The 65,873-nt window shown below is 53.5% G+C and overlaps 3 protein-coding genes across 6 annotated transcripts; 2 read left to right on the top strand and 1 right to left on the bottom strand.

Moving 5' to 3' along the window:
* The first annotated feature begins 312 nt into the window (after window positions 1-312).
* On the top strand, window positions 313-30,986 carry LOC126048155 (disintegrin and metalloproteinase domain-containing protein 9-like). The gene is made up of 21 exons (XM_049822747.1): window positions 313-427; window positions 1,206-1,300; window positions 1,493-1,557; window positions 1,660-1,738; window positions 2,260-2,336; window positions 4,135-4,330; window positions 7,627-7,701; window positions 7,800-7,871; window positions 8,490-8,659; window positions 9,586-9,661; window positions 10,072-10,226; window positions 11,657-11,825; window positions 13,810-13,902; window positions 14,607-14,799; window positions 16,564-16,669; window positions 18,110-18,293; window positions 19,541-19,618; window positions 21,623-21,734; window positions 23,188-23,299; window positions 24,368-24,425; window positions 26,453-30,986. Exons 1-21 carry the CDS (start codon window positions 313-315, stop codon window positions 26,492-26,494), a joined length of 2,322 nt encoding a protein of 773 aa, XP_049678704.1. The 3' UTR covers window positions 26,495-30,986.
* A 270-nt stretch (window positions 30,987-31,256) lies between these two features.
* On the top strand, window positions 31,257-37,017 carry WDR73 (WD repeat domain 73). Of its 3 annotated transcripts, XM_049823234.1 has the most exons (8): window positions 31,257-31,351; window positions 31,436-31,503; window positions 31,823-31,911; window positions 32,621-32,709; window positions 33,618-33,685; window positions 34,467-34,631; window positions 35,654-36,028; window positions 36,618-37,017. In XM_049823234.1, the coding sequence occupies exons 1-8, from the start codon at window positions 31,269-31,271 to the stop codon at window positions 36,854-36,856; spliced, it is 1,176 nt and encodes a 391-aa protein (XP_049679191.1). In that variant the 5' UTR covers window positions 31,257-31,268; the 3' UTR covers window positions 36,857-37,017. The 3 variants fall into 3 exon arrangements, with proteins under 3 accessions (XP_049679191.1, XP_049679190.1, XP_049679192.1); XM_049823233.1 differs by lacking the exons at window positions 31,257-31,351; window positions 31,436-31,503 and having other exon boundaries at window positions 31,572-31,911; XM_049823235.1 differs by lacking the exons at window positions 31,257-31,351; window positions 31,436-31,503; window positions 31,823-31,911; ... (1 more) ...; window positions 33,618-33,685; window positions 34,467-34,631 and adding an exon at window positions 34,639-35,303.
* Window positions 37,018-42,864: 5,847 nt separating this feature from the next.
* ARRB1 (arrestin beta 1) lies at window positions 42,865-59,917 on the bottom strand. Of its 2 annotated transcripts, XM_049823115.1 has the most exons (16): window positions 59,650-59,914; window positions 51,616-51,646; window positions 50,484-50,544; window positions 49,544-49,588; window positions 49,001-49,197; window positions 48,016-48,075; window positions 47,828-47,895; window positions 47,082-47,217; window positions 46,910-46,994; window positions 46,748-46,820; window positions 46,166-46,303; window positions 45,869-45,952; window positions 45,430-45,453; window positions 44,315-44,385; window positions 43,952-44,003; window positions 42,865-43,129 (listed from the first exon to the last, which is right to left on the bottom strand). In XM_049823115.1, exons 1-16 carry the CDS (start codon window positions 59,667-59,669, stop codon window positions 43,018-43,020), a joined length of 1,257 nt encoding a protein of 418 aa, XP_049679072.1. In that variant the 5' UTR covers window positions 59,670-59,914; the 3' UTR covers window positions 42,865-43,017. The 2 variants fall into 2 exon arrangements, with proteins under 2 accessions (XP_049679072.1, XP_049679073.1); XM_049823116.1 differs by lacking the exon at window positions 43,952-44,003 and having other exon boundaries at window positions 59,650-59,917.
* Between the last annotated feature and the right edge of the window lie 5,956 nt (window positions 59,918-65,873).

Genomic DNA, 65,873 nt, shown 5'->3' on the forward strand with positions numbered 1-65,873 from the left:
GGTAGGGGCAGGACGGGTCGAGGGGGGGACAGGACATGCAGGCCCCCAGTGCCAGCTGGTGGTGCAGGAGTGGAGCTGGATGAGGGCAAGAGCAGGGGCTTGGGCGCAGGTTGGAGCTGGAGGGTCTGGTGGCAGTTGGGGGGGGGGGGGGGAGCCAAAAAGGGTCCGAGGGAGATGGGGAGTGGGGCCCGGTGGCTGCTGGGAGGGGTGGGATGGGGCCACAACCAAGCAAGGTGGTGGGGATGGAAACAGGGTGACAACCCCCCCAGGGTGGGCTGAGGCCAGGGGAGGTTGAGGTGAGGGCCGTGGCTGATGGCGTGTCCCCACAGGGCTGGACCGGTCCGGAGGGACGCAGGGATGGGGACGGGGGGCTGGCCACCCCCGAGGGGTGCGTGGGTCAGGGCACTGATCCTGCTCCTTTGCCCAGGTGAGGGGCAGGGAGACGGGAGGATGGAGCAGGGCTGGGGTACCCCGAAGGGCAGGGTGGAGGGGCACAGGGGGGTGCAGGTGGGATGGGAAGCGGGCAGGGGGGGTTTGCATGGGGGGACACGGGATGGGGGACACGCACGGGGGGATGTGGGTGGGGGACATGCACGGGAGGAGATGCGCTGTGGGACGCAGGCATGGGGACACGTGTGGAGGGACACGGGGGACAACAGGGGGAGGGATGTGGGAGGGGGGATGCAGGCTGGGGACACGGGCTGGGGGACCTTGGTCGGGGGAAGGCAGAGGGGGGGACACGGGCTGGGGGTGCAGCCTGGGGCATATGGGTGGAGGATGGGGATGGGGAATGCAAGGGCAGGGATGAGGGTGGAGGATCCAGACCGGGAGACACGGGCAGGGGATGCAGGGTGGGGACAGGCATGGAGGGACACGGGCTGGGGAACGTGGGCTGGGGAGGAGAGCAAGGGGATGGTGCACGCTGGGCTCAGCTTCTTGTAATTACTGAAGTCATCTCATTTTTCCCCTTTTTAAAAAATGTTCTCCAGAGTTTCTTGTATCCTAAGCTTCATTAGAAGCCAGCATTAACAGCAAAGAGCTGTGCAACCACCTCCTCTACACCTCTCATTGAAGACAGATGGACTCACAAAATTTAAACATACCAAATTTTTCAAACTTCCACTTAAAATCCTCCTTCTGCACTGCAGGGATGGGAAATCCTTCGTTGCCTGGTGTGATTAATGCCCTTTTTTCCCTAAATGCAGAATCTCTTACAGGTTTTACTGAAGCATCGAGAATCATCTACTCTGAAGTTACAGTGCCCAGGCGGCTGGAGGCAAAGGATGGGACCTTCACAGAGGTCATTTGCTTTTTGGGAAATGCTGTTTCGACCATGGGTCTAGACCTTGGCCTCTGCAGGGGCCATGTGTGGGTGCTGAAGGGAGAATGGGGCAAGGGGACAGATCCAGCTTCCCAGCCAAAATCAGCCTGTAAATAGTGTTTCCACTGTTGGATTAATTTGTAAAGTTAATCAGTGCCTTGGCCATCCCAGGGGGACACATCCTATTTAATAACAGCAGAGGGAAACCACCACATCGTCCATCTGACGCGGGCAAAGTAAGGCTCTTCCTCAGTTTTCCTTCCTCTGTTTGTTTTTTGCACGGGGCCATTACAGGGAATTAATGGACCCGCACTGAGGATTTTTGCTTTGCTCTTCAGAAATCTTATAGCCAAGGACATCCCGGTTTTCACATACAGTCCGGAAGGAGACCTGATAACTGAGTTTCCATATATTCAAGTAAGCTTAGGCATCTGTCAAGGATGCATCAAGAGCCAGAAACACATGACCCTCCTCCTCCTCACAGGCTCATTTGAATACATCAGTGGATCTAAGCAAGGGATGACTTTCTGTTTCCAAAAAGATCTGTTATTTCGACACTCTTTGTTTTAAAAAAGGAAGGAAATTGTATAGAGACTGATAAAAACTAGAAAAACAATTTCAGATTGATCAGCACACTTGATTTCCCTTTCAAATTTTTCAAGTTTTTAAAATAATCTTACTCCATCAAAAGAAAAATCAAGAAATCACAAAATACTCCACCGAAAATTCATCTACCCAGTGATGAGCTCTCAAGCTCCTGTTTTTTCCCTATTTACCTTCTATGCCTTCACTTTTGTTTTGCACGTGAAATACCCCTTTCAAAGTGGTAAAACCTGGATTTGGGGAGGTTTTTATGTGTCCCTTTACTGATGCGGGGTTTTTTTGACCCGGGCACGGGAGCTTTTCCCACAGCCTGAAGCCACATTCGTACCTCGCAGGACGACTGCTACTACAAGGGGTTTGTGGAAGGCTCCCCGGGATCCGTTGTCTCCCTCAGCACGTGCTTCGGGATCAGGTAGGGCTCTTCCCAGGGAAGAATGGGGGGTTCAGTATCAAATTAACTGGGATGGGCGTAGAGCTCCCTTTTTAAAGCAGGTGTCCTCACTTCCACGTGCGATGCTTTCTGCTGCATCTCGCTACTAAAATTCAAACCTTCAAACACAGCTGAGATTTTTTTTAGCATTACAGATTTTACAGCCTCTCCAGTATAAATTTTAAAGGTGCATATTTTATAGAAAAACAGGGTTTAATGAAATTTTTGGCCAAACAATGTGCTTTATATTCTTCTGGCAGCCTGTAAGCAGGTAGCAGGTTTGACATGTCAAGAGAGTTCAAAGACTTGCTTTAAAAGACAGTAAATTAAACAAGCACTTCTCGAGAAACTTCTTCCTCAGGTGCACTCCATGTATTTATTTCTGATAGTGCAAGCTCTGAACATGAGACTTGAAAGCAAACCTGTATGGGCATAACAGTCTCTGGCAAATCAGACTTCCCAAAATGCTGTATTAAACTGGTGGTCACCCATAACCATCAACAACTTCCCTCTTGAAGTCCTTTCTGTAGAACTTTTTTACTTTATGGTATTAGTCAAACAGAAAGGAATGCCAGCATAACCTCTCCTCTGAAGATTAAGACGATATTTAAATGAACCATGCACAGCTCAACAGTCCTCTTTTACATTATCCCTCTGCAATGTTATCGAACTCAAACCTTTGATCTTCTCCAGAAAAATCAGTCCTGGGGAGCAGGAGCTGCTTTTTTTTAAAGAGATTGTCCTAACTTTGAAAATGTTTAATTTTATTTTCTATTATTTTCACTGGTTTTGGTGGAAGGAAGTTATCCAGCCTTCCATGCAGCCATCCATGATTTACAGCATCCAGCTGCCCACACTCTGCACTGGTGTCAGACTCCCCACAGCAAGACTTAAATTCCTTCACAGCCTGGATGCAGGGGACTCACAGGGTGGGAAACCGGCAATTTTTTCCCATTAAAGACCTTCTTGATAAATCCACTAGCACAACTGCCTTAGCAAAGTCTTCTGGGTTTCCAGCTCAGTGTTTGATGTTTTCCTATTGTGATACACAAACCAGTAATTATGAACATTTTAGGACTAAATAACTCAATCTCTGGCAAAACTAAGGCCCATTGAGCCTCTCTTATAAGACCAGACATGACATTGAGTTTTGGTAGACCTATCTGCACCTTCTTTCTCAAACAAGCACCCCAAAAGGTCCCTGAATTAAGTGAGGTTTTTTAGAATGCAAACTTACTAGCAGATGCAGCTTATTTAGCTGCAGTGTCTATGCAAGGATAAACAGATCTTAAAGACAGATGCTCCTTGGAAGAGCCGTAGCACAGAGCTTTTATTGCCTTCTCACTTTCCTTTAATATATAGCATTTATCTGCAGCTTCTTTACTTTTTTTCCAAAGCTGCACGATTGCTCTCTCAAGGCGCTCTTATGTAACCTAAACCTCGGGCATGACACTTCTTTTCCATAAAAGATCTTTTAGGCGAGCTCCTTGTATCTTCTCATGGGATCCCTACCCACAGGAGCAGTGGTATGCAAGAGCTAAATCTTTCCATATCCCCCCCCTTCAAACAAAAAACCCATAAAATATGCGTTGATCCCAATAGCCCTGAACCTCAGAGGCGGCTCCTGGAGCTTCTACCTGTTGGCGAGATGCACAGGGCTGCCCTGCCTCTCCTGCTACGATAAGCAACCTCCACCTTGTTTATTTTTGTATTTACTAAATAATTTAAGAAGTCATTTAGTTCACATCTCTTACCGACTCCTCTGTTGGAAAATTCGCAGTGGAGTTTTGCAAATTGGAGATCTGAGGTACGAAATCGAGCCCGTGGAGAACTCCTCAACGTTTCAGCACCTCGTTTACCGAAGGGCGTTGGAAGGCGGCTCACGTCAGCTATGCCAAGTGCCCGAAGAGCACAAGGACCACCTGCCTGAATTCGGAGAACTTGCCGACAGGAGTCATAAAATCCTTGTTATCGAAGTAAGGACTCCCCACCCGCTTGTGTCAATGTTGCACGTTCGTGTGTGTACGTACAGGTTATGTTAAATGCTGGGAGTGATCCGACCATAGGGAAAATTCCTATTGCATTCACAAAAGCATGACAGGGGTTTCACGCAGTAAAGCATCTGCAGGTCTGGAAGCAAACAGGCTTTCTGTTTAGTGACAGTGAGCAAAGCACCCTCACATGATATGGAAACCATACCTCCAGCCATGCCTAAGCATCACACTGTGAAATGAAGACCCCATTCCATTTCTGAGAAGTGTTAGGTAGCACTTTGTCAGGTGCAGATCATCCTGCCCTGCGTTTGCTTCTCTCTTGAGATCCTTTCCCGCTTGCCTGTTCATCTCACAAACCCTGAAAAAAATATTCAGATCTTAAAAATGGGGGTTGAAATGAAAGTGGAAGTAGCAAACAAGAATTTTTTTAAGACGGTGATAAAGAGGGGAGTTGACATGTCTGTCAGCTCCAGAGGTAAAAGCAGCTGGAGGTTTCAGTAAACAAATCTGAAATGATTAATTATTTTTAAAGACAGTTAGAGAACATTTCTAAATAAGCTGTGATCAGAAGCTATAGAAGCAGTGATTTCAATCGTTGCTGCCTTTCTATTATAGATAATCTATCGACAACCCAGTATTTTACTGCCTGACTCCAGAAAGGAAAGTGTAGACTCGTGGACCAGGTGTCTGCACCCAGAGCTCTTCCCTCCAGACCCTCTTTTGTAGGGCTGCCCAGGCAAAGAGCCTGGGAAGGACACCGCTTGGGGGTGGGATGTGTTCCTGGGCTGTGGGTGCTATCAGCCCCTCTGACAACGGTCTTGAGCTCCATCTCATAGGGTCGTAGGATGGCCCAGGTTGGAAGAGACCTCAGGAGGTCTTCGGTTCAGCTTCGTCCTCCACGCAGGGTCGGCTCTGAGGTCAAACCAGGTTGCTCAGGGCTTTATCCACTTGGATCTTGAAGACCTTCAAGGATGGAGACTGCACAACCCCTCTGGGCAACTTCCTGCAATGCTTGAATCATCTTCCTTATTAATGTGTCGGGAAGAGATGCTCTGGGGTTGTAACTCGTCTTTTGTAGAGAAACCCCTGAACTCCTCTCAGTGCTCTGTCTGTGCTGCCTCTCCCTTCCCTCCAGAGAGACCAGGAGGTGCAAGTCCTCGGGGCCATGGCTGGGTGCCTCTCTCCCCACAGTCAGTTTTGCTGAAGTCCTGTGAGCACCGAGTAAGGGGGAAGGTTACATCACCTGTCTTACTGACGCGACTCCTGCTGCTACCCTATTTGTTTGCCTTTCTTTTCCCTCATTGGGCAGCAGAATAATTTCGAGTCTCATCACTGTTCTTCGTGCCTCTCTGATGGAGTTGTCTGCAAATCTGCCAGCACGCTGTGTTAACCGCAGGCTGCTGGGATTGGCGTTGAACAGTTTCTCTTCTGGGTCTGACTCTCTTGGGACTTCATTTAATGCATCTTTACATCTAGGCAATAAAGATCAACAACTTCTCCCTCTGTGTCTTTAGTTAGTATTCACCTTATGGTAAGAAAATCTAAACTCTACTCCCCAGTTTGCTCAAATTACACTCACAAAAAAAGCTTTAGCTATGCCAAAATGCACACATCTGTTGGTTCTTTTCTGTTCAGAAACAGTTTCCATGTTTTCAAAGGAAATTAGTTTGTTCTGACATCATTTGATATTGGATATTACTGATGCAGTTGTTATCAGAAACACCTTGGTTAGAAAAATATTTTATTTGCTTTGATTTGTGAAAGCTTTTACAGCTTGTGAGGACTTTTGTCATTGCTGTTCCTGCTTTCAAAAGAACTGAGATAAAGTATGTTATTTTTGTACCTACGAGTGTGGATTATTTATAGCGACAGCCTGGCCTATGCCAGCGTACTGTGACTGCATTCACTGAAAGAAATAAAGAGTGACATTCAGAGATGCTGCCTTCTGATAATAATATGAAGCATTTAGGTGAAAGAATTACTTATCAGCTCCCATGGTGGAAATATTGTTTTATAAATTGCTACAATTTCACTGAATTTACTGAGAACCTGCCAGGGAAAGAGGGTAATTTAGAATAATAATAAAGTGGTATTTGTTCACCAGAAAGGAGACATGAGTCCCCATGCTTAAAATGACTTAAGCAATAGCATTTTTCTAGCCATGCATACTTCTGCAACAGCTAAACCATTTAGAAAGTTGTCTTTCTCAGAGATAGAGACTCGTCCTCCTCTCTTCTACCACCAGAACTCCTGGGAACTACTCAAGAGAAAAGCCAACGTGTCTTCCTCACCCCCACGTCAGCCAATGCCAAAGCTACCAGCCAGGTTGTTGTAGGGTCAGCTTCTTCCAATCCTCGCCGCTTCACCAAACCTGCAGATCTTGCGTGCCCTCACAGTCTCCCTGTGCGCTCACTCCATCAGAGATGGGACGTTGCTGCCAACGAGCAATACCTGCTGCGAGGAGAAGACTAACCCCCCAGATTACCCATTAACCAATTGCTACCAGCAATTAATGTGCTGGATGTACATAGGAGAAGTCAATGAGCTCTACCCAGCCCAAGACTGAGTGCATCCCACCTAGAGCAGTTTTTCTTCCACCTATGGAGCTGCCCGTGCACAAGTAAACACACAAAGGGCACTATACCAAAACCCTTATTTCCAGAGGCTGACAGATCCCAGGCATGGTACACGGTGCCTCTCACTGCCTGGGTCTACCGGTGGGCACGCTCCCATTTGCTGTATTACGCAGGCGTGCTGGGCAAAATGAAGAAAAACTAAGTATGAGTTCTTTTCATGGTTTTCATATGGCTTGAACTATTTCACTTCAGGACCAGTTTTTATCTGCAATTATCTGTTCACCCTCCTGGTTTCTAGCATTGAGCTGCTTGATGCAGGCAGCTCATGTTGACCCCACTCAATTCTCCCTTTGACACAGTTTTTGTGGTGCCAATTGTAAGGATTAAAAAATGGTCTGAGCACGTGCAAAAGTCTGCAGCTCATAGTGAGCTGATGTAACATGAGCAATGCCAGGTAATCCCCCTCCTACCAAGAAAACCCGACCTACAACTGTGTTCTGTCTCTGAATGTCTCTGCTCTCGCCCTGATTACTCGTTATGCTCATTAATCCTTCTCTAATGCATAATTGCTCTGTGTTCTTGTACTTAAGGGAAATTCTGGATTAGTTTGAGTAACACCACTTTGATTTTTTACAATGCGGTGTAAGCTTTAAAGCTCCTGAACGTATCTCAATAACCACAGTGTCATTTGTTCACTACCAGGAGGTTCCTGGTCTTCAGATGCTGCCTGTGCCCACCAGATACTTGGAGCTGGCTCTGGTCACAAACAAAGAGCTGGTAAGCATCAGAAATTATCGCCGTGCTACGGCCGTCGTGTTATATTGGAGGGAATCCTTGGCGTTCAGCGTTGTAACGTAGCCCTTCTCCCCTTTCAGTTTAAAGTTAAGAACTACAATGAAACCCTGATGCTACATCTGTTCATTTCCATAAGCAACCTCCTGAACACGGTGAGTTTTAATGACGTGGTAATTACAACTGCCGTTCTGCTCCGTCAGCTGGCTGTCTAACCCGCTACCCTGGGAAAGAGACGGATGATCTGTGCCTGACTGCAGCTACTCTACCAGGAACCAACGTGTTCCTCGATGCTATAAAACCCACCTCAACTATTAAGAAGTTGCTTCAAATATGAGTGAAGCCCGTTTAAAAATAATTTTGAAATCATCCCTATAAAATGGTTGACTTAGAATCGGCATTATTCTTACTAAATGCTTTCTGGTAGCTCATTACGACCTCCCTTTCTCTCCTTTACGATCGTCCCCCTTACGAGCCTCTTCTCACTCTGAACCCTCCAAAACAGCACAAGAGTTTTCCTCTTCTGCTCTGTGAATACACCAACAAGGAGCCAGTGCATCAGCCACGAGCTCAGCCATAAGGCACTCAAAAATGAGCTACACAGAAAGCTCCATTAAATTAATACAATGCACAAAAATAAGCGGCGTGCTCAGCTCCTTCAGCTTTAGCCAGAAACTGGTCCTTGCACGAATAAAGCGCGGAGGCAGGCGCAGTGCCCGGGGTCGCCGCGCGCCCCGTGGGCTGCAGGGGATGCAACGCTCGCCGCCTTCCAGGTGTACAGGCGCATGAAGCTGCAGATCGTCGTCAGCGCGGTGGAGATGTGGACCAGGACCGACCGGGTGACGGCCGCCCACAGCCTGGCCCGGACGCTGCAGGTTTTTGCCGCGTGGTGTCAGAGGGATGCCGTCGGTCGTGTGAATTATGACCATATCCAGTTACTGCTGTAAGAGTGCTGCGGTTTAATCGCCCAGCTCACGTGCCGGCTGTGGGGAGATAAGCAGGGAGCAAGAATATTTTCATCTCTTTCTTCTTCTAATTTTTACATATATGTGCTGATAAGTCTTTTGTCCTGGTGATATCTTGGGGGAAAAAAATGTAACAGCTTAATCAGTTCTTGTACTAATCAGCACATATTTGTCATGTAAATTGGTACAAGAATTCTCTTTTGCCTTTCATTGTCTTCTTTTACATTTTTCCACACACGTACACAGACAGAGCATACAGCTTATTTCCAATTTTGATACAGTTGTCTGTAACTGAATTATTTCAATCTCATTTTTAGTTTTTACTTATTTTTATATATACAAGCCACTCGTTTTTTAGATAGAATAATTCATTGTTATATGGTTTACAACGCTATATTTCTGTTAAACCTTTTTGCTAGGACAAGGGAGTTAGATCTCAAACTGCAAGATGTTTAATCACTTATTTCACTCATTTGCTTTTTAAGACCTAGCACCTTGTTTCTGTTTTGTCTGTTCCTTTTTCCTTTATTTTGGGGGAAAGAAAGCTTCAACATATTATATTGCCAAATCTTTTAAAAATAATTTTGAATAATTATTTTTTATTGAAATAGCCTATAGGCCACTCTTCCCTTTAAAGCAGGGAGGATGCCAATGAGTTTATAAACCGTGGCCCTGCCTCCTTAGCATGATGCATCACCGGTGCTTGCACACCTGATCTGTGGGTACCAGCCCAGCTGCACACAGGGCTCCCATAGGAGAAATGGGTGATGCTGGGCTTTTCTTCAAGAAAGGAGCCCCTCATTACCTGAAACCATTATTTTCCAGCTGTAATTCAGGTGATGCATCCCATTATTGGCACAAAGTGGTTCTGCATTTCTTTAATGTTAAAACTTTCCTGCTGCAGTGGCCAGCACTACAAGGAACGGGGATTTGCCTGGAAGGGGACAATGTGCCAGACGAACTCCATGGGTGTCGTCTCGGTAAGGGGGGTAAGGGGAGACCTCGCGGGTTTGCACTGAAAGGAAAAATAAACCTTTCATATTCACAGTGAACCTCGGGAGTTAATTCTACATAACTCCTGGGCTCAGGCTTTTACCAATTAGCAGGTAACACCTAAACTGGGCATCTAAAGGAGTTGATGTTGGTCTTGGTTTTGCCATTTCTTAAAGAAGATGAGATGGTGAAGGAACAATTCTCCAGTGCTTCCCCAGACCAACTCTTTAGGGGTCCTTTGGTTTCCCTAATTGGTTGTTTGCCAGTGCAAGTCCCCAGCGAGCACAAATTGCACAGTCACTGAGCAAAACATTGGAAGTCTGGATCTGAATTTCTCCACATCAACATACACTGACTTGAGAAAATGTGGACCTGTGGTTTTTCTTCCCACCTGCAGTTCCCTGGCCATGACACCATCAGCGACATGATGATGCTTGCCCATGAGATAGGCCACAGTTTAGGCTTCAGCCATGATGACGCAAAACAATTTCAAAACAAATTTTGCAATTGCAACTGCACCCAGAGAGGATGCATCATGCGAACATCCCCAGGGTAAGTGAAGCTTGGCTTTCCCTACATCACTGAGGGTGAGATTTGGGTCATTGCCTTCAGCTGTCCACCTCTGAGCAAACGCTGTGTTTCTGTAGGGGGGGTGTATGCCCTTTCCTCTACAGCATCTTTTAATCTTCCAGCTCAACTTGGCAGAGGAATGGGAGTCTGAGCTGCCCCTGCTTTGTGCAGGTGGTTGGACTAGGGACTTCCAGAGGGACTTTCCAACCTAAATTACTCTACGATGCTTTATCAAGTGAAAATAGTTATTTAGATAAGACAAGAGACACCAGTTCTCCCTGAGACACAAATCCACAGAAAACTTGGCTTCCTTGGATCCACTGGCCACAGAATATTTATTTTCCATCTGCTTTCTCCAAGTGCTGCTTGGTTTTGACTTCCTCATAGCAGGAGCTGCTCCTCATACCTGCTCTCTCGATGTAGGATCATCATGAAGAAAAAAGAATTCCACTAATTAACTAATGTCTCCTGAAACCTGTGAAAAATATTTAGTAGACATCAGCTTCTGTTGTTTTAGCATCAAAGAAACCATATGATATTGCAGGAGCATCCTTGCATTGGTCAGCTCCACATACTGCTGATAATAAAATGTCCTTAAAAAAGACTCATTCCTCTTAGCTCTAGAGGACTGCCCAACACACAGTGGACTTCAGCAGGCAGTGAAGGCTTCTTCATTGAAGACTGGTTTGCTTCCAAGTCCTAAGATCCTTTTTTTGCTGTGAAGTCCTCATCTTTGCTTCACTCTCTGCAACGCACATACTGCAGCAATGAGAAAGACAGGCTCCATGCTTCATATTAGACCCTTATCTTTACTAGAGACCAGCTAAGCCTCCCTGAAGACATTAAGGATTGGAGAAACTGAAGTCTCCTAGCAGATTTGTCTGTTCTTTCAATGACATCAGGATTGAAACAGCCATTTCAGTGGGGTCACCAGCAGACCTGCTTCACCCTGTGATGTCCCTCCCATCCCATCCACCTGGAAGTCACCTCTATGGTGACCTCAAGGGGACTGAGGACCCAGCACACAAGGGCTGGGGTGAGAACCTCAGCAAGTCAGAGCGCCATGTTTCATGGCTCTTTGATCCTTCAGCTTTTGCTGCCATCCATTCCAATAGTAACCTCATTATCCCAACGTACTCATTAAATTTATCTGTTTCCAAACCTCTCACTTTAGCCAATAGTTCTTCCAGAATTCCTAAACAGCGATTAATCAACATGTTCAGTTGAGTCGTTTCCAATTTGGCCACAGTAATTTCCATGCCCATATTTACACATGAAAAAAGGAGAGAAAAAAGACTTATTCCCACTAAAACTGTCCATGTTCCTCTTTGCTAGTTAATCTATTTGTTCTTTAAGTCCATCAAGTCATTTATAAATATGGTATGGTCATATATAAATTTTTTTTCTTACAGATCTTGCTTGGCATTCAGTAATTGCACTATGGGAGAATATTACGATGAAGTAATAAGAAAAAATCTACCTTGTCTACTCAACATACCATCTTTAAAACCATTTCTTCTTGAACTCTGCGGCAATGGTGTCTTGGAAAAAGAGGAAGAATGTGATTGTGGCAGTGACGAGGTTGGCAACTAAAAATTTAACTGCAATCTACATATTAGAGTAGTGTTCATAAAACTGTGGTGGTTTTGCAACTATGAAAGCTCACTGACTCATGGGAAGAACTGGTCTTTGAAGTGTTACACATTCAAATGAGCCCACTGGCTTCCACTTCTGTGAATTCTGTGAAGTGGGGTTTTTCCCAAATATGGCTTTATTTGTGGGCAAAATATGCACGATTTGTGTAAACATATGCAGATCATATCTAGAGGTAAATTCAGGGGGGTTTTCCATGACTATGGAGGGACCTTTCGTGGCAGACTCCGTGCAGAGCTGACGGTGAATTCTGTCTGCAAGTGTCTGATAAGGAGTCACGCTGCTAGGACAGAGACGAAACCTCTCCATACCTTGTCCAAACAGAAGGGTGTTTTCCTTCTGGTTGTACTAATGTTCCTAAAAATGAGGGGTCTGAAGAAAACAGAAGTATCTGAGCAGTGCTGCAGACAAAGTGGAGACTCTGCAGAAGGGACATGTCTTTGCCTCCAAGCCGCTCTATATACAAGCAAGTTATGAGCACTTGCATCTTCTTGTCTGTAAAATAAGAGTTTTTCTATTTCTGTTTTTTCTTAAATTTACCCTGAAGTCCATGAAAGAAGTGCTTTTCTGAAGCACTTGCATGTTGGTATTTTTGCAGCTCTCATGCCAGGATCCATGCAGTTGTGACACGTTGGAAAGTTTGAGTTTTCCAGTGGAAACTCTCATTTGCGTTTTGTGTAATCATTATTTGTACGAAGCTTCTGTAGCTTTGTCAAAACTCGGCCGTTGCACTGACATCTCCCACACAGAGCAATTTGCATGTGTATTATATCCAGGCTTGGGTTGAACATCGTGCACCTTGCTGGTAAAGAGGGTTCACCTGCTTTAAGAAATTATGCTAGGAAAAACCAAATCCTACCACCTACAGCCCCCAGAAACTTGCTCTCTCCAACCACTTATCCCAGACCTCTTCTTCTTAATCAGGCACAGCGCTCAGCCATACAAGTGCCCTGACCAGGAGACCCTTTTTACCACCCTCTTTTATCCCCCCTCTTTTCAATTTTCCCACACTTGTTCCTCCCCAATCCACCTTAATCTCTCCCTGCCTTTCATCCTTCCCCTCACCATCTCCGACAAAGCTTTGCACATCCCCACATTTGCCCTAAAACATCCCACAATAAGTTTTACGCAGTCCTACGTTCCCTCTTAAATACCACATCATAAGTTTGAGTCCTCTTCAGGAGAACCAAAAAAATCTTGGTTTTCCATCAGTGACCCGAGAGCTCTGGTCTTTGCTAATGTTCCTATTATCTCCTCTTCATCAGCATTGTGTGATCAATTCATTCCTGTTCCTGTCTCCTTTCCTTGTTTTTATCCTAAAAAACCATTAACCAGCTCTCCTTCCAAAGCAGATACCCTTACATCCCACCATTCTTAAAGTTTGGGTAATTAGTTGTGTTTATGTGCCAGAGTTGAGAAATCCATCAGCTCTAGCACCTTGAATGTTTGGGATTGGGAATTTCAACTTTTAAGGAAATGGTGGATCATTGCTGAAAGAGTTGAAAAAGGGAAGGAAGGAAGGAAAGTACAAAAGAAGGGAAAAAAAGGATAGAAAGGGAGACTAATATCTCCCGTTGTGCTCAGAAGGATTTCCAAGTACTTTGGAAACATTAATGGGCCTATTCTTAGAGCACCCCTGTGAAGCAGGTAGGTTGGCTGATTAACAGAGGAGATGAGATGGAAGCACTAGTGTTTAAAGAAAAATGTGAATTGTTTTAAAAGTGTCTACACAAGGCATAGTTCCCCTTGACACAGAACTCCAGAATGTCCAGAGTCTGAGAAGCAGCAGAAAACAGCAGATTTTTTTTTTTCCCCCTTTATTTCCTTTAATTCTGTGTCTCTTAAGCTAGAGAAGCTGATCCAAATAAAGAAACTCTTAACACTGAGATGGTGCAACATTATTTACTTCCAGGCATGCCTCCAAGAGGGATGCTGCTTCTCCTCCAGCTGCCTGCTCACACCAGGGTCTTCTTGTTACAGAGGTGAATGCTGTCACAAATGTCAGGTAAGTCACAACAGCAACAACCACTATTGGCTTTGTAATCTAGGGCAAACTAATGATTTAATTGTTCTTCAGAGCTGTTGGTTAGGTGCTATAGTGTTTATTTCCTGTATTTCTCAGTATATTTGGTCTGAAAATATCCATAAACTTGATTGGAAACTGCTCAAGCTGAGGTAGAAAACAAATAGTTTAGATACACTGAACTTATGTCAGACAAAAAACATCAGCAGGAGCAGCAAAGCGAGGGTGTAAGGCCAGGACCAACTAACCCAACACAAGCATCGGTGTCATGGACCAAACACCCAACGATCACAAGTCTGGGTGAAAGGAAAGAGATTTTAAAACCTCATTTACATTCCTGCTGATTTTGAGCTTTTAGGGAAAATCCAACAACACTATTTGTAGAGGCATTTCAGATTCAACCTGAAATGCACAAATAAAACCACGAGTTTTTCTGCTGGAATATCAGTGATCATCATCTGCAATGTCTCAATTTCCATAGGACAGCAAGGACTTTAGTCCCTTATACCTTCCTCCAGTCCTTATTCTGTCTGACTTTTTGCAAATTCAAATTGCTGTCCTTCATCTTACACTTTTGAGGCATTCCCTAAGATTTTGCCACATGGGTTTCAGTAATTTGGGCCAGCCACTCCAGAAAAAAAAAAATAAATCCATTCAAAACTAATTTTGTGGCCTTTTCTTTACAGTTTCAGCCAGCAGGAAAAATCTGCAGAGAAGATAGGAGCATATGTGATCTCCCCGAGTACTGCAATGGCTCTTCAGGGAGCTGCCCCATGGATGTATTTAAGCAAGATGGAACCCTGTGTGGCGACAACGACCGCTGCTACGATGGACACTGCCACAGCCACGAGGCACAATGCAAAGCTTTATTTGGCAGAGGCAAGATACCTCATCCAAGGAACAGCCAGATCATCTCATATGGAATTAGCTCTCACCTTCAGATAACACTTCGTCTTGTGTCTCCTCCCCCTTCCCTGCCCTCTGCTTTAAAAAAGTCTGGTTTTAACACAGTCACTGAAGATTCACTGTTTACTCTTTGTAAGGCAGGCAGGCTTCAATAGATGGGCCAGTTACTTAAGAATATAAGTACTTGCATAAAAAATACTAAAGAATACTTCTTAAATACCCCATGTTTTTATAACAACAGCTATATAACTACCATATATATATATATATATCAATGTGTATATAAAACATAGTATTGGACCTGATGATCTTAAGGGTCTTTTCCGACCTAAATGATTCGATGATTCTAGATATTTATTAGTTAGGGTAACAGAACAGGGGTTTTCTCTGGCAGTGGTTGTTGCAGTGCTGTTTAGGAACATCCCATGCCCGTTGTGCAATGGGAACAGCAGACGTGGCCACCCTCATCCATTTGCCAGTAGAGGGTCCCAGAAACAAAGACGTGCTGGAGACAGTCGTTGAGATCACTTTTATGCCTTTGAAAGCAACCCCAACCTTTAATTCATGCACCTACATTTCCCCCAGTTCAAACTTGAAGCATGCATGTGATTTTTTTGAATACCCGCCCACATCCTCTTTCCGATTATTTCAGTTCTGTAGGAAGTAACCAAACTTCCCCAGTGCATGTGTCCTGAAGCTGCAGCAGAGCAGATCTGTTCTGCACTCCCTTGTTAGTGACAGCAGTGATGCCCATCATGATCTGAGACCTAGGTTTCTCTATGAACATATGAAAGTCTTCTGCAAGTATGGCCACAGTTCCTCTGTGATCTACCACATTTATGAGAAGTTTGGAGTCTCTGGGAACGCCTGCACATGAAGACAGTAGCATTTCTCATGAAAGGCATTGCTGGGAAAGGCAAGGATATTGATCAGGCAGAATATTTTTGTCATTATTTTGATGTGGGGCACCAAAGGAATTGTCACGCGAGTATTAAATGGTGCTAACACGGCCAGCAGTGATCTCAGCCACCTCTGCAGGACAGCTGGGAAGTCTGGTGGTTGGTCTTACTTTGAGAACATTTTGAATGCTTGAAAACTTATTAAAATGCCTGATGGGAGTCCTGCATTGACCACAGGCTCTCCCTCTTTTCCCTCAGTGGTCTGTTACTCTTATACAACACTTTGTGAATATAAAAATGTTCTGAAAAAACTGGGAGTCCCCTGGGTTAGAAGTGGTCTTGCTTTACTGAAATCCAGATCTCTGAGCTGTTTCTGACATCTAACAGAAATTAGTGTTGCTAATACTGAATATAATGGCGGTGATCCTAGTTTCATGATAAATGTAAGATACATTAACCTGTGTCACCCAGCAAGTTAGAATTAAAGAAAAAAATAGGTTTGGGAAAGATTTTAGGCTTTTAATCCAATTTTATGCTCCATGTTGTTCTGGATAAATGACCATAGACATTGTGATCACTGGTTGATCTCTTGGTGGCAAATCTTCATTTAGTCACTTTAGTCTCACATTGATTATTTTGGTCCAAAAGAGGACCAGAACCAAAAGGGGGGGAGGGGGGGAGGGGAATGCCCATAAAACATGGCAGGTAAAATGCAAGCTGTGGTTGACTGGAACTTCATTTCAGAAAAAAAAACACAAATATCATCTGGAGGGATTATGGGGGTGCAGATAGTCCCTGCCTCTCTGTGAACATCTCCTTTTTCTCTCTCGCTCTGCAGCCGCCCACCGTGCCCCGCTGAGCTGCTTTAGGGAAGTGAATGTTCGAGGCGACCGGTGTGGGAACTGTGGCTGGAACGGGACATACTACACTAAATGCCTGGAAGAGTAAGTGCTGGTTACTGGTGGTTACTGGTGTCCCACTCCAGCCAGTAGCCAGGCAGGACTGGGACACCACTCTTGTGCGTTGTTATACAAGGCATACAAACAGAGCACTGCTTCTAAGGGGTTTTCAACTTGATTTTTTTTTTGTTGGGATTAAGCACAAGAGAGGCAAAAGCAAAAACAGTGTTGGGAAAAGGAGTGCGGCTTTTTTGTATGACCTGGAGGCTCTGCTAGGCTTTTCTGGTTGGTTTTCATAGGTGAAGGCGTGATGTACAAGCATTGCTGAGAGCCTACCTGTATAATGGTCAAAGAAAGGGAAAAACGCACATGGCAATAGGAGGAATTTGAGGCAGCATTTCTTTCAGTTAGGTTCTTCTTGCACTTTCAACCCAGAAAGTTAAGTGAGGACGGTCTTCTTTTTACAGGAACTTACAGATTTTTCTTCTTTGCTTGCCCAGAACAGCCTTAAATCTTATCTCCCAGCATGAATGGAAGTTCAGCACATGATACTTTCCAGCTTTCCCACAGTAAGGGGTCATCCCATCACCAGGCGAGGCCTGAGTTTTCCTGTTCAGTTTGATAACGGGTTCTCCAACCCTTTTTCTCCTTTAGCATGAATTCTTTTCACGTTGCTGTCATGCGCAGCAGTCACCAGTCAGTACGTCTTCAAAAGCATGCCTAGATGAGACATTGTTGTAGAGTGCTGTCCCTTAACCTTTGAACTCATCACTCTCCGAGCCCTCCTCCGTGCTCCTGTCCTGAGAGCAGGACCTGCTGAGAATGACCCACATCTGAGTGTGGATATGGACAATCATTCAAAAGGAAGGAGATTGTTTACCGGGACCATCCCTACGCATATTAACATTCACTCAAAAATATGCAGTTGCTAGTACCTAACCTTCATGCTTGCACTTTGGCAGTTCACCAAGGAGGGGGACATTGCTGTCATTAGAGGAGATATTAGGTTGCAAATTCACAGCTTGAGTTTATTTCCTATTTTCCTACTGAGCACTACACAGGCAGCACCTGAGCTTCACTGTTGCCATCTCTGGGCACAGAGAGAGTTTCTGAATAACTACACTCAATTTTTCCTGGCATAAACAGCAGTATTTCTCATACAGTATATAAAATGGGCAAAACACATGAAAAGTGAGGGTCAGATAGTCAAATGGAAGTAGCTCTGCAGCTTCTGGAGAGATACACCGAACGGCTGTGTCCATGTGTACTGATACCAACAGGCATAAAAAGAGCCCGTGTCAATACTAGTTAAATGTCTTAACCTCAGAAAAGGGGTGGTTGGGTGCAAACTGCCTAAAAGGATTGGTCCTGGACAGTGGGAACCTCTGACCATGCCCAGGGTTGTTCCCAGTGTCCCAGCACCACGGATCACCACACCTTCAGATGTCTCCATAGACCTTGCAGCAGGCTGTTTGTCTGCCCCAGGAATGTCCTGTGTGGAAGAGTGCAATGTGCTAACATTAAAAGAGTACCAGTCAGGCAAGACGGTGAGACCGTGGTTCAGACTACCATGAACGATCAGCTCTGCTGGGGACTTGAGTTTCACTTGGCTCCAGACACTCCTGACGAGGGATCCGTGAAAGACGGCACATCGTGCGGTAGAAACAAGGTACTCTTAGTGAGCTAGGAGGAGATATGAATAGTACAGGACAGAGATTAAATGGAAGGATTTTGTTCCTAAAGGAGATGTTCTTGATCTCTGACATAAACCCCATAGTGCCTTCTGTTAAAGCCTCCTTTAGCAGCTGAAAAATAGCAACATATTGTATTGGTTTGGGGGGGAGGGGGGGGGCTGTTTACCTCAGACTCAGTGACTAACACAATAGCTGGTACTTTTTTCTATTAGAAGGGAAAAGAAATAGATTGTACTCTTCTTTTGAAGCTACTAATCAAAGTCAACGTTTATTTGTTGTACATACAAAAGAATTTGAAGTGTTTTTCCAAGAATAGGACTCACTTCTTCCCTCTGACCCACACAGAAGACCAAACTCCTGCCAAGCTGATGACACGCTAAAGGATGAGTTTCCTGCTATTACATGGCAGGGAAAATATTTCTAAGAAAAACAGGGGTGCTGAGTTCCACCAAAAGGGAAGGAGCTGCTCAGTGTTGGCTTTGGTAGAGTTCTCCTTTCAGGAGACATGGGTTCCACATCACCAAATGCAAACATTAATTCCAAAAATAACTAATTTGCAAGGCTAAAAGTTGAAAATATATCTTCTTCATTCTCCTTCTGCACAGAGGAGATGTGTTTCTGTCTCCTAGAGCTAGGAAAATGCTCCAAGTTATTCACTACACAAACAGAACATCTTCTGGAGTTCCAAGGTCTTGTTCACGTCAGGGACTGGACAGGACAAGACCAGAGTTCCTGAGCCATAAAGTGCCAGGAGCTGGAGAGTATGCTGGGGAAATAGTGTTGCATTTATGTACAGAGATCAGGATGGTTGTGCAGGGTCAGTCCAAGAGTCCATCCAGCCCAGAATCCTCCACCAGTTGTGGGCAGGTACCTAGGGAAGGGTATGAGCGGAGCAGGCACATACGGTACTTCCTACTAATACTGGCACTACCTTCAATTATTTTCAGCTCTTAAGCACTCAGTTCCTGAGGTAGAAGTGGGTTTTGTGCATTTCGTAACCCTCAAGGGTTTGTTCACTCTCCTCTTTGGTTTGCCTTGAACCCAGAACTCGAGATCTTCATTTTATGCTTCCCTGGTGCCTGCTTGGAGAAAGAAAATTAAATGAAACTTTTCATGACTGAAAAGACTTGGCCTCCTATTTCTCACTACTTTTATCCCTATTCACCAGTCAGTGCCCTTTCCTAGTATCTATTCACTAATATAAACCTGCCTCTTTCTGCAGATATGTATGAACAGGACATGTGTCAACGCAGCTTTTCTCAACAGTGATTGTAGGGAGAAAAAATGCAATGGCAGAGGGGTAAGTAGAAAACATCTAAGTACCCTTTGAACAGTAGAGTATATGAAATGTAAATTTGTCTCTCAAAAGCAGCATTAGAAGTCCAGAATCATTCCTGGTTCAGCAGCACAGAGATTATTTTGGTTTTCACCCATGACTCTCCTCCCAGATTCTGCTCTGGCCCTCCACAGCTCTTCATAGCAGTTTTGCTGGTTACTTTACCATTCTTCTTATTTGTTCCCTCAAATACTTTGAAAACCAACTTCCTCATCATAACACTTCATCCTTCATCGCACCTGCCAGTGCTGCTGAATTTAAATGAGGTGGAGTTGGAGAGATCTTCTAAAAAATGCATGCTCAGTTCTGTAACATTGCTTTCTTTACAAATACTACAGAAATGGCAGATTTTGTACAATATTGGCTGCACTTATAAAACCTACATTCCAGACATTAATACTGGCAGAATTATTTCACGTGTGGAGTTTTTTTATGACATCACTTCCAAGGTACCTGCCCCTTTCCAGACAGATATTATTGTAGATGAGCAGAAGATCTGTCTGGGTGTTAGTGTGGATGCTAAGGGAGAATATTAGGAAGATTTGCCATCATCTGTCTTTTATCTGTAGTATTGCCAAGGACCAGTAAGAAGTTACTGGCAGTCTGTCAGCCTGTAATTGGAAGGGTCTGAGGTCTGGTTTTCTTCTGCCCTGTCACCAGCTGCAGGTGGCCGAGTCCTTCAGAAGTTATGTTCTTGGCAACACTGGTCTCAAAGTAGTTGGAATAACCATGTCGTTGTACTGTGTTCAGAGAGAAAGGTTATAACCCAAAAAATGCACGCTTTTTTCTTGGGAAGCCATTCTCCAAACTAAATAGACATCCTTGAAAATTAATAATTACTGCTCTATGTGGTTTGGGCTGCACAAATGAGTGAAGAAAGCTAGCCTCAACCCTGTGTCCCCAGAAGAGAGAAAATGTTACTCAAAGCGGACCTGCTATATTTGGGTGGGAAACTGCCACTACCTACACGGGCATGCAAATTTGAGATGCAGGGAGCGGAACTATGGGTCCATACTACCAAGCAGTAACACAAACCTAGACTAACAACATATAATAGGAAATCAGCCGACGAGCATCTAAAGAGCATCAACTCAGTGCGTGCCGCTGACACGGGCTGACCGCAGACACACATTGCGGCACGACCCAAAATCAGGGCAGTAGTCCCAGGGGAGCTCTTCCCTCTGCTCCTGGTCGACAGTGAGGATACTCAGGCTGCTTGGCAGCCCTCGCTGCGCCCCATGAGAGGTTCAGCTGTTAGGGACCGTGATTGAGAACCGAGGAACGCAGGAGCTGAGTAATCCAGCCTGGACGGGACAAATAAATGTGCAACCAAGGGAGTTATGGTCCTATCTTGCAGGAAAACCCATAATTTTTGAATCACATGAAGGTGACAAATTCATTTTGGACATATTTGTGAAATATGTAGTCACAACAGAAACAGTCAAAGCATTCAAAAGGGCAGGGTAGCTCTGCAATTAATAAAGACTGCAAAAAGGCTTTCCAACTTTCAGATTAAAAATGGCTTGAGAAATGCAAAAAGCATTCCTACTAAGTTGGAAAAGGCAAATGGAACCATCTCTCGCCTTCTGTGTGCTGTCATCTCTTCCCTGCGGTGTTTGTCGCACCTCTTCCAACAGGACCATCACCTCAGCGATGGATCGGGAACTCCCACTGCCCTCCCTGCACAAACGTAGCAGACATCTAACGATCGGTACAAGCCACACAGCCCACGACAGCCTGTGACCAGGGGCACCAGTCTATCTATCACCTTTGCACAAAACAGGCTGAACATTTCCACAATGGCAGCTAAAGCAGAGTAACAAATTTATCTTAGGACACGCATTTCATCCAGCCTGTCTCTGCAGTGCCTGCCAATAAACTGTGCTAGCAGCCTATTCCCCAGGGAAACACAGGGCCACCTACTGATTTCTTTATTTTTCATGCCATAAAGTCAGTGCTTTCTTTTAGGTGTGCAACAATAAGAAAAACTGTCACTGTGATTTTGGATGGGCCCCTCCGGACTGCAAGCTGGAAGGCTTTGGAGGCAGTGTTGACAGCGGACCACCTCCTCCTTCGCGCAGTAAGTGCCGTGGGGTGGGACTTCTCTGCACATCGCGCTGCCTGGCTTAGCTTTACTTTTTCTTCAACGAGTTCAGCAGCTCTCCATCTATACTTTCAGATCACTTTAGACTTTGTTCAGGCGTCTCTTTGTCCCTTGCTATTTAGCCACGTCAGGTGGTTTTTTTTCTCTTACCTCACCTTCTTTTTTTATCATGCTAGTTGTGCTTGCCTTGCCTGACTCTCTCAGACCATTCTCAGGGCATCCACACAAACTGCAGGTCGATTTCACTAAGCACAGGGGCCAAGCAGCCAGCAGACATTCATTAAGATGGTTTATGAGGGGTGTCATTCTGAGCATTCAAAACCCTCTTAGGAGAATCTTCCTCTCCTCTTAACAGAGATCTCCAGCAGAGCTCCAACCCAGAGAGGACAGGACATAAATAAATATGATCCCGGCAAGTACCTCTGAGAGGTATACTTTTGCCTTCCTATACATTCGGTGTTCTAACTTGCTGATTAAGAAATACCACACAGTCACTCAGCAGTACTCCACAAACCCATCAGCACCCGACAGCTGACAGCCTTCAAGCTCTTCCCCAACCCTCTTTGCTCATTAGTTCTGCTACTGACAAAGAGCTATTAGATCTTTCTGCTCTTTATTTGACCAGGCAAATGGCAAGTCACTCAGGCAGTAAAGGGCCCACGGCACCGCAGAAATATAACTCTTTTGAGCAGATAACTGTTTATATGTCAAATCAGCTGCTCTTCAAATATCAACCCACTCTAGTATTTCACCTGCTTGTGAGGAGGGGAAGGTACCCAAGTGGTAATGTTCTGCTCCTCTCAATTCACGGAGAAAGGCCGATGCCAAGTTTTAGGCTTCTGCTAGGGTCTCCTTAACAGTTGCTTATGTGTGCTGGAAGAAGCCAACCCTTTTACACTTTTCCCTACGAAAAATCTCTCATACCTGCTTATCCATACACTACCTACGCATTGGAGCCTCAGCCATTAGCTGAAGTAGGTGTTCAGCTCACATTACTCATCCTTCAGTGCTATACTTGGGTATTTCTTCATCTGCATGTCCTCATCAGGGAACCCCATTGGAAGCCTTCCTGCTCATTCATTATGTCCTCAAACTCCTTACCACACCATCCCAAAGACTCCCGTTTCCAGGCCTATATAGCATTCCTTTAGCCTCTACACGGTATACGTCAAGGCTTTTTATTGTTTCTCAGAAAGCTAAGAACGCTGGTAGCTCCCAGGTAGCAGTGGTGGAGGTGCCTTGGAGACCCAGCCCGAGAGCAGAAGGAAGGCAGCATGCAAGTGAGCATCTGCTCGTTTGGGGTTGAGTGTGTGCACTAATGAATATCCAAACATACGTGACAAACTGCTGTTTCCACTAGCGTTCTGTTGTGCCAGAAATGCCTGGTGTGCACAGAGCATAATGTTCTTTCTCTCTCTTCCATTCCAAGTGTTGAGAGCTGCAAGGATTATGGGAAAAGCTGCCGGAATGCTGCTTTTACTCTTCTTGATTTTGGCCTTTCTGCTGCACAAGAGGGTTGCCATCGCTCAGTGGATCCAAAGGTAGGTAAAGCTCCACTAATCTTTGCATCACTTGGCAAAACTCAGGCACGTTTAACAATTTCTAACCAAGGTTCTCAGCATCCCTTTCCATGAAGGGCCTTCCCGTGAGTTCACGGTGCAATGCCGGCCACCTCTCTTGCAAACCAAGATTGTCTTGCTTCAAAGACAGCCTGCAGGTCTGATCGACAACCAGAGCTTTGTCACAACTGCCTCTTCTCCAGAAATGGCAGCTACAGCTTAATAATTTTTAATCCTTTCTAGCACTTTTAAAAAGTTTTCCATAGAAATTCTGAAACTAAAATTTTTGTCTAACTTCAGGACAATTTTTCATAAAATTTGGCTTTTTCTAAATCACTCTTCCTTTTTTCTCCTTTGGAATGCTTAATCTTTTTCTTTTTTTTTTTTTTACTTTTTCCTTTGATTTTCACTTTTTTCATTCACTGAAAAATGTGAACAAAAGTTGAAAAAAAGAAAGATTTTTAAATGGTGTGCAGAGGATAAACACTCTCTTATCCTCTTACTGTTTTCCACATATTTCCCAGGTCAAATGGGCTTATAAGCTTAACTGAAAGAATATGGGAATGTGACTGCAGGGGGGGGAGAATGTTCAAAATCCCAAACCAGAAAATTAATGATGACATTCCCCTCGATGATCTCTGCACATCCACATGCTTCAGATTTGCTGGGCTAATTTATTCTGCCAAGAAGTAGGAAAAACCACACGGAGGTTTGTTCTGCTCTTTGCAGCAAGACTGTCTAGTACCCAGCTACCTCATGTACTACCAATTTAAGTATCTCTACCCTATGCTACAGTCTTCAGAGCAGATATAATAAATGCTTTCCCCTTACCACAGTGATCTGTGGTATCTCTGCAACTCAGGTAAGAGACAGGATTTAACTTGCTTCATAGTTTTATTTTCTTGTCATTTTACATATCCATGTCAGAGGAGACAGTTTCAAAAAGACACCCAATATTTCTCATAAGGTACTTGTCCATAAACTAGAGCATCTTATTTTGCATGAAATCACTGTCCAAAGTTCATGTTCACTGAGCACTTTATGTTATAGGTGGCGACTTAGAAGACAGGAAAAAAATTGTAGTACCACTCCTCCTTCTCCAAAAGAAGTAAGTATATTCTCCCATCTCTAATATAGAAATTATGTTCTCAAAGGGGTTTGGAAAACTTTAATATCTCAGTATTTTCCAAACATCTTTTTCCTTTCTCTGTAATTCATGCTCCCCCAGTTATTTCAGTGCAAGTCAAAAGCTGCCAGTGAGGACATACCCAAAGAGTGTGCACAGCATACCTGCAGAAAATTGTTTTGGTTTATGTCAAAAGACAGTTTAGGGTAAAAATACCAAGTTCCTATAAATAGAAGTGCATTCAGATTGACTGCTTCAAGAGCTGGCATTGGCATGATGACACAGCTGAAGAAAGCACAAACAAAACACTAGTCAGAAAATAAGAATTTTGTCTACATTGGGACAAATATGAGATCTCGCCCAAAATTGGCAGTACGAGGTGGCAGACATCATAGTGTCCTTGCAGGGAGCCGCCAGGCAGGAGGGTCAAGTTCAAGCCTCTGCTCTCATCCTGGCCATGGGGCTTTTCTGAGGTGTCTGCCGCTGTTCTGCAAGGCTGCTCTATCTTCCAGGAATCTGGCTAATCTAAACTATGTCAAAGCTGATGCAGTTTCATCAGATCAACTTTTCCAAGGAAAAGCTCCGTGGAAAAAAAAAAAAAAAAAAAAAATCCTGCGTCTTCCAGTTAGAAAAGCAGAAGAAAACAGGCAAGGAACCAGAAAACAGAAAGCACAGTAAGAAAGAAGAGCACCTATGGTCTCACCTCACACCACATGCACAGGCATCACCCATCCATGAGGCCCAGGGAAGAGCCCTGGGGTCAGAAACTCATGGTCTTCAGGGAAAAACTGGAAGACACGAGTTCTATAATTTGAGGAGGTGACTGAGGGGATATTGGATAATAACCCCCCAATACAGTCAAGGCAACCATAAATTCAAACCTTGCTTTTTAGGTTTATTGCATGCAGAACAAAAAAAATGATGAGACTAAACTGCAACACAAGAGATTTTGGCTAAGAAGTGAAAAAATGCTGTGCTGCTTTTTATATAGCACTGAGGAGGTCCACCACAGCTCATAGAACAAGTGAACCTGAAGAGACAGATGGGGAAAGTTACTTTTTTCTGTCAATAGTTAATTCAAGTATGGCAGTCATTGTCACAAGATGCTGATGAAATCAAGCACTGAACATAATGCAAAGAAGATTAATCACATGGAGAGACAACAAGATTAATCAAAATTTTAATAGAGTAGTAGCATAACCCACAAAATAAGTAAGAGGAGAACAGAAGAGGTAGTCTAGGAAAGGTATGTCAAGTCTGCCACCTTTGTTGCTAATACATCATGTGTGGTCTCTAAACACCACAGGAGTCTAGAAATGACAGTTTTGATAAAATGCATGTAAATTAATTCCATTGAAGCAATGCAGTTTAAGAATTTTACTACAATTTTTCAAACATTATAAATTAAAAAAGCCACTGAAGACTGAAAACATACATTAATTAAGAAACCGAGGAAGCACTGAGACACCAGGGCAGAGGTTGGAAACTCCAGCCCAGGGAAAAGGAGCAAAGAGAGGAGGTGCCTTGGTTACATTTGCAGGCAATATGCCTAGAAATTTAATATATCGTGACAACTAAAGGAGTTAGAACATGAACTGGCCCGATCAAGAACCATCCAAAGCAGCATCTCCTCTCCAGTGTGCAATAACAGACTGGGGAAAGCATCATCACCAGGACACGGTGAGCTGATCCTGGTCTCCTAAAGTTCTGCTGATGGCCAGCTTGCATCCAGGCCACTGTATTTAAAGGTCCTGTTGGACTCACCCTCCACAAATGCGTCTAATCCCTCTGAACCTACTTATCCTACTGCCTCCCCAGGATTCTGCGACTCTGAATTTCACCAGAAAAGAGTCTTCACCTTCTGGAAAATGCATCCTTCCAAACAGTTCCGCTGTTCCAGTATACATTCCTTAAAATTGTAAACACTGGACTCTGCCACCAGCATGCTAACAAAATAACCTCCGTTTAAGTAGAATATGCTGTACTAACCTTAGCATTTTATTTTTCAGGAGAACCTAGCAGAGGAAGAGGAAAGTCCTTCTAAGGATTAAGCCAGAGCAGTGCCTCTTTGCAGGACACAAGACCTCACGGGGCTGAAAAAACCCTAGGCATGGCTCTGAGAGCAGCCTCACACATCACTGGCTCTGCAGGAACCATAGGAAGCCCTGCTTCCCAAATCTATTACATTAGTTTTGGTGGCACTCAGTTTTAAATAGGAATGTTACCTTCACTGAAATAAACCAGGTTTTCTTCCTATTTCTGTTTACAGCAAGTATCTTGCTTTCTAGGAGGAAGCTGGACTCTGCTCCTGCAAGGGTTTCTATCTCCGCTTCCTAGGCCCTTTATGTCTGCTGCTGCAGCAGTCCAGGTCATCACTTTACAGGCCTTGCGAACTCTGTAGGCAGGCACACAGCAGGCTGTATCTCAACATTCTGAAGTTTTTAGGCTGTTTTGATCTGTGAGTCCAGAGCAACTGACTACAACACACAACCCTAAGAATGCAGACCTTGCCTGCGGCCAGAGCAAGCTCAACACTACAAGCCAGTGTGTATCTGAAAGGACGCATGGATTGCAGGATGAGTGGTTTAGAGTTCTTAGGATTCTTCAGCCTCCTTTTTTAGACTGGCTGATGGAAAGTCCACCTCCCAGTTCCCCACTGTCTGCTTGGTAGACCAAAGAGCAGACACATCGTTCTTTGGCTTCTCAGACATAAAAGAAAAGATTGCATTTGTTTGAAATATTCATCCCTGAACATAATGAGCCATGCCATTGCCTTGTATGGGTCTGGATTTCAGAGTCACAGCAGAGCACAGGGCTGGATGGGCACTGTGGCCATAGGAATGTCCACAAGGTCTGCTGCCTTCAAATACTGAGTGAGAACACAGAACGGGGAAAAATATTATATCAGTCTGTTTGCCACAAATGATCTGAGACCAATTCTTGGTAGCCATTCCTGTTCTAAATATCAGCTGATCTTCCCCCAAAGAGCATAGCAGATCCTTGTGGCTCAAAACAGCTAACTCCAAGACACGGTTTTGAAGAAATGACCTTCCCACCTCTTCCTGAAGATAAGCAACGACTACAAGGGAAATACAATAGTCCCAAAATTATGTTCTGCTTGCAGGGAGGTCCTGAAAACACCACTGTCCACCACCTTCTCCCTCATTTTCATCAACATGTCACAGTGACTGGCACTGTCTTGGCCAGAGCGAAACACTCTGGCTTGGTCCAAAAGGTAGGCTCTTCAGGGCAATGAGCCTGCAAGAAAGGCAGGTCTACCAAACTGTCCAAGAATTCATCTACATCACTTTGAAGTTTACTACAAATGTACAAGGGGTGATCACTCTTGGCATGTGTCGTGGTTTCAGCCCAGCCGGTAACAAAGCACCAGACAGCCACTCGCTCACTCCTCCCTCCCTGGCCATGGTGGGATGAGGACAAAATATAGAGAAAGGCTCACAGGTCGCGACAAGGACTGGGAGGGATCACTCACCACTTATAGTCATGGGCAAAAGACAGGCTCAACTTGGGGAAGAAACAAAATCAATTTAATTTACTACAAATCAAATCAAAACAAAGATATTAGGAAGTAAAACCAAACCTAAGCCTCTGAGGGTGGCTCAGCTATAGAAATAGCAACTGGAAATACTCTTTATCCTTGTGAGTAGCTACTGTGTAACATTCAGACCAGACTGCTCAGACATCCAGTAGGCATGTACCATTTCGTTTCACTGAAGGAGTACACTAGTTCTCACAGTGACAATTTCCATTCCTAGCTCCTTCATGGTTTCCTTTCCCAGTGTACATGTCTCCAAGGCTGCCCAAGACCAGACACAGTGCAAAGCCAGCCGGCAGAGAGAAGCAACTAAGGTTGTAGGTACTCTCGGTCTCCTTCACTTTGCCAGGCTTTCTGCACGCACAGAACCTGCTGGGGAAAAAAAAAAAAAAAAAAAAAAAAAAAAAAACCCACCCCACATCAAACAAATGGGTTTTTGTATTTTTGTAATATATATATGGCAAAGCTACACACCAAGGCATAACAAAACAGCTTAGCCTGTTCCTTTTTTTCTAATTCTGTAACAAATGTTACCAATTTTATTCTTTCCTCTTCAAATTTTTGAGATTAAAATATTTCTTTTCCGGAGAGATTTTGAAAAAGCCTTAAAATCTTTTATTTTGTTACAACTTAAATGGTCATTTCAGTTGTTACCTTCATTCAAGCCTTGGTACTTCAGAAAAACCCTGCACTGTGTGTAGTACTGGAGGGCTTTTTCTCCTTTCCCCCCTACTTACCCACTTAGTACACTCAAAAGATAAAGAGAAGATAAAATAAAAGGCAAGAATGTGCAGAGAAAACTGTTTTCAGGCTCTCTGCTTTCCCCACATGGACTCCACAGCGTTCAGCCAGTCCCGCACTGTTCTGCCTCATGCTCCTTCTCAGACAGTGGCCACCAGGAGATAATTTCCAAATACTTATTACCACCCCCTAAACCAGACGTTGGAGTTCAGGAGAGACACAACCTGTTCCTTTATGGATTATAAGCGATGTAGGACGGTACAAGAGCAAGGTTGCCCCATGGCTCACAGCCAAATGTCTGGCTCCCAGCCCTTCCTTTGCTATTTCTCCTTCTCTCTGTTCTCACACCTTGCTAGAGGAGCACCTTGAGCTGACTTGGCCACTCGTCTGCCTCAGGCTAAGCTCGTGTCCTGCAATCAATTCACACAGATGAGAAAAGAGGTAACAGGAGGTGACAAAAGGCTGACATAGCTCTGAGTTCACAGAGTGCCACACCGCTGTATTCTCATGTGCAGCTGGTACTGTCATGGCTTTACTTAGGAGCAGCTGAGGGAACTGGGGTTGTTTAACCTGGAGAAAAGGAAGCTGAGGGGAGACCTTATCGCTCTCTACAACTGCCTGAAAGGAGGGTGTAGTGAGGTGGGGGGTCAGTCTCTTCTCCCAAGTAACAAGTGATAGGACAAGACGAAACAGCCTCAAGTTGCACCAGGGGAGGTCCCCAGCTCACTCCAACATCCCTCACAGGCTTCTAACAATCAAAAGTATTAAAACAATCATACTGTTTGCATTAAAAAAAAACACCCTGCAGTCAGTTTGTTTCAGATTCTTCACAAGATATTTACTCGACGCTTTTCTTTTTGAATCATAGTATGTAGAAAGAATTGCTAAGACAAGGGTTTTAGTAAATTTCAGAACATTGAGCTATTTTACAAAAAATAACGTGAATGAAATACCTCTCCCTCTGTACATGAGAATTCTTGCCATCCTTTCTCTGAACAGTTCTAATACCAACATATCCTGAAGTGACAAAGTGGAGAATGTCAGGAAAGTAACCACAGGTGAGAAGCGCTTCTCACATCAACCAGCTCCAGTTACTGCTTCCAGAGCAGCACGCAGCCTCTTGGCTGAAGGAAGGGGTCTGGCTTTCCACCCTGGTTTTCACAGCACTTCTGCCTCTGTACCTGCTTTTGCCCTTGCTTCTTTCTCACTCACTTCTGTACTGAGAGCTCTGAATTAGCCCCGAGCACAAAGCTCAGACAGCACAGCCTAAGTCTGAACCCATCACGTCACCCAGAATGTCCTACCCCCTCTCCAAGCACTGCAGGAGCCCAGGAAACTGCACTACGAAACCGCCCAAAGCACCTCTATTCCTCTCTGACAACTTCTGCAGGACTGCACACTGAAAAGTGAGAGAAAAATAAACAATACAGAATATCAAATAACATAGGAGATACTGCACAGACTAAAAGATTCACGTTCAGATGTATTTCTGTAAAAACAAGTCATTTTCCTGATTACTCCAGAGCCACCTCAGAAGCTGTAGGCTGCCACCTTGCAGTGTTACAGAAAACAGACACAGCTTGCCTCGCAACACTGTGCATGCCAGCTAAAACCCAGCCAGAAGACAGAAAAAGCACAACAATCCGTAATAAACTCCTAATTATCGCTGCTGATCCTGAAGCGTCACTGTTACTGGCAGTGAACCACAGCTAGAAGCGAGTTAGCTGCACCGATCCCTCAGCACCTGGTCTGAGCCTATACTGGAGAGAAACGGAGAGGAACGTAGAGCGATCGCCTTCTGCAAATGTGGGCTCAGACCTGCAACCTCGGTTTGAGCAGCATCCTCTTGGCAGGGGGAACTGGAGTCAATGTGATGATACGCAGCACTTGTCAGAAAAACAATAAAGTACCCGAGGAACGATACGCATTTAGTTCTTAAAAATAAACCAGCAAAACCTACGTAAGGAAGCGTTGGTTGGGAACCGTCATGTAACCACGTTATACAGAGGCACCGGCATAAAGGGCAGAGGTTAGGCTGGCTTTTACAAAGACTGGGGAAACCTCTGAATTTATCACAACTGCGCACGGGTATTTCTATTTGAGAAGACGCACAGCCCTGCGCTGCGTCACCACCCCTAGGACGCTTACAAACCTGCACATGAGCCTGCACCGCCACCTACACCCCAGCGTTCTGAGGGTCAAAATCAATTATTAGCATCAAATCCGATTAAAGACAATACCTCAACGCGACCCAACCTTCCACACACACACCTCCCCACGTGTAACACTGCGAGCCCCGCTCCCCACGGGAATAACGCTGCTCCACACACCCCGCTGCCTTTTTCCCCTCAGGGCGGCGGCCGCGTCCCACCCTTTCCCTCACAGCCACCGGCGCCGACCGGTTTTAACCGGCCGCGACCGCTTGTCGGCCATTTTCCACCCCCTCCGCCTCCACCCGCCGGACGCTCGGGAACGTCACCGCTGCGCGCCGCCGTGTGGTGTCAGAGATGCGCCGGGCGGGCGTTGCCATGGAGGCGATGGGCGCCAGGGAAGAGGAGGAGGAGGAGGAAGAAGGAGAAGAAGAAGAGTGGCTGCTGCAGTCCCTGCGCCTGTGAGGGAGCCCCAGCCCCGGTCCCGGTTCCCGTTCCGGGTCCCCCGGGCCCCCCCAACCTCCCCTCCGTCCTTCTCCCCGCAGGTACGAGGACCTGCACGCCTTCGAGCTCCAGGCACCCACCCGCCTTATCGAATGGGCCCGGGGGAACCGTGAGTGAGGGGGGGGGGGAGGGGGGTGGCTGAGGGGAGGAGTGGGGACCGAGGGGATAGGACGGGCTGGGGGGTGCTGGGGTAGGGAAAATGGCCGCGGGGCCGTGGAGGAGGGAGGCCGTGGGGTCGGGCCCCAGAGGGGAGGCCAAGGCGCAGGGCCAGGACGCCAGAAGTGGGGCTGAGTGGCTGGGGCTAGACCGGGGTTCAGCTCTGGGTCTAGGGTTGAGGATGGTTTGCACCATAATTCAGGGGTCTAGGCTCGGGGGGGGGGGGGGGGCATCCCTCACCATGTCCCTGGTTCTTCGTGCCCACCCCCAAGGTGTCTGTGTAGCCGGGTACGGACAGTCTGGTGGGAACGAGATCCTGCAGCTTCTCCCACCGCCAACGCTGCAGGTGAAGGAGACCCAGGTGGGTGTTGCAGCCAAAGTGGCACCAGAACTCTCTGTCTTCTTTGGCACGGTATCTTCAGAGACCGGGCTGGGCTTCAGAAGCAGTTACCTGGTCTCTGTTGCTCTGACAAGGGCTTGGCCAGGTTTAGAGCAGCTTTGGTAGAAAGGTAAAGCACAAAAGTCACCCAGCTGCTGTCCAGTTGAGGTAGCGCAGGTTGGCGTGCCAGTCGTGCAATCCTGCGGCTCTGCGGGCAGCTTGTACCATGAACACTTTGTCTCCAGATGTGTGAATGAAAGCGTTTCATGGGGAAATAGGACAGATGAGGACACCAAGGCAAATGAAGAAGGGACTTGTTGAGGTGCCCAAGTCTGGGGGACCACACTGCTGAACAGTGAGGTTGGCCCTTGGGTGGGTGACCTCTACACTAAAGTAGAAGGTGGCGTTTGGCCACTGGGTAAACAGAAAGCTCCTGAGCCAGACGTGCATGGATGGCAACGAACCCAGGCAGAGCTCTTGACAGGAGCTTTCTCCAGATTTATTTTTTTTTCCTCTTAACTATTTTGGGATCCTTCACTCCTATAGCTCCTGTTGAAATAGGCATTACTGGACAGGCAAGAGCTTTACCAAGCAAGAGTGTGTCTTGTGTCTGTCTTTTTTTCACGGTAACTTTCTGCACCAAGTTCTGCGCCATTGAGTGTGAAGAAATGAGTTTGCCTCTGATTTCTAGGGCCTGTGTCCAGAGAGAGATTTCAAGGTGGAATGTGGTGGATTTTCAAACCGCCCAGTGTACAGCCTGAAATATGTGCCGGATACCAGGTATGGCCACGAGGTCCTTCCAGGGTGTGTTGGAGATGGAGAAGGGGCTTGTCCACTGAGAGAAAACTTATCCTTGCCTACTTCCCAACTCAGCTGGTCAATCCTGCCAGCTCTGAGATCAGAGTGAGTCTGGGTGGGGAGTTGCTGGCCAGTGGTCCTCCCAGAACCCTGTCTTAGTGTTTGGAGAGGAGCCGTCTATCAGGGTGCTCAGCAAAACGGAGTGCACCCTGCTGCTGCTGTACTGAAAGGTGCAGTGGGGCAGCTGGCAGGGAAACTAAAACTGTTTCTGGATAAGTGGAATCCTCAGCTTCTTCCAGAAGTAAGCTGCAGGGGCTGCTGACATTGATGCTGGCTCACCAGGGATCCCTCCCTACCTGACTTCTGAGCAACAGGGGCCTGCGTAGCTTCCTTGCTCTGCCTTCTTCATCCTTTCCTTCTGCATTTGGCACTGCATGGAGGTGCTCAGCAGGCAGAGCAGGATACTAGTGGCTGCTGCCGCTGCTCTGTAAGTCCCTGCATATGCAGGTTCGGAAGGTTTTTTCCTGCTGTGGATTGTAGGCCAAGCAAACACGCTTCCCTCTGGCTGATTCATTTCACTCGTTCAGCCCTCTCCTACGCAAGCCCCTGTTGCTACTTTGGAGCTTTTTGCGCCATTCTTAGTCTAATGCTTTTGGAAAATGTGCTAATTAAATGCCATTGCCTGGGACTGTGTTTGCCTGGACTGCGTAGACCACCCTGGCATCAGGAGTTCTGGGATTATGGTCCTTATGGCCCCTTCTCTGCTCCAAGTAGAGGCCAGAGCTCCTGAGCACAGGAGGAGCAGCAGACCAGTTTGTCCCAGGCTGGGTTAAAAAAAAGGCTGTTCTCTGCTCCTGGAGAGTTTTGTGGGGTTCTTTTTGTCTCCTCAGCTTGCTGGTGACAAGTGGCCCACCAGACAGCTCCCTCCAGGTCTGGCAGGTGTCAGCAGAGGACTCGGGTAAGGGAACATGTTTCTGAGCTGGAGTAGTTTCTCAATGTAGTCTTTGCGTCAAGCATCTCTAGCTTCCCCTTCTTCCTGGGTGTAAAACAAGGAGAGGAGTGCCAGTCCCATTGAGTGAAGTTCTGAGTGACTGTCCTTGTGTGGCAGGGGCTGGAGAAAGGCATGAGACAAGCGTCTACCCCAATTCTGGTGGCTTGGAAAGATGTGGACTTGGCAGCACAAACCTTGTAAGGGAATTAGTAGGTTTAGGCCTGTCACAGCGGCTTTCCACTTATTTGTGAGCTCTTAGTCATACAAACGAAAACCCTGATCATATAGTTAGCATAATGACTCCCAAGGGTTAGAAATAAAGAGCTCCATACATCACCTTTCAGGATATAACATGAACCACCTCAGTTCTCCAAGCCTATGTCTGCCTGCTTCTAGAAAAGGATTGCCGTTGCTTTGTCTACTCTTGTGAAATACATTGAAACGAAACCACCAGAAAGGAAGTGCAAAATGCATTAGAAGTTTTCTTATTCTTCTTCATTGAAAGTAAACATCTTGATTCACAACTTTCCATGCATTTTGCTAGATTTTAAATGGCTTCTTGTCAGTCCTTGCTGGATGTGTTGGAAAGAGTGGTTTTATTCTGGAGAGGGGCTTAGTCATAATTGGATTTCTTATTGGTTCAGTAGGTCACTTTTAGCTTTGGGAGGCATCTTTGTGAAACAGCTTGATCTCGTGGATTACTTGACTCCTGATGTGTTTTACAGCTGCTAACATCTCTTTCAAATAGATGTTATTAAACCTGTAGATGCCATACCTACAGTAAATGGCACTGGGCAACCTTGGGCTAAAATTGCAACCGTTTCGGCCAGAGCCCCGTGGGTCCTTCATGGCTCAAGACTCAACAGCGTCCAAATTACAGAGGTTGAATCAAGGAAAAATGTCTACATGGCAGGTATTCAAACCAAGTCTAATGTCTGATTTGGGAAAGTTAGGGTTTGTGTAAAGCAAGGGTAATTGCTCAAGTGGCAAACGTTTCACTGGGTGGGTACTTCCAGACATGCGCCACGGGGTAGAAAGATATTTGCAGAAAGTACATTGTCTTGAGGAAAGGGGTTACAATGCTCTGGTCCATCTCCAGCTTCTCACTACTCCTGTGACAGTGATTTCTCAGGCTTCTGCCCCAGATCTGTGCACTACAAGAGCACCATAGATGGTGTCAGTGAAAAGAATTGGGTTAGCAGAAGGCTGCTGCATATGTCATCCCAAACGAGGGAGGTGCTAGCCCCAGAGTCACGTCGCTTGGGGTCGTTGAAATCAGCATCAGCTTCTGAGCGAGCTCTGTGTTACTCTGATCTGTCCATGCGCATGGGAGGAGGGATCATGCCAGCCCTGCCTTACCTCAAGGTGGTTAATCCAGGTGTGGTTTGTTGGGGGTCCTGGAGACCATCTGCCTTCACTTACAAAGGAAGACTCGGGCCTCACACACCTCATCCCCTGGTGTGGAAGATGTGTGTGTATGCATCCAGTGGCCGTAACAGTGAGCTGAGCAAAAGGAAAGTGTGTTTGTCACTGCTCTGCCGTGTCCCCATGCCACAGGGACTCATGTGGCTCCCACTGCTGAAGGGTAGGTAGTACTGGAGGCATCTACTGTCAGAGCCCTGGTCTGTGTCACGTCGCCCATGGGAACTCGAACAGAGCTAGTGTTAGTCATGGGCCTGCCTGTCTCCCCTGCCTGGGTGCTAACATCACCTGTTGAGGGGTACAGACTGTACCTACTCCATGCGGATCCTGTGCAGCGACAGTTCTCGAGCGAGCTGTCAGTCTCTGCTGCTGGCTTTCCTGAAGAACTAAGTAGCATTGCTTGAAAGCCATTTCCAGGGACAAGGCTGGAAATCTGCTTTCTTAGGCAAGATTGCAGTAGAAAAATCATGTGAATCCTCCTCATGGTGTCTGAGATCTGCCTTTCTTTTCTAGCCTCCAGTAACAGCGAGGAGCTCAGCGGCCTGGCATTCCTGGATGGCAACACGTTGCTCCTCTGCTGTGCCAAGGGGCAGCTGTGCCTGGCTGATGCTCGGCAGCCGCAGAGTCCCTTGGAGGCTGTGTCCGTCCCCTCGGCGCCGTGTGGCGAGCGGTGGTGCATGGGAGTCGGGCGCGGACCTCAAGGCTCTGACTCAAGCTCCCAGCCCGTAGCTTGCCTCTCGAGTGGAGGGCACCTCGCTCTAACAGACCTAAGAAAAACCTCAGAGTCCTTGGCCTCAGCAAAGTGCAGAGTTCCCTCTCCCAGCTCAGGTGCAGAGTTTCTGTGTGTCTCCTGGGCTCCTGCTCTGGAAGGCTGCCTTGCCATTTCAGGTATGTGCTTTGAGCAGAGATCTCCTTTTCTGGATGCTTTTTTGGTCTGTATTTCTATCAAGGCCCAGTTCACCCCACCTTACTTTAAACACCCTGGTTGGCGGGGGTGGTTCAGAGCTCCTCCTGAAGTCAGCAGAGATATAAGCTAATCGTCCTCTGCAAGTGCCTCGCTCCAAAAACTACAGAAGAGGCCTGGATGGGTTCTGGGGGACTCTTGCTTCCCTCCTGGCAGAACAAAGTCCCCATGCTCTTAGCAAATGCTGCCCTGATAGTGCCAGTGACAGCCTGGCTGCAGGGATACTGCACCGATAAGACCAGCTGGGCAGCAAGGCTGCCTCTTGGCCAGAGCTTTGCAAATTCAGGCTAGTGGATCTGCAAGCTTTTTGGATCTGGCCCATGTTCTCCCCGGCAGCTGTTAGCTTGAGACAAGCTCCTCGGAGGCTTGGATGCTCTGCTGTTGCAGATTGTCAGTCTGGGCCTTTGTCCTCGTTTCTGTCTCAGCAGCCCTGCAGGGAGGTGAGCGTGAGGCCAATAGGACTAGAGCAAAGCAATTTACTTCTGCGGTCTCTCTGATTCCCTTTTATTGAAGGTTTTGATGGGACCGTGCACGTGTATGACACGCAGAGCTGGGACAGCTCTGGCAGGGAAGCAGAGCCGATCTTTGTTCACAGAGGCCATGCATTCGGCGGATCAGACAGCAGTGGAGGCCCTCCCCTGGTCACAGTGCACACGTGGCATCCACAGAAACCAAGAACTTTATTGTCAGCAGCAAGCGATGGTTCCTTGCACATTTGGGACTGGGTTCAGTCTTGTGGGAAGTGTGGGTAGATCATACTTTCAGTGAGATGTGGTGTGTTTCCTGTCTATGTTCTAGTTTGTGTAGGCTGCGAGGTATCTGTTTGCATGCAGATACTGTTTTGAGACAGTTGTAGTGAACAGAGCCAACTGTAAAGAGTGCTATTTTAATACAGTAAAAAATTTTGATGGTGTTACTTGCTCTCCTGTGTACCAGCCTTCAAATGATAGCTGTGACAGTGTAGTAGCCTGTAGTTCTGGTTGCGTCCGCCAGCAGAGAACATCCTGCCATCATTTTATCGCAGACCCATGTCATGTCTGCACCATACTTTTTAGAAGCAAACAGACAAAAAAGCATGACTACAGTTTGAGGAAATGGCCTAATCTGTGGCATACTTAACCCACCGCTTTCCAGGCCCGCAGCACTGGGGGGAAGGCTGCAAACCCCACAGGGTGTTGGCATTTCATCACGTGTGTGTGTCACGAGCAGCGGCCTCCGCTCAGGAAGCCACAGCCTGCAAGTGCAGACTGCTTGCAGCCTGCAAAAAGGAACAGGAACAAACTTTTGAGCCCCAACCTCCTACAAAGCTTTGCCCTCCCCCTGTGTAACTGGAGAGCACCCAGTCTAAGAAAAGGCCTTGGTATCTTTTGGCTCTTTTCCCACCACCTGAAAGTTTAAATTTGATTGAGCTAATATGATTTCCTGGGCCTGAGGAAGCCAGGCAATGACTCTTGCCAACGCCTACGCTGTTACCAAGGTGTTATTTGGGGGGGGGGGGGGGGGGACTGCTCCCTATCCTGAACATGAAAAACAGCATGTTTCATCAAGGAGCTGGGGAGGGAGTCAAGAGCTGGGGCAGGGCAGGAATGCAGGCAGGGGGTGCTCACCCACAATGTGGGGGATCCCAGCTTGCTCTGGTGCTGGGGGTTGCTTGTACTGGAGCAGCCAGCCTGGATCTTGCAGTGCAAATGCTTGCACAGGGCCTGCCATGCTGTTTGCCTTCTGTTCTGTGTCCCAGCACCCAGCGTTTGCTGTCCCCTTGTGCTTCCAAGTGCCTTTTCACGGTTATTTCTGGGGTCAGGAACTGCCGCTTCGCTTCCCTCAGAGGAGGGGTGTGAAGAGCTCCCCACTTTTCTGGGTGTAAGCTGAGGTGGGAGGGGAGTTTGAGGGCAGGCAGGATGCTGGGCAAGTCGGGGTGAAGGTTGTATTTTGCTTGAAGTGGCTGGGGAAGCCTTGGCGCTGGGAAGGCAGTGTGCTGAACTGCTCTGGGTCATGGCAACAGCCCTTTGCCTGCGGGTGCTAAGGCTGAAACCTGCTCCCATCTACACCGTAATGATAATGCGGGGAAGCTCCACGCTGCTTGCCTCCCAGCACAAGCCACGTGGCCTCTTCCATTCCGCACCCAAAACCATCCCTGCCTATATGGCAGCGTGTGAAATGGGGGGAGCACGTCCTGCCCAAAGGCTGGGGGGTTTGATGCTTCATGACCTACCAAAGCCATAGGTCTGTGTCACCGCCAGCAGCAGCAGTTGCTGTACCAGCAAAATAAAAAGCCTATTTGAGCCCAGGAGGGAATGCCTGGTCCTCCTTTCCACCCCTGGAGGGTCCCCAGCAAAACCAGTACAGCTGTGCCAATGTCAAACTGGTGTGAATAGGTTCTGGCCAGGGGCCTGGGAGGATTTCTGCCCTGGAGAGGGGTAGCTAGGAGGGCTCCTGGCTTTCCAGTCTCTCTACCTCTGCTATTGATTGTATTCCTGCCTGCTGTGGGAGAGCACAGTGTGCCCTTCCCCTGCACCTAGGCCACTCGGTTTGAGTTTAGGATGTGGCTTTTCTTTTAGGACGTGGCTTTTCTGGCCTGAGGCTGGCACTAGGTACGGTCGCAGGAAGGGCACCGTGTGGCTGGTACACAGGCATGGAGGATTCCCCAAGCAGGACCCTGCTGCTTATGGGATCTTTTCCAAGCACCCCTGGGAGCGGGAGATTTGGCAAACTGAGGTGAGCAGCTCCGCTGCTCCGGCTCCTCCACAACACGTGGTTTTTAGATGGAAACACCCACCAGGGTGAGGGTCTGGCCCTGGAGGAGGTGGGCTCTGAGGAGGAGAGGTGACTACTGCAGTCTTCCCAGAAACCAAGGCCTCGCCTTCCTCGCCGTCTCCTTTGCAGGGACGTAGTGGAGGAGCTGGCAAGCAGAAGCAGCAGGGCCAAGCCTGACCCCATCCCACGTCATGGTGATGCAGGTAGTGGAAGCAAACTTGCTTAGCTTTCCAGAGAAGTGGGGCTTAAGCAATAGCACAGTTTGTACTCATCTAAACTTCCCCCCTTTTTTTTTTTCTTTCCCAAAATAACTTAAGCCTGCTTGTCCAGCTTGAACCAGATTTGACAGGGGACTGGAGATGTCCAAAATATTAAGTACTTGCAGCTGCCGTAGAAAGGGATTAGGCACAGAGGAGGGATCTCCCTTTAAACATGACGCTGGAGAACTCACACTGGGCGGTAAGGGCATTTCTCCCAGAAATGCACCATGTGGACCTTTGGGCAAAGCCTGAATGTTTGATCAGAGAGTCCAATTGTGTGACTGTAGGGACTGTGGCTTTACTGGAGCCAGATTTGCCCTTGGTGGGGAAGGTTGGGATGGCTCCTGCCCCCGGCACAACTGTTGACGCCCCCGAGATGGACCGACTTAAGGATGGTCTCTCCTTCCCCATAGCATCAGCGTGGCAAGGGGCAGCTCGCAGCTGCGTTGGACATGGATGTGTCCAACCTCTGCTCTCCCTGGGACCTCAGAAAGGTCGTCCAGGACCCCCGTCTTCACTGAGGCAAGCTGCCCACAGAGCTTTCCTCTCTGGTTTAACGTAACAGAGCTTGTGAGAGCAGAGGGAAACTTAATGCCACTATTTTGTGCTACACCAGGGGCTGGGAAGAGGCTGATGCTTGCAGCACCACTGCCAACAGTGCTTTTGGAGGGTGTCTGGATGTTTTTAAGGACTGGGGACTTCTGCTTCGAGGCATTGCATTGCTCTCTAAAAGTGCTGGGCCGTATTTGTGGGGAGAAGATGGGCAAGGGCTGGCCTTGGCTGGATTTAACAGGGCAGTGCCTGTGTGTGCCCATTCCCCTGGCAGCTGGAGCATCCTCTACTCCTTGAGGACAGGACACCTCCCTTTGCACTGAGGGCCATCCAGATTGCCCTGTCCCACACGGCAATGACACAGGCATGGTATCAAGCTCTCGGCATCATCCCTGGGAGCCATTCCTCCCTTCTGCTACCCTGGGTACAAATGCACAGCAGTGGAGAGACCTCGGCTTTTACAGCTGTCCAGCTGCTGCAGGAGGTTGGGTTTTATGATGAATGCTGTGTTGGTTGGTCTTCCTTCACGCTTGTGGGCACCAGCTCCTGGATGTATTGAGCCCTGCAGTGCCAACCTTTAGGGCACAACTTCTTAAACCATCAGCTACGATTTGTTCCTCAGCAGGACGCAGACCAGACATTGCTTGTTTAACAAGGAGCTCGTTAGTCCGCCGTGCTCACCAGGTACTGCGTGGCCTCGCATTTCATTTCCGAAATCATGCCCAGTCCCTGCTGCAGGATACAGAAATCTTCATCTCCTCCCTGGCTCCCGTTGAAACGTCTGCATGTCTCTGCACCCTGGATTGCAGGGGGAAGGCTGTCATCAGGGCAGCGATGGGGACAGGGGGGTATAGAGGGGCTCGGCAAAGTGGCCACAAGCAGGACAGGAGCAGGATCCCCCATGGTGGCCACGTCCATCTGCGCTGGTCTTTTAGGACGACATCCCAGCTGATGGAGAGACGCCGGCGTTTCTGGGGCAGGGTACAGCCCGTCGTGAAGAGCGACATGTTGGTTCGATGCCTTGCCCTGGATGTCTGTCTCTGCTGGCAGGGAGCCCAGGCAGGGAGGGCTGAAGCTGCGTTAGTCATTTCTCACCCAAATGACCCAAGATTTCAGATGTTAGCTGAGAGCGACGAGGGTGCTGGGGTGGTGGGAGCTGTGCGGATCATGCCTGGGCAGGTGGCTCTCCTGTGCTCCCACCGTGTAAAAGACAGCTTGGTGCAAGTCTTGTGGCATTTTAGCATTGATTTCTGTGGTTTCTGCTGCAGCCTGAAGCTTGCAGAGCGCACACACAGACGGGGACATTTGGTGTGAGCTGAGGACAGAAGCCAAGCCGGCATTTACTTGCTGTGTCTGTGTGAGTTTGGAAGCCAGGACACAGCGGGGAGCAGGGGGGGCACGATGGCCAAAGTCTCCTCCAGCCAGACCAGAGGATCTGGGGGTTTCAGAGGGGCAGCTGAGGCAAACACCAAGTCCCAGAGAGCGGGCAGGGGTGTCCCAGCACCGACGTACAGGCAGGCAGCAGCCGCACGGGTGCTGGAAACACCAGGGCTAGAGTTGGGACGCTGCTGGAGACTTACTTACGTGTTAACGCACGAATAAATTTGCTAGTGAGGAAACGTGCAGCTGAGGACAGGAGCAGCAGGACCGTGAGATGCTGCGACAAGGAAGTCTGCTCTCGTGAGTTTGCATTTGACTTGCTGGGGTGGGACAGAGCGGCAGAGAGAGGGGCGAGAGCTTCCATACCCCCACCGGCACCATGATCGGGTGCCACATTGTAGAAGACCCCAGGACTGTGCCAGCTCCCCTGTCCTGAGCCAACAGAAGTGTCCAGGTACTGGGACTCTTTTTTTTCCTTTTTTCTGAGTTTAATAAACTAGAATAATTTATTTGACAGAACACAGAAACATCACAGATATGGTGGAGAAACCAAAGAAGCAAGTATCCATGAACAGTACAAAGTAACCACTTTACAAAAAGAAGTACCACGCTGCCCATCAGCTTTACCCAAAAATAACGGGGGGGGTTCAGCTCCGCATCCCCCCTGAACAGGGCAGGATGGAGCTAGCCCCATGGGTTGCTCTCAGATGACAACGCTGACCGCAACGGCACAATAAATAGTGAGAACGGCCTCTCGGGTGGTGGTGGGAGACCCAAGACCCCTGCAGACCCCGGTGGGGGTCTGTGGGGTGGGATGGGTCCCGGGCACCCAGCAAGGGAGCCCCAGGACGGGCACTGCCAAGCCAGGAGGCACAAGCATCTGGTGACACACTGGTTAGGGTGGCAAACACTGTGTTCCCCTTCCCCTCCCCACTCCCAAATAGGTGCTTGACCCCATGCAGGCACAGATCAGGGAAAAACATCAACCAGGGGAGCTCTGCAGCTTGCGGGGGGGGGGGGGCAAAGCATCCCCGGTGTAACCCCGCTGGGAAGAAGGTCGTTACGCCGCGACCCTGCTGTGGCTGAGAAGAGGTGTTTGCAGCCTCTTCCAGAGCAAGCGTCGTGCAGCCAGCGGCACAGATCCACAGGGGCTGCACTTCCCCCTGCCAGCTCCAAGTCCGCCGGCATTACCCGGCGACTCACGGCTCTGAGCTCGCTTCCTCCAGGGAGGCTGTACTGGTGTAAAAACCGACACAGCTGAAGAATAAACCCCCGGGGTTGGCCGCTTTAGGACGATTTGAGGGTAAGAGCAGGGGGAGCGATGCCCACCCGTCTTGCCGGCTCCAAACCCTGGTGCCGGGTCGAACCTTTGCCGGGGAGCAGCTGGGCTCGGGTCTCGGGCAGGGTCCAAGGGCCAAAGCCAGGCTCGTGCATCCCGGGGAGGGAACGCATGCAGCAGGGCCAGACAGGAGGGGACAAAGGAGGGGACATTCGAGGTGCACGGGTGCCCTTTCCCATGAGCAGGCTGCCTAGAAAAGACCCCCCCCCAGTTCTGCTGCAACCCGCCCCCCCCTTCCCTGTAGCAAACTGGTGTTGAGACTGGACTTATATAAAACACATAAAAGAGGCAGCTCATAGGAAAGGGCTTTGAGTGCAAGGGGGCCTAAGGAGCAGGGGGCTGGACAGGGAGCGGGGGGCTAAGGTGAGGGGTGCCGCGACCCCACAACCCCCCCCATTGCCTCCAGCACCCCTCCGGCCGTGCCCTGCAAGGGAAACAGCAGCTCTGGCAGCTGGATGAAGAGTGACAACACGGCACAGCTGGAAGGTTATAATTGCTGTCGCCATCGGGCGATCCATAGGCTCCCAGTACAGGTAGAAAACAAAATTAATAATTATACAAAAGAGAAGAAGCCTAATGCACGGGTGTTACTGGCGCGCGCCGGCCCGGCGAGCTGAGGGGGGCTCGCTTATCTGTCGTTGAGCTGCGGGGAGTTTGTCCGCTCCTCCTCATCCTCCTTGTCGTCCTTCATACCTTTGAGTCGCTGGCGGGCGAAGTCTTCAAACACAATGTCATCGTCACTAGCGGAGACACAAGGGAGAGGGGCTTTACAGGGGGGGGAACAGGGTGCACAGCGAGCCCAGGATTTGGGGGCACCCACCAAAAGGCTGTCCCGGCTTGCACGGCGAAGGCAGGCGTGCTCAATCCACACCGTGGTATTTCAGCAGCTCAGGGGGTTCTTAAAACCCCATCCCTCAGCAAACAGCCTCGCTTTTCAAAGCTTTACCATTACTTGCCCTCTGCAGCCCCCAAAATGCCCCCAAATAGGTGGCTGCCTCGGTGCTTGCTTGGTGAGCAAGGTGAGCAACCCAGGAGCGATGTGTAGCCTGAGAGCGGTGGGTGCAGCTCCGCATCGGCAGCCCGCGGCATCACCGGGACTGTCCGCACCGTTCGCTCCGCTCCTCAAGGACCGCAGCCCCGCAGAGAGCAGCTGGGTTGGCGGAGCACTGCAAAAACCTCCCCAAACCACTAATTCCAGTACAAACACAGAGACGGGGATTAACCCGGTCGGTGCAACGCAGCCGCAGCATCACCAGCCCCAGGGCATGCACCCCCATCCGTGGGGACACCCCCCCGCCAGCCCCCCAACACATGATCCCGGCGGACGCTTTTTTACTGCAGTTTCTCCTGTTTTTTGGAAAGCCGTGCAGGGAGATGGCGAGGGAGGAGAGGAGAGAGGGGCACGGCATGCGTTACGGGTTACGCGTGCGGGGTTAGTTATTGTGTGCCGATCCCACGGCACGGCACAGCAGGTGTTAGTGGGTTAGGGGGGTGCCATGCAACCTCTGTAAATGCTTCGCGTCCCCACACAGCCCCCGGGGGGGATGTTTTTTGTCTCTTACTTTGTGTCAAGCTCTATCAGATTTGTATCTATGGGCGCTTCGTTCTCTGGAACTGAACAGAGGGAAGTATGGCACAGGGTTAGTCACCGCGGACACCAGGGTCATCGCTGCCGTCCCACCGGGTGGGTGCGACCCCCCCGGGGTTTGGCTGCACCGGGGTGATGGGGGCACCCCCGTGGTTTTAGCCCCAGCACTTGCTGCCCTGTGAATGGGTTACCACGGGCTCGACGGGAGGCGAAAATCTCCATCGGGCACCGCGGCAGCCTCGCTGGCACGGATAGGGGAGCGGGCTGACCCCTCTGTGGCCCCCACCCACCGCCACCCCAAAGCGGGGCTGCCCCACACCTAGGGCCGGACACTCACCGTCCCGGTGTGCCGGTTCCTCCTTGGGTTTGGGATGCATCAGCGTGAAGGGCAGCTCCACCGCGACGTCGCTGCAAGAGATGCCGGGGTAAAGCACGGGGCTGCCTGCGCTTTGCAGGCAGAGCAGGGCAAAGTTGGGGGTGGGGGGGGGGGCGCAGAGCAGCATCCCACATTTCAGCTGCTGGGGAGACCACAAAGCCGGGCAAAAACCTGTATTATCCTCCGCGTAGCCTCTTTACAGCTATCGTGCTTCTTGCTTGAGCTTAACGCCATGGTTTGGGATCAGCAGAACCCCCCCAGCCCGGCTGCGGGGCCGGCAGCTGGGCCAGCCAGAGAGCATGAGGGAGGAGACCAGCGCAGCAAAAAATCTGCCTTTTAACAGCTTAGCAGCAGCTGGGGATCCAAATCCCCCGGGTTTAGGCTGCGTGCCGGCAGCGCCATGTGAACGGCAGCGGGGTCTGGGGCAATCCCGGCGCTACGGGAGGGATGGAGGAGGTGCACCGAGTTTCCAAGTGCTCAGCGGGCACAGCGATGGCAGGGTGGGACAGCCCAAAGACGGCCCCGAGCTCTGCTGGGCATGGGGTAGGACAGAGCTCTGCTTCTTCCACCCGCAAGCATGTTGCAGCGGGGGGGAAAGCTTGTTGTGAGTGTCAGCTACAGCCCCATCGTCCCCCAGGAATGGTGAGTGGGGACAGGCAGGCGTGGGGAGCCATGGGACCCCACGGGAGGGGAGCGATGTGAGGATGGAGTCCGGGAAAGTCCCGGAGACTCTCCTCCCCACGGCCGGAGATGCTCAGCTCCAAGGAGCCACCTCCGTGCTCTGCTCACTGTCCCCAGCAACACCCATGGTCCCTTCTCGCACCGGCCCCGCTGCTCTGGCACAGGGCAGGAGGGATGCAGGATCCGACCCCCACCGACATCCCCAGCCCCACCACTCCGGCCCCGTCTCTGCGGGCTGCCTGGCTTTTGGCTTTGGGTGAGCCAGTGATCCCAACGGTGGTGGCATCCCAAAGACAAGTGTGGGGTCAGGGTGGCAGCGGAGGGGACCCAGCGGGTGCAACGGGGGGCTGCAGCAGCGATTCAGGAGTGTTCGGGGGGAGCGGTGCGAGCATTACCTGGAGGCGAGATCTCCCAGCAGGCTGGCATGGGTCAAAGGAGACAACACATTAGTCACCGCTCCCCAAGGACACACGACCCCCCCACCTTGTGTCCCCCCACGCTGCTGAGTCCCAGGGGAGGTTTGGGGGGGGCTGACAGGCCCCATCCACGGCACGGGAGGGCTGCAAGCAGGGCCCCATCCTGGAAAAGGGGCTGCAGCAAAGACAAGGGGGGGAGCAGGGTGTTGTATGGATTAATGACACCCCCCCCCGGCAATGGCCATGCTGGTGTCACCACAAAGGGCCACCTTGCCCAGAGCTGGGCTCTGCCACAGCTTCACCATCCCAGGAACCATGCAGCATCCCGGGGGAATGCGCCGAGGCTGGTCCCAAGCCCGAAGGAGAGAGCAAGGGAAGAGAGGGGGTGCGGGGCAGGGGGGTGGTCCCCAACACTCACCCTCCTCGTGACACCACCAGCTTCACCTTCACCTTGTAGGAGACAATAATGCCCAGGATCTCCTTGTTGGCTCCATCTCTTAACCTGGAGGAAGGGGTAGGTGGGCATCAGCAAGGGGATGTCCATGGGGAGCAGCCCCCCCATCCTCCTGAAGGTCCCCCCACCGGGTCTCCTCTACCCTGAGCATCACCCCTGGAGCAGGAGCTGGATGCCCACCCAGGCTCGGTCCTCCCCCAAGATCTCCCAGCGCTGCTGGAGGGAGCAGAAGCCCCAGAGGGAGTGTTGGGGGGGGCTCACAGCGTGCTGGAGGCCAGGTTCGTGTCCTCATGCTTGAGCTTGCCGTCCAGCGCCAGCCCCCGCTTCTCCCGGTTGTTGGCGAGGAAGGGGGTCAGGGTGTAGACTTTGCAGAACGTTGAGCTCGGGGCCACCATGTCACTGGGGATGACAGCCACCATCAGCCAGAACCCCAGCTCCAACAACCCCACCGGCCACCTTGGACATCTCCACCCCAGCCTGGGGAACATCTTCCCAGGACCAGCCTGGAGGACATCTTCTTCCTAGCCCCAACCTAGAGGACATCTCCAGCCCCAGCCCCAGCCTGGTGAACATCTCCATCTCAACTCCAGACCCAACACAGCAGACATCTCTGTCCCTGCCCCAGCCTGGAGTTTATCTCTGGCTGGGGGAGACATGCAGGGTGATGTCCCCCAGGGTGTCATCAAAAAAAGGGTCTCCATCTCCCCACTCCTCCCACCAGGACCCGCTTGCCAAACACAACATCCCACTGCTTTGAAGGTGCTGCGTTGGGGCAGGAGTCCTCCAAGGCTCCTCTGAGGTCCCTGGGGCCCCTCACGATGTCCCCGAGCAGCCGGTACTCACTCGGCGTCCTCCACGGCCACCGGGCACTTGTACTGGGCGGTGTTGAAGAGGCAGATGTCGGCGTACTGGCGCACTGGGGCGAGAGATGAAGAGACGGGGGTCGGGGAGGGCCCCCGTAGGGATGGGGACAGCAGCCGGGGCGGGCAACGTCCCATTCCTCACCTGAGATTTTGATCTTCTTCACCGTTTTGTTGGTGTTGTTAGTGACATGGACGTTGACACTGATGGGTTCTCCGTGGTAGTAGATCTGTGGGGAGCAAAGGAGGGGGGATGGTGAGTTCCCCGTCCTCGCCGGGGTCACCCCACCGGTGTCCCCTCCCTGGTCCTCACCCACCTCTTTGTCCAGGGACGCCTCGAGATGCAGCGGTTTGTCCGACATGAGGAACTGCCGGGTGGTCTCTGCCATGGGCTGGGGGCCGGGTCGCTCCGGCGCGTACTGGACCTTACGGATCACCAAGCGCACCGAGTTCCTGGGAGGAGACGGCGAGAGGAGAACCCAGGCGTCTGGCTGCCTGCAGGCACCTCTGCCCGCAGGCTGCCCTCTTTCTTGGCCCGTTTTGGGGTCAAATCCCTCTTTTCTTCTGGTCTGCTGGGTCAGGAGAAGGATGGCATGGGAAGTCCCGGCTGGATGCCCAGCTTGCTTGGGCTGCAAGGGGGCAACCCCACGGCCGTGCCAGCCTGCCTGCATGGCCCCACATCATGGCAGGGCTGGGCTCCTTGCCTGCAGCGCAGCTTTAGATGTCTCCATCCCAAATCCTAGATCATCTCCATCCCATCCCTACCCTGGAGAGCATCTCCATCCCAGCCCCAACCTGGAGGACATCTCTGTCTCAGCTCCATCCTGGTGAACATCATCACCCCAACTCCAGCCCCAGCCTAGCAAGTATCTCTGTCCCAGCCTCATCGTGGAGGACATCTCCATTCCAGCCTCATCGTGGAGGACACCTCCATCCCAGCCGCATCTCGCCCACTGTGGGTAGCAAACTGGGGTGCCCCTTTCCCAATACTGGGGGTCATAGCCCCAGCCAGCACCCTGAGGATGCTGCTCCCACCCAGGCTAGACGGATCCTCTCTGCTCACCTCTTGTGGATTTTCTCCTCCAGGTTCTCCGCACAGAAAGCTTTGACCTCGTAGTCCACGCCGCAGGCCTGGAGACCAGGAGGAGGCAGAGAAGGAGACAGAGAAACCCCTTTGCACCCCCCCAAAAGGTGACCCCAACCAACAGCTGGTCACCACTGCCCGGTGGCACAAGGATGGGTGGACCTTACCTTCCCCGTGTCCTCCGGGCCCGGCTGCAGCGTGACGGAGCAAGGCAGGTTGGGGGGGATCTGGAAGGGAAAGGGGGGGTTAGGAGTGGGGCTGGGACCCCCATCCCCGAGCCCACCCTCCATCCCCTGGAGACCCACGGCATCACCCGCTTGGCTGTGGGGCTGGGCACTGCATCCACTCCCGGTGCCACCCCAGCACCGGCACCGGAGCCAGGATTTTCCTGGCGCTGCCAGCATTGCCCCTTCCTGCCTGTCGTGGGGGAGGAGAGCCAGGAAGGATTTCCTCATTCTCCTAATTGCATTTCCTAATTGCACGGTGCCCTTTTCCTTCTGGCCACATTTCAACCCAAGTTCCGTTCTGAATCCGTCCTGGGCAGCAGCTCGGCCTCACCAGACCCAAACCCTGAAGGGTTAGGAAAATCCGTGGGCTTGGGGTTGGGGTTTTTTGTTAATCTGGAGGATTTGGAGGAATTAAGATTGTTTCACTGGGACTCGGGGATGTTTGCGAGCCGACGAGGCTCAAGCTGGGAAAATGCCACTGGGTCCCCCCTGGCTCCAAGGGGGATGGGAGCGGCTGCTGTTGCCAAAGCTGCTCCAGGAAATTTGGGGTGTGGGAGCACAAAATGGGGGTTTATCCCCCCCCACCACCACCACTATTCCCTGCTGGAGCTGCCCAAGCCCTGCTTTGCTTTGGGGGAGCACCCTAGGTTGGTGTCACTCACTGCCCTGGTCACACTCAGGGCATGGACCCGCTGTGCCAGCATGCACCCCATGCCTCAGTTTCCCCACCGGTGGCTGCTTTTTGCTCCTGAGTTTTAAGCTCCACTAACAAAAGCTGCATCTTCATCACGGGTGGCAGCATCTCACCCCCAACCATGACCCTACAGGGCCAGAAGGGACCCCAGTGTCCCTGGGGGGGGGTCACCGTCCCCTCCAGCAGCAAGGGAAGAGCCCCCAGCAGCATTGTCACCCACTGCCACCCTACCTCGAAGGTGAAGGGGTAGGCATGCTCGCCCAGCTTCTTGATCAGCCGCTCCTGCAGCCGCGTCAGGGGCTTCTTCTCCTCAGGGACCGGGGGGAAGGCCTGGGCATTGGCCACGAAGAGGTCCTTGCGGAAGGTCAGCCCCAGCACGTCCAGGTCCTCGCGGCCATAGCGGAAGGCGCAGGTCAACGTCACAAAGACTGGGGAGGGCGACAAGGGGTGGAGGTTGGTGGCAGGGTGGCATCATGTTGTGGTGCTATGGCGTGGTGGCATCATGGTGCGGCGGCATCATGGCTCATCCCAGTCCCACCAGCACTGGGAAGTGGTGGTGGCTCCCAGGAGGTGCCATGGTGGGGAGATGGGGACGCAGTCCGGGCACCAGCCAGACGTGCCTTGGGGTGCCCACCACAGGACCCCCATCCTCTGCAGAACAGGGCACCCACCGTGGGGACAGGGGGTTGGAAAACATCACCCAAGGGCCCAGAGATGCCAACGCGCAGGGACACCGGCCGTCCCCCGCAGTAGTGCCACGCAGGGAGCCGTTACCTTTTCTCTCCTTCAGGTACTCGGGATCCACCAGCACCACTCCGTCTGCAAGGGAAGAGCGCAGCGTCAGGGGACACGCCGGCAGGGACGGGAGGGGGACGGGGGGGGGGTTGGGGGGGACACGCTGGCAGGACTGGGGGGGACACGCTGGCAGGGTCAGGGGGACATGCCAACTGGGTCAGGGGGACACGCTGGGATGGTTAAGGGGATGTGGCAGCAGGGTCGGGGGGCATGCCAGCGGGGTTGGGGGGGGGCGTGCAGGCAAGGTGGGAGGGGACACGCTGGCAGGGTTAGGAAAGGACATGCCAGCAGGGTTAGGAGGGGACGTGTGACATATAAAAGGTCCCCTTTATACAGAGAGGCATCACCTCAGAGCCACCAGCCAGGGCTGGGTGGGGGACACGGTGGCAGGAGGGGGACAGCCTGCACCCGCTGCACCCAGGGGACAAAGACAGACACGGGGGGGGCCGCGCCAGGGACCCCGGGAGCCCCGCGGTGCCCAGCTCCTCATGTGCAACCAGCCATGCGCCTGCCACCGGAGACAGATACATCTCAATATTTATGTCTTTTTTTAAATTTATATATCTATTTAAAGCCTTCTCTCTGCAGGATGAGAGATAGGGGGGATTCGGGCTCTGCCTCCCAAGGTAATTAATCCATGGAAGCTGCAGGCATCTTAAATGAGTAATAAAACAGGAATACATTCAAAACCGGCTGTTTCCTGACTCCTCTGGTGCGGGTACTTCTCCAGCAGCTGTCCCTTAGGGATGCAGCCGCTGCCAGTGGATGGGGACGTCCCCAGGGCATCTCCCGGGGGGGAGTCCCTGCTCCCCAAAAACCCTTCTTCCCACTCACAGAGGCTCAAGCAAGCCCAGCCCCGGCACACCCCCCCACCCAAAATGAGTCGTCCCCACACACACATCTCCCCGGCCCCACATACCCACGGGATCCACCACGTCGATGTGATCCACAAAATCCCTCTTTCCCAGGTAGACGGTGAGCTGCAGGGAGGGATGGGAGGGGCGGTCAGGGATGCCCAGAGCAGCCCCCCGGGCTCCCATGGCCAGATCCGTGCTGGCAGAGCTCCGGGGGATGTCCTGGGGTCCCCCCGTCTGGTCACCACCCACTGGGGTCCATCACCCCCATGGTCCCCACGTGGCACCCCATCCCTGCAGCACCCAAAAGCCAGCCCCCCCCGCTCCCAGCCCCGGTCTCAGGCAAAGCCTGGACCTCCCCCAATGTCCCCAGACCTGGTGGCATCTGGAGGCACTTGGCATTTGGGGACATTTGGGTTAAGGTCAAGCCTCAGCTGGGACCCCATGGGCTGAGCCCCACAGCACCACCCTCCCGACTTTCTCCTGATGGGGAAACTGAGGCACGGGACACAGATGCATGAATCACTCAAGGGTCAGCAGGAGCATCCTCCCCTGGGAGCGCTGGGAGATGCCAGGTGTGATGGAGAGGACCACCAGCTCCAAGCCGGGAGCGAGCCCCAGTGCCAGCGCACACTGCCGCCAGCTCGGACAGTCCCCGGCTCACCAGCTCAGCATCCCTGGCACCAAATCGGATTTGCCTCCCACCGCACAGCCCCAGCAATCTCAGCGGGATCCCGGCTGGAGCTGGTGAGTTCCCAACCCCGGCCTCATCCCATTAGGTGATTGAATAAATAAGCCTTTCCCTCCAGCGCAGGGCAGGCAGGAGCAGGCAGCTGCCAGGCAGGGGGTTACACTGCCAGACCCACACTGGGGCTGCCTAAAAACCCCACGGGCAGGGCTGCCTGCACCCCGGCACCCATCCGCTCAACCCCATGGGGGGGCTGCAGGCAGCTTCATCACCGACTGAACCGCCTGACCTTGGGCAAGCCCCCCCGTTAACCCTGCCGTGCCTCAGTTTCCCTTCCTGCTGGTGTGGCAGGATGCTCAGGCAGCTTGCAGGGCCTTTGGGTACGTGCCTGTCCCCCGCTCCTGGCTGTGCTTGCAGGATTTGGGGGGGGGGGGGGATCACCCCAGGAAGCACCGGCTCCCCCCACTTTCCCTCCCATCTCCCCAGGGAGCCACTGGCCTTCCACTTACCTTCCCGTTGGGACTGGCTTTCTTAAACACCCTGCAAAAAGAGCAAAGGGAAGGGGGGGAGGTTAGCGGTTAGGGCAGGGGGCACCCATGGGTGCTGCGGGATGCGTTTCCATCACGCCAGGGCAGCACCGGGCAGGCAATGGTCCCTGACCCCATAGGGCACGGGACCCACAATGCCCAGGTCTGGGCACAGAGTGAGGGTACCTGACCCTATATACCATAGGGGAGCACAGACAGCACAGACCCTATATACCGCAGGGGAGCACAGACAGCACAGACCCTATATACCGCAGGGGAGCAGAGACAGACAGCACAGACCCTATATACCACAGGGGAGCACAGACAGCACAGACCCTATATACCACAGGGGAGCACAGACAGCCTGCTCCTGGCCCCATATGGCGCTGGGGAGTGGGAGGGGACGCCCAGGGGCTGCACGGCTCTGCCGCTGGGAGAGGAGCAATGCAAGGTGCAGAGCAAGGTGCCACGCAAAGGCACGAGTCGTGTAAGATGCAAGGTGCCCTGTGAAGACCCTGCCGTGCGAGGTGCCGTGCGAGGTGCTGCACAAAGGCCCTGCTGTGTGAAGCCAGGCTTTCTGCAAGCTGGGGAACAGCACGGCGGAGGGGCAGCCCCCGGCAAGCGGCACAGCCCCCTGCAACCCCGTTGGGTGCCAGGATCTGGCCGACCCTCGGCATCCTGATGAATGAGCAGGAGCAGCCGCTGCCAGCGCCCTGCTCTGGAAAACAGAGGTGTCGGGAAGCCAGCACAGCGTATCGCATGGGGAAGGCGCCCAGATACCACCGTGATGGGCAGCAGCCCAAAGCCCACAGGCTGCAGAGCCGCATCCCAGCACCCAGCTGCCTTCCAGCACCTTCCTTGCTCTTTATGGCTTTAATTTGTTTCTAATTACCTGAAAGTAAATTAAAAATAAGGTTTGCACCGCACACATGGATATTAAAAAGGGGGTTGGGGTGAGGCTGCATCGCGGCACTCCCTGGGGATGGGGACAAGCCCTGCAGGCGCCCGCGGAGCTGGAAGCAGTGGGGGACCACGGGGACACATCACCCAGGATGGGGCTACCCCGAGGGATAAACCCCCCCCACCCAGCACATTTGCACCCACTCTGGCTGTGGGATGACAGCCCCCACCGTCACCTCTGCCCCACGGGATGTGGAGCACACGGATGGATCCCAAAGCTACCGGAGAGGTGAGGAGAGATGGGGGGTGCTCCTGTCCCCGGGGCTTTTCATCCATCCTCCATCCCAGGGGCCGCCCTGCACCATGGGAACAGCCCCCAGGCATCCCCTTTGCCCCCCCAAATCCCTCTGCAAGACCCCACGGAGCTGTGGGGGAAGGACGTGGGTCCAACATGCCACCGTGGCGTTGCAAGTGCCGGGAAAGCCAAAGCATCCCCAGTCTGCCTGCTGCAGGCAGGGAGCAGGCAGGGGCAGGCAGGGCTCGCTTGCCCAGCACTGCCTGATTTCAGAGACTGTTCAGAGCCTGCCCTGGCACGAAGCCACCCATAATGGGTTCTCCTCGGATAATCCCTCCTCGCCTTTAAATTCCATTAAAACCATCCGGGAAGATTAGTGACGGCGGTTTGGGCTGGGAAAAACAATTCCCAGGGCGGCTGCTCGGCTCTGCCGAAATACCAGGGGCTCCTCCGGGCGCTGCCGGGATGGACCCTCACCCCACGGCCAAGGAGAGCTGCCGGCATCCCGCTGCCTGCGTTTCCCTGCACCCCGCCGAGGGGCAAGCACGCAAAGCGGCAGCCGGTGGGTTTGCTCGGCCCAAGCAGGGAATTAAAACAGAGAGGTGCCAGTTTGGGTCAGATCCGACGCACAGTGTCCAAGCCAGGGGTGACCATCATCCTGGTGATGGGGTGGGATGCACCAGGCTGCCACGGGCACCACACCGGGGGACGTGTGGGCACACACCGGCAAGGGTCCTGGCACGGCCAAGTGCCGGTGGCTCGGTCCCTGCACCGAGCCCAGCCTTGACAGGAGCATCCAGGGTCCTGCTGCCTGTGCCGGGGTGTCCCCTGTCCCCATGCCAGGGCCATCCTCATCCTCATGCCTACATGCCAGGGTGACCGACATCTCTAAGCCTGGGTGCTGGGGTGACCCTCAGCCATGCCCACGTGTCGGTCCATGCAGGAGGGACAGCAGTGCCAGGAACGCTCCCGAGTGCCAGCAAGCCCCAGCACCAGCCTCAGTGGTCCAGCACAGCGCCAGCATTTGGCACAGCACGGCACAGCCCTGGGCTACCAGGGACATTCATCCCCTTGCTCCCGTCATGCCATGTCACCCAGCAGGCATCACTGCCAAGTTCGTGGCCAGGGAGCAGGATGCGGCCCCACCACGCAGGCACGGGGAAGCGGTGTTGCTCCTTCAGGGAGCAAATTTCCACCATCCCTGAAATCCTAGGGAGATTCCAGGAGTTGGCCAGAATTCCCGGGACCGGAGCCGCTCTCCCCAGCCCTGACAGGGAAGGGGCTCAGCACGGAAGAGATTTCCTCTGCTGGAGACGCAGCAACTGGGAAAAGGGGGGAAAAAGGGGGATTACTGAAATTCAGCATTCCCTCTGAGCAAAAATGCCTGGTTCTGCTGGGAAAGGGCCCTTCCTTCATCCGCTTTCAGCCCTGCCGCCTCCTCCGGCAGCAGCTCCCATGCCAGGGAAGCCCAGGCAAGAGGAGGAGGAGGGCAGGGGGCTGGGCTGGGTGCTCCGGCAAATCCCCGGCATCACCCACTCCAGAGGTCCGGCTATCGCACAAGGACTGGGAGGTTGGCTGGGGGGGCTGGGGGAGGCTGGGGGGGGGCCAGCCCACATCCCCACACTTATTCCTTGACCCCAGATGAGCCCCAGGAGATGACAAGGGCTGTTGATAAATCCTCTCCCAGGCACATAAACACTCAGGAGAACCCACAGGCTGTCCCAAAACCACCGGGAACATTGGGAACATCCCGCCAGCCCTTCCCGGGTGGCCTCTCCTCGACATGGCAGCGGTGGGGGGGGTTGAGTTTTCCCAGCCGAGATGGGAGAGCTTTTCCATGGGCGGGATGCTCGGCACGAGGGTTTGCCAGCACCGCGGTCCCCGGCATGCAGGGCGAGGTTCCGGGTCCTGCGCCGGCGCGAGCAAAGCCGGCGTTGATGGGAACACTGCTGCAATTAAATAAATGGGGGGGAATAAAGGGTCTGGGCTCATCAGGAAAGGGCGGCAGCACTGTTACTCAGCATTTCCCCTTCCCCACAATTGATTAATTAATTGTTTTTTAAGGCCATGGGGGGATCAGAGCACCCAGTCTCGAGAGCTGGGGATGGAGGGGGCGATGCCATCCTCCTGAGAGCCCGGAGCAATTAACAGGGGCATTCTTCTGGGTAATTAATGAGGCGTTACATAAAAGCAGGGCGGGGAGCATCCTCTGCCAGCCTGTCACCCCCACACTGGCCCCCCCCAGGGACCAGCACCCAGAGGAGACCCCAGAGGCGGCTCACACCGGGGTCAGCGCAGGGAGGTTTCAGCGTGCCGGATCCTAACCCCAAGCCATGCCGGGAAGCCCTGAGAAACACGGCCAAAGGATGGAGGCTCAGCTGATCCCACTGCCAGGACCCCCCCAGGGACGCTGGAGGGGGGGCAGGGAGGGAGCGGCGATGCCTCCTGCCCATCCCTCGTTACACAAACCCGCTAATGAACCCCGGCCAAGGCGAGATCGATGGCGGGTGCTGCAGAAGTGCCGAGCAGGAAACAATTACTCACCGCTCCTCCCCGGCACCGCCGGCGTCCACCCGTGCTGGCCGCACGCTGTGGGGCAGGGACCCCACGCAGCCCCACGCTGTGGGTGCAGGAGCCTGGGGTGGCCCCACGCTTCGGGTGCAGGAGCCCCACAAAACCCCGCGCTGTGGTGCAGAAGCCTGGGGTTGGCTGTGGGTGCAGGAGCCCTGCGTGGCCCCGTGCCACGGGTGCACAAGCCCAGGCTGGTCCCACATGATGGGTGCAGGAGCCTGCAGTGGCCTTGTGCTGTGGGTGCAGGAGTCCTCTCCAGCCCCACGTTATGGGTGCAGGAGCCCCACAGAGCCCGAGACCTGCCCAGCCCCATGCGACGGGTGCAGGAGCCCCGCGCAGCCCCATGCTACGGGTGCAAAAGTTATGCACAGCCCCATGCCGTGGGCGCAGGATCCACGCGTGGCCCCGTGCCACGGGTGCAGGAGCCCAGGCTGGCCTTACGCTACGGGTGCAGGAGTCTGGGCTGGCCCCACGCTGGGGGGGGCAGGAATGTGGGGTGACCTCAGGCGACGGGTGCAGGAGCCCAGGTTGCCCCCCAGAAAGACCTCCACGGCCGCACATCCCGACGGCCAGCTCTGCCCGAAAGCACCCACGGGAGCAAGCGGGGAAGGTGGCACGTGGGGACACGGTGGCCTCTCGCGTTTCAGCATCCGCTCGACGTCGGGGGGACCCTCGCCCGCTGCCGGATCCGGAGGGAGGGAAGGAGGAAGCGCTGAGCCTTCCCTCCCCCTCCAGCCCTTCCTGGTGTCGAAAGGCCGGAGACACGAGGCAGGAAGCCGCCGCCGCCGCTGCCCGTCGGTGATTTCCAACCCCCGGTGGCCCCACGCCATGGGCCGGTAGCCCCGGTGCCCCCTGAGCCCCCCGGCACGCTGCCGCAAGGCCGAATCCTGCTCTCCTGCCTACCCTGCCCTCTCCCTGCCATTGATCCGGTACCTTAATGAGCTCGTTAGGCACACGTCCGGGGGCTAACGATCGCTTTATTTGGTGGCTGATAATTGAGTGGGGTCCGTTTGATCTCTGTTGGGAAGATTTACGAGGATCTGATTCCTCGGGGCATCGGAGCGGGGTCTGACGGCAACGCCATCGATTGCCTTTGAACTTGGGGCGGAGGAGCCGGCGTTTTCGCTGGCTGTCACACTAATGGGGCCGGCGGGCAGATCTAATTAGCCAGAGCCGCGTTAGAAGGGACCTCCGGGGATAACGGAGCCGCCAGCAACCACATCACACACACTGGCATAACCCCGCGGCGGCGGCCGGTGGCTCCATGCCAGCCGTGCCGGGATGAGCCCGGAGCGCCGTACCAGCCGATCCCAAAGCAAGAGCATCCCACGGGCCGAAGGCTGCATCCCGCATCCCCGTTGCATCCCTGCTGCATCCCCGCTGCATCCCCTGCCAGGCTCGGTGGCAGCATCCCCCAGCGGGGTTGGAGCTCCGCCGGCTTCCTTGGCAAGGAAACGCCTTGGCTGTGGGATCCGGGATGTGTCTGGATCCTGCTGTTATTACCAGAGTTTGTTCTCCAAACAACAGCCAGGAAGCAGGAGTCTCCCCTCCCGGGCCACCTTCCAGGGCTCCTTCTCTTCCTAACGGAGATCCCTGTCCGACTCCCGGATCCTACAGCTTCATCCAGAGGAACGCACAGGATGCTGAGACTGCAAAGCACCCCAGGGGACCGGCTGGTCCCAGAGTGGTTTGGTGCTGCAGAGGGGCAGGATGGGACCGTGGGGCCAGGGGGATGGGTGCGGAGGGATGCCCGGTGCCAACCGAAGTGGGCTCTGCCACGCCGGGACCACCACGGTGCTTCCCCAGCTCCAGCTCCAGCTTTGTCTCCACTGACCGCTGGGAAACCACCCTCAGCCGCAGCTCAAACCACGGGCCACTGGCCGAGCATCCCACTGGCCCACAGAGGCCAGCGGGTGCCTGTGGGGCTGCGGCCAGCCTGGCTGGGTGCTGGGTGGGAAGAGCTGGGGGAGTGATGTGTGTTTTTTGGAGAAGCTGCAAATAATTAGGCGATGTGTTCGGTGGCGGCCGGGGCTGGCCCGGTCCCCGGCGGTGCCAGCAGCCACAAACTCGCCTGTTTACTCCACCGAGCCACTTCCTCCGGCTCTTCCCACCACGGGGCTTTGAAGGGGGCTTGGCAGGAGGCTGGGAACGGCAGCACGATGACGCACAGAGCCGCAACGGCCAAGCCCCCGAGCACCCCACCAAACCCGGGGACGGCTCCTGCACCCCGCGCTGGGGGTTCGCCTGCACCCCGCATGTGATCTTCACCCTGCATGGAGCACCCAGGGCCATACCGGGAGCAGGGTGACCCCAAACCTTGTGGCACCGAGGCCGGTCGGTGGCAGACGTGGAGATGTGACGCCCAAGAAAAGCGGGGTGGCCCCATGCTGGCACCGGAGGAATCAACAGAAATGATGCTTTTGGGGTATCTGATGGAAAATCAGCTCCCACGGCCGAACCCCCCGACCCCTCTCTGGTGGCTTTGGGATGAACCCGAGTGGATTTGGGGTCAGAGCTCTGAAACGGAGCTGAAAGGAAGATGGGGAGCGGGGGGAGATTTGTCAGCCTAATTCCACACACACACCCCCCAGCTCCCTCCGTACGCGCTGCGTGGGCAGGGATCAGCTCATGCCTCTCCTGCCTGCACGCCTGCCCGCGGTTGCTGCCAGCCTATGGGAACGCTGCTTGCCCGAGCTCCCCCGGGCACCCGAAAATCTCCTGGGGCCAAACCGGCTGCAACCCAGGGATTCCCCAGCTTTGCTGCTGCGAAAGCGGGGCTCTCCTCCCGGGCCCCCCAACTCTGGGGGGCTGCTCGCCTGCTCCAGGGGTGCAACGCGCCGGGTCTCAAGAATTAGGGATGCTGAGCCGGGGGGATGCGGATGCTGTTGGCCACAGCTGGGGCAGCAGCACCCAAGCAGCCCGTCCGGCAGCAATGACCCCCCCCAATGCTGGGGGGTCAGCGGGAGCCCCCAAATCCTATCCTGCCACCCTGAAACGCTGCAGCGTTTCTGGAAGGTTCTGCCAAAGCAGGGCCGGACCCCCTCGTCCTTCCCTCCTGCCGTAGGGCACGGCGGTGGCATCGGCTGCACCGAAGCCCCCTGGTCCTGACGCCCAGGTGCCACGGCGGGGGGGACCGAGGGGAGGGCAATGCCACCCCCCTGCCTGCCCGCCAGGGTTGGGGGTGAACAGGAGCACCCCTAAGTACCTGGCCCTGAATAATTAATGACGGGGAGGCCCAGGGGACAGACAGCTGTCAGAAAGGGATCAGGGAGACGGATGGCACCGAGCTGAAGCATTAACCCCTCGGCCACCCCACCAGGACAGCCAGAGCCACCTGGGGAGAGGGTGTCGAAGGAGACACCCCCAGACCCTCCCCAGCCCCCCCATGCACGGGCTGGTGGGGGGGGGGGGTCACCAGGCTCTCCCCCGAGGTCCCGAAATCCCAGGGTGGGCACCTCCGCAGGTCCCTGCGTTCGCCGCAACCATCTTTGCCGTTCTCCGCACCCAGGGCCCTGGGAAACGCAGGGCGGCCGGAGGGTCCCCATCGGCACGGGGGTCCCCAACGGCCGGCTCGCCATCGTGGCGGCTCCCATGGGACCAAGGCATGGCGTGCCGTCATGGGGCCCGCGCCTCCACGCCTGGCATGTGCTCCCAAAAATGCTGGGGGGAGGGGGGGAAGCACACCAGGGGCTGGCTCCTGGGGGTCACTCCAGGCTCCCACCTGAATCACGAGTGGGAAGAGCTAGGGTGACCCCCCCACACCCCCAAAAAACCCATCCAGGCTCCAAATCAAGATGGGAAAAGAGCGATAACGCCCCCGAGCACCCACCTCAGACCCACGGCGGGGCAGGGGGGCGGGCAGGGGTGCAGCAGGACCCTCTCCCAAAGGCTCCGGGTCCCGTCCCCCGTGTCGTGTGTCCGTCCGTCCCCCCCCCCCCCGGCCTCAAGCCCTGGGCCGGGGTGCAGCCGCTGTCTCCCACCTCGCACCCAGCAGCCGGGGGACCCCGGCGGGGACCCGGGGGACCCTCCGTCAGCCCCGGCCAGCGGTGGCCAGATGTTGCCCGCAGCCGGGGCGGGCGGGCAGTCCCGGAGGGCTCGGTAAGAGGCAGGCGGCGAGCGGGCAGCGCCGAGACGGGCGGCGTTCCGGGATCCCCCGTCCCCTCCTGCCCCGTCCCCCGCCATGCCCGGGGCTGCTCGCCCCGGGGTGCCCGTCCCCGTCCCCGTCCCCCTCCCCGCCCCGGCCCACTCACCGGGTGCCTTTGTCTCCCATGGCCCCGCCGATCCTCCGGGCGGCTACAACCGGGAAACGCCGACCGGGCTTGGAAAATTACTGGCTGGTTGGTGGCGGGGAGAGGCGGCGGCGGGGCGGGCGCTGGGCCCGGTACGGCCCGGTACGGCCCCGGGGACGGGGGGACGGGAGGGGGGGGCGCGGGTACGCTCGGCTCCCCTCGGCTGCGCTCGGCTGGGCTCGGTTCGGCCGGGCCCGGCTCCGCTCGGCTGGGCTCGGCTGGGCTCGGCCCGGCTCCGGTGCGGGCGCTGCCGCCGCCTCCGCCCGCCCGCCCCCGAGCGGCGCGGCCCCCGGGGCGGGGGGCGGCGGCACGCGCGGGGCCACACGCGCGGGGAAGGCGGGGACACGCGGACACGGACACGGGGGGGGGGGGGGGGCTGGAGGGGGGGGGGGGGGGGAAAATGTGCGCGCGCGGGTACAGAGGGGGAGGTGCGCCCCCCCGTGCCCGCACAGGCACAAGGCGGAGGGAGGGGCGGCCCCGCCCGCACCGGGGCGCGCGCGCGCGCGATCACGCACAGGTGCGCGCCCCCGCGCGACCCCCCCCCCCCCCCCCCGTGTGTGTGCACGCGCAGAGGGAGGGAGGTGTGCGCTGCCCCCCCCACCGGCCCCGCACGCGCACACACGCGCGCAGGTGCACCTGTGCACGCGCCCCCGCCCCCCTCCCCCCCCTCCCGCGCCGGTGTGTGCACATGCACGGGGGGAGGTGCTTGCACACACACGCGCGCGCGCGCACCCCCCGGCCCCTTTGTGCGTGTGCGCCTCCGTGTGCGCGCACACACGCACCATGTGCACACACGCACCCGTGTGCACACACCCCCACGTGCACACCCCCCCACACACACACACGCGCACCCAGGTGTGCCCACCCCCACGCCCACTCCCCCTCCCGTTGTGGGGGGGGACCCGGGCGAGGGCTCCCACGGGGTCACCGAGCCCCGGGTGGGCGGCCAGAGGGAGCCCTGGGGACACTGGGGACCGTCACCCCCGGTGGCAGCAGGACCTGCCTTCTCCCACTGGGGACAGGCGACATGCGTGGGGACACGGGGACATAGATGGGGACACGGGGACATGGGGACATGGGACATACGTGGGGACATGGGGACATACATGGGGACATGGGAAGGTAGGGACGTGAGGACACGGGGACATGCGTGGGGACACGGGGACAAACATGGGGACATACGTGGGGACACGGGGATATAGATGGGGACACGGGGACATGGGGACATGGGACATACGTGGGGACACGGGAATGTAGGGACATGGGGGCATGGGGACATACGTGGGGACATGGGGACACAGGGACGTGGGGACATACATGGGGACACGGGAATGTAGGGACATGGGGACACGGGGACATACGTGGGGACATGGAGACACAGGGACGTGGGGACATTGGCACATAGATGGGGACATGGGAATGTAGGGACATGGGGACACGGGGACATACGTGGGGACATGGAGACACAGGGACGTGGGGACATTGGCACATAGATGGGGACATGGGAATGTAGGGACATGGGGACACGGGGACATACATGGGGACATGGGGACATACGTGGGGACATGGGGACACATGTGGGGACATGGGGACACAGGGACATGGGGACAGACATGGGGACATGAGGACACTGCAACATAGATGGGGACATACATGGGGACATAGACAGGGACATGGGAATGTAGGGACATGGGGAGACGTGGGGACATGGGAACATAGATGGGGACATAGATGGGGACATGGGAATGTGGGGACATGGGAACGTGGGACACATGGGGACATGGGACACAGGGACATGGGGACATGGGAATGTGGGACACACATGAGGACATGGGGACGTGGGGACATGGGAATGTGGGACACACACGGGGACATGGGGACATGGGGACATGGGGACATGGGACACACCCGGGGACATGGGGACATGGGGACATGGGAATGTGGGGACATGAAGACGTGGGGACATGGGAACATAGATGGGGACATACGTGGGGACATGGGAACGTGGGACACATGGGGACATGGGACACAGGGACATGGGGACATGGGAATGTGGGACACACATGAGGACATGGGGACATGGGGACATGGGAATGTGGGACACACACGGGGACACGGGGACACGGGGACATGGGGACATGGGACACACCCGGGGACATGGGGACATGGGGACATGGGAATGTAGGGACATGGGGACATGAAGACGTGGGGACATGGGAACATAGATGGGGACATACGTGGGGACATGGGAACGTGGGAACGTGGGACACATGGGGACATGGGGACACAGGGACATGGGGACATGGGAATGTGGGACACACGCGGGGACATAGGGACATGGGGACATGGGACACAGCCGGGGACACAGCCACGGGCACAGGGGGACACGGCTGGGGACACGGACGGGGACACGGCGACGTCCCCCCCTGCCCGGCCCTCGCCCGCTGCCCCCTCGGTGCCGGGCGCGGACAGGGCACACCCCCATTTCGCTCCCCCCCACCAATGAAGTTCAGCCCTGCCTGCCGGCAGGCCCTCCCCTCCCTTTCTGATTGGCTGCCTCCCCCCACTCGCCCGCCTCCTGCAACAGAGCAACCAATCAGAGCCGCCGTGGGAATGGGACCCCGTTCATTCCCACGGGCGCGCCCAAACCCACCCACCGCCCACCCCGCGTGGGGGCGGGGCCTGGGCCTTGGAGGGGCGGGCAGGAGCGGGCAGGGACGGGCAGGAGCAGGCAGGGACGGGCAGGAGGAGACAGGGACGGGCAGGGACAGGCAGGAGGAGGAGGCAGGGACCGGCAGGGACGGACAGAAGCAGGCAGGAGGAGGCAGGGACGGGCAGGGACAGGCAGGAGGGGGCAAGGATGGGCAGGGACGGACAGGAGCGGGCAGGGACAGGCAGGACCCCCCACCCCCGGTGTGGCGTGGCCCTTCCCGCCTGCGGCTTCGCACCCCCGAGGCCTGCGGGGCGGGCAGCAGGGGGGGGCCCTGCCTGCAGCACCCCGGGGGTCGGGCCGGCCCCCCCCAACACCCCAACACCCCCCGCCCTGCCTGCACCTCGGGGTGGGCACGGGGGCCTGGCGGTGGGGTGCTGGTCGGTGCTGGGTGGGGGGTGCAATCCAGTGGGTCCCATGGGTGCGCAGCACCTCGGGGCAAGGCTGTTGCTGGAGCCCTGAGCCCCGCTCAGCATCCACCGACCCCCCCCCCCCCAAGGCAGCACCAGGAGCCGGGTGCCCCCCCAGACCCCCCCCACCTGTGACCAAGAGGGGGTCCCAGTTGCGTCCCCACGGCGCACAGTCCAAATCCCGCTCCCCCGGCCCCTTTGGGGCAGGAGGAGGGGACCGAGGGCTGAGCCCCACGGCTGGGCACAGCCCTGACCCCCCACCCCCCCCCACACACACACCCCCTGGGCAGACCCACGGGGACCCACCGTGCCAGGGTGGAGGGACGGAGACATTTTGGGGGGGTCTGGGGCTGCCCCAGGTCTCCCACAGTGTACAAGGGGCAGCACGGGCAGGGCCCGGGGGCAGGATGCGACCCCCGGAGCCCTGACACAGGGAGATGGGACAGAAGGTCCCCGGCTCCCAGGGTGGGTGCTTGGGGGGGGGACGGGGACAGTCTGGGGGTGACCCAAATCTCCCGGACACCTGCACCCCACCCAGGGGATACCTGCGCCCCGTGGGGACGATGCTGCGTGGGGCACAGCCGCCCACCCCAGCACCCTCCTGAGGCCCCCCCCCAGGCAGCGGGGACAGGGTGGTGACAACCGGACAGGCAGCCAGGGTTGGAAGGACAGACAGAAAGCGATGGCTGAGACACACGGGGGGACAGCCCCGAGGCCGGGGTGAGGGGCGAGATGGGTGGCCGTGGCACCCCAAGTGCACCCAGGAAGGCGAAGGGACGTCACCGAGGGCACGGAGCCATCGGTGGCAGAGGGAGGAGGGGGCTGCTCCCAGCTGGGGACCCCAAATGCTGCTGCTGACCCCTGGCACACCCCAAGCCCTGCTCTGGGACTTGCTCAGCATTAAAAGATTTAATCCCAGGACTAAATCCCAGAGCTCTCGGCTCTGCTGCCGGGTTTAACCGTGGCCAGGAGCGGAATGGGGGACACTTGACAGGTTTTGCAGTTTTTCACCCCAATTTTGGCAGCTCACACAGCGCTGGCGCGTGCCAGCGGTGAAGCATCCGGGGATTTCTCTGGCATTAAATACCGCTGCCCGGGATGAAGCCATCAGATCGGGCCGGAACGAAAGCACTGCATTGATCCCAGGTAATAAATTGCTCATTAGCGGGCCGGCTGAACCACAGCCCCGATGCGACGGTGACGGGCAGAGCCGAGCTCCGCTCGGGGGTTCCCACGCAGGGACGGCTGCGGGAGCCAGAGGAGCAGCCCAGGGTCGGATCCTGCACCCCTGCAGCCCCATGCACTGGGGGCAAGCGCCCACAGGTGACTCGGGGTGCATGCACTGCAAATGGCAGCACGACCCATGGCCGGCCGTGGGTGCTGGGTCCTGGCTGGGTCAGATCCTGCCCTCCTGGCTGAAGGATGGGGGATCCCGGTGCCAGTGGGATCCTGGGGGGGGGTTGGGGGGGCTGGGAATCCTGTCCTGGCGGGGTCCTCTCGCCCCATCGCATCCTGGCACAGCCCAGGACTGGGCTGGATATAGAGGGGTCCCAACTGGGGCTGGATCCTGACCCAGTGTCAGGGGAGCTGGAGCATCCTGGGGCAGGGCAGAGCATCCTGGAGGTCTGGAGCATCCCAGAGGGTCAGAGTATCCTGAGGGGTTGGAGCATCCCAGAGGCTCAGAGTATCCTGAGGGGTTGGTGCATCCCAGGAGGCTCGGATCATCCCGAGGGATCAGAGCATCCCAGGGGTCCGGACCATCCCAGGATATCGGAGCATCACTGGGGGGCTGGAGCATCCGAGGGGTCTGGAGCATGCCGGGGGGGGCACCTTGCAAGGAAACCCCTGCATGCACCCCCAAACCATGCTGTCCCCACACCAGCACTGCCCACAGTGTCACCCGCTGCGCGCACCTCGCACAGCTCACGCACTCGGGTTCATCCCCAAACACAAGCTGTCCCTCCCTGGTGCACATCCTCGAGGACACCCCCGCTCCTGCTCTGGAGCATCCTCTGGGACCCCTGACACGAGGCACCCACCAACCCGCCGCGGGGAGATCGACGTATGAAATTTATTTAGGAAAATCAAAACCCACCAAAAAAAAGAATAATAAAGAAGGAGGAGAAGGATAAGAAGAGGAAGAAGAAGAAGAAGAAGAAGGAAGGAGAAGACGGAGAAGAGTTGTCTCCTCCTCAGGCTCTGTTGGAGCCCAAAACAACCAGCGCCACGAGAGGGGAGGACAGAAAAGCCGGAGGAGGTTTTGCACGCCCGCGCACGCCCGTGCACACTCGTGGGTGAGCCGGGCTGGGTGCCGGCCGCGCTCCCCAGTATCCATAGGGTTATGTACAGGGGCGGGAGCCAGGAAAGTATCAACCACCTACGCACACCAGCGGTGGGGGCTGGAAAAGTGGGATACAGCTGGGAAACGGGCATCCCTGCGTGCCCCCCTCCACGGCGTGGTACCCAGGATGTAACACCCCAGTGCAGGACCCCCCCTTCCCCCATTGGCACCACCTTAGGATGGCGAGACCCCGGCATCGCCAGGGACCCCCAGACTGGCACCGGGCTGGGAATGGTTGTGCCCACCAGCATGTTGGCAGTACGGCCGTGCCAGCGTCACGCCAAGGATGGAGCCGCCTTCCTCCTCTTGCAGTTTGGGGGTTTGCTGCCTTCTGGGACTGTCTCTGCCCCCCCCCAGCCCCATGTCCTTGCATGGCGGCGTGGGGAGGGGGCAGAAGGGCTTGAGGGGGTCTCGTAGGCGAAGCCATGGGCCAGCAGCCAGACGTGGTCACCGGGCAGGTCCTACCGGGGTTTGGGCAAAGCATCTCGCTAAAGGCATCTCCGAGTAGGTAAGGCAAAAGGAATTCAGTTCACTTTGTCCCCGGGGAGCAGCTCGGCTTTGGGGGTCTCCTGTTGCTCCCGCAGACACACGCGCTCCGGGTACCCCGAGAAAACAGGCGAGGCGTTGCTTACAGACGAGACAACGAGGAGCGGCTGCCCCGCAGCCCAAATCTGGGAGGGAGCCATCGCACCGAGAGCATCGCTGCGCTGCAGGGGCCCGCCGC

Source organism: Accipiter gentilis, chromosome 19 (genome assembly GCF_929443795.1).
Source record: "Accipiter gentilis chromosome 19, bAccGen1.1, whole genome shotgun sequence".
Classification (NCBI taxonomy): domain Eukaryota; kingdom Metazoa; phylum Chordata; class Aves; order Accipitriformes; family Accipitridae; genus Astur; species Astur gentilis.

What these genes read in the sequence shown, in the direction of transcription:
- LOC126048155 (XM_049822747.1), top strand. Translation starts at nt 313, where the DNA reads ATGGCGTGTCCCCACAGGGCTGGACCGGTCCGGAGGGACGCAGGGATG. An exon ending in GATCCTGCTCCTTTGCCCAG is followed by an intron (nt 428 to 1,205) that starts GTGAGGGGCAGG and finishes CCCTAAATGCAG; the next exon opens with AATCTCTTACAGGTTTTACT. An exon ending in AGGATGGGACCTTCACAGAG is followed by an intron (nt 1,301 to 1,492) that starts GTCATTTGCTTT and finishes TGGCCATCCCAG; the next exon opens with GGGGACACATCCTATTTAAT.
- WDR73 (XM_049823233.1), top strand. Translation starts at nt 31,594, where the DNA reads ATGGCCGCGGGGCCGTGGAGGAGGGAGGCCGTGGGGTCGGGCCCCAGA. An exon ending in TGCAGGTGAAGGAGACCCAG is followed by an intron (nt 31,912 to 32,620) that starts GTGGGTGTTGCA and finishes TCTGATTTCTAG; the next exon opens with GGCCTGTGTCCAGAGAGAGA. An exon ending in GGTGTCAGCAGAGGACTCGG is followed by an intron (nt 33,686 to 34,466) that starts GTAAGGGAACAT and finishes TCTTTCAAATAG; the next exon opens with ATGTTATTAAACCTGTAGAT.
- ARRB1 (XM_049823115.1), bottom strand. Translation starts at nt 59,669, where the DNA reads ATGGGAGACAAAGGCACCCG. An exon ending in CGACGTGGTGGATCCCGTGG is followed by an intron (nt 49,589 to 50,483) that starts GTATGTGGGGCC and finishes CTTCCCTTGCAG; the next exon opens with ACGGAGTGGTGCTGGTGGAT. An exon ending in CCTACCCCTTCACCTTCGAG is followed by an intron (nt 48,076 to 49,000) that starts GTAGGGTGGCAG and finishes TTTCCCTTCCAG; the next exon opens with ATCCCCCCCAACCTGCCTTG.